General features: G+C 44.2%; 3 protein-coding genes, 1 long non-coding RNA gene and 1 pseudogene across 5 annotated transcripts; 3 read left to right on the top strand and 2 right to left on the bottom strand.

Annotated features, from left to right (window-relative positions):
- Positions 1 to 7418: 7418 nt before the first annotated feature.
- LOC119823028 (cytochrome P450 2D27-like) lies at positions 7419 to 11740 on the top strand. Its single transcript, XM_038342768.2, has 9 exons — positions 7419 to 7730; positions 8417 to 8588; positions 8854 to 9006; positions 9086 to 9246; positions 9957 to 10133; positions 10318 to 10459; positions 10650 to 10837; positions 11245 to 11386; positions 11487 to 11740. Exons 1-9 carry the CDS (start codon positions 7542 to 7544, stop codon positions 11663 to 11665), a joined length of 1503 nt encoding a protein of 500 aa, XP_038198696.1. The 5' UTR covers positions 7419 to 7541; the 3' UTR covers positions 11666 to 11740.
- An 8659-nt stretch (positions 11741 to 20399) lies between these two features.
- Positions 20400 to 21325, bottom strand: LOC119823029 (PRELI domain-containing protein 1, mitochondrial-like). Its single transcript, XM_038342770.2, is given in 2 exon segments — positions 20400 to 20698; positions 20701 to 21325. Coding segments are annotated over 2 exon segments (648 nt in total). The 5' UTR covers positions 21110 to 21325; the 3' UTR covers positions 20400 to 20459.
- Positions 21326 to 25352: 4027 nt separating this feature from the next.
- Positions 25353 to 29580, top strand: LOC119823025 (cytochrome P450 2D27-like). 2 transcript variants are annotated; one of them, XM_038342763.2, is made up of 9 exons: positions 25363 to 25643; positions 26349 to 26520; positions 26785 to 26937; positions 27017 to 27177; positions 27791 to 27967; positions 28152 to 28293; positions 28491 to 28678; positions 29080 to 29221; positions 29322 to 29580. In XM_038342763.2, the coding sequence occupies exons 1-9, from the start codon at positions 25455 to 25457 to the stop codon at positions 29498 to 29500; spliced, it is 1503 nt and encodes a 500-aa protein (XP_038198691.1). In that variant the 5' UTR covers positions 25363 to 25454; the 3' UTR covers positions 29501 to 29580. The 2 variants fall into 2 exon arrangements, with proteins under 2 accessions (XP_038198692.1, XP_038198691.1); XM_038342764.2 differs by lacking the exon at positions 29080 to 29221 and having other exon boundaries at positions 25353 to 25643.
- An 8790-nt stretch (positions 29581 to 38370) lies between these two features.
- LOC119823030 lies at positions 38371 to 42585 on the top strand (annotated as a pseudogene).
- Positions 42586 to 43725: 1140 nt separating this feature from the next.
- Positions 43726 to 48819, bottom strand: LOC119823032. Its single transcript, XR_005286891.1, has 3 exons — positions 48283 to 48819; positions 47939 to 48001; positions 43726 to 45677 (listed from the first exon to the last, which is right to left on the bottom strand). It is a non-coding gene; the product is annotated as an uncharacterized LOC119823032 (long non-coding RNA).
- Between the last annotated feature and the right edge of the window lie 12129 nt (positions 48820 to 60948).

Raw genomic sequence — 60948 nt, 5'->3', positions numbered from 1 at the left:
TATCTGAAAATATGTGGTTATCAGGAAGCTCCAATTGACTCCCCCTTTTTGGGGTCTAGAAGCCCCCCTTTTAAAAAAAACTTTCTTAGGCTTTATGTGGATGTATGTTGCTGAATGTTGGGTGCCATTATGTTAACAGAGACTGTTTTCATTTCCCAGCCACACTTACTCGGATAAGCATATAGAAACTATTAATTCCAGCATTGTTTGGCCAATGGCTTAGGCATATTCCTAGCTCGTTCTTACATCTTAAATTAACCCATTTCTATTAGTCTATGTATTGCCACGTAGCCCAGGCATTACTTCATTTTCCACATGTCTTGTTTCCTCGGCAGCTGGCTGGTATCTGCTTGACTTTGCCCTCCCTCCCTCCCTCCTCCACCCTCCAGATTTCCCACCTGGCTTTACTCCTCTAAGCCATTGGTTAAAATAGCTTTGTTCATCAACCAATAAAAGCAACATATATACAGAAGGACATCCCACATCACAGACATTTATTTTGGAATGTAAAGGATTAACTCCCCAAACTGAGTTAACTCTCTTGTGACTAATAATATATTTTAGCTTTCAACTCCTCCCTATTTTTTGGTGCTGGAGCCAAGTCCTTATATGCAGCAGATCCTACCAGTGAACAGAACCCCCAGGCTCCCTGTGTTAGTATTTGGGAGCTCTGACCAAAATACTTGAAAGAACAGCTCAAGTGGGGAAGATTTATACATTATCACTCTGTAGTGCATTTGCTTGGACAGAATATCCAAACATCCAGAACATACGCATGAGGAGGATGTTCACAGCATGCTGGACAAGAAGAAAGAGCTAGGACAAAGTCATACACCCAGCTCCTATTTTCTCTAACTCTCACCACAACCTGTTTTTTTTCACTATTGTTTAGTAAAACCATTATATTTTGAGCATACCAAGGGAGTAATCCCATTTCTAGATCAAAACACTTATGATCTATTATTTGTTGAAAGACCCTCAGACATGTCCTTTAAGACTGACCTCCAAGGGCATTTCTCAATCTAGGCCCAATGTTGTCAAGTCCATTGATAACATGTAACCACCTCCAATGTCCATCTACAGATATTTTTCATCATCAGAACTGAAGTTCTAGGCCAGAGAGGTAGTTCAGTCAAGAAAGGCACTTGTTGCACAAAACTGGAGACTGAGTTTGATCCCCAGAAACCATGTAAAGACAGCAGGAAAGAACTCCTTATAATTGCTCTCTGAAGTCCTCATGTGCTCACACATTAAACACACATACAAACACACAACTTAAAAGGAAAAATTAAAAACTTTGTCTGTAGATGATAGCTCCCCATTCCTCACCTCATTAAGCTGCTAATAATAACAGTCTTTATATGAATTTACATAGTGTAATCCCACATTTTTTTTGTTTGTGTGGCTTATTTCACCTCCAGTTTCATGCTGGATGTAGCTAATGTTTGGTAATATTTGTGGTCTTGATATTCCATATAAATTTTAGGAATTTTGGAATCTGGTAGGAATTGTATTGAATGCCTAAATGCCTATTCCCTAGAATTTCCATCTAACCTGTGAACAATAACGCAAGCCTTGCTTCCCACTTTAATGTTCTCTAAATTTTTGCTTCTTGGCAGGTATGGTGGCACATACCTTTAATCCCAGTCCTTGGAAGGCAGAGGCAGACAGATCCCTGTGAGTTCTAGGCCAGCCGGGGTTTATAGAGCAAGTTCCAGGACAGGGAGAGCTACACAGAGAAGCCCTGTCTCAATCCTGCCACCTCCCCCCAAAACAAACCAAAAGAAGAACAAACAAAAACTAAATTTTACTTTGGCAGTGCATTCTATTTACATATTATAAATTATATTATATTATATATAATATATATTATATTTAATTATAAATTATATTATAAAAATCACTTCTGATTATTTTTATAGGTCACTATGCAAATAATTTATTCATTGTGTTTTTTATGTATGTGTGTACATGTTTGTGTGTGACTTCTTCAGAGGGGGACAAATGCACGTGCATGCATGTCCTTATTGCTGTGTGGAAGCCAGAAGTCAAAGTGGAATGTATTCTCCAATTGTTCTCCACCTTATTTATTGAGACGGTTTCACTGAACTTGGAAACAACTAATTGAGCTAGACTGGCTGGCCAGCAACTGAGCACCCAGCTTTTCTGCCTCCCTAGCACTGGGATTGCACTAATGGTTGGTGGGTCCAGATGCTCGGGAATGAATGCATGTCCTCATGCTTACACAACAAGCAGCATACGATGAGAGCCACTGATTTACCCCAAAATATTTGTTCTTTTTGGTGCTATTTTATATATAATACCACTTGTTACTCAGTTCTCAGATGGTTCATTGTTAGATTAAAAAATAACAAGTGGCCGGGCGGTGGTGGCGCACGCCTTTAATCCCAGCACTCGGGAGGCAGAGGCAGGCGGATCTCTGTGAGTTCGAGACCAGCCTGGTCTACAAGAGCTAGTTCCAGGACAGGCTCCAAAGCTACAGAGAAACCCTGTCTCGAAAAACCAAAAAAAAAAAAAAAAAAAAAAAAAAATAACAAGTGGTTTTCTTGTGTTACCTGATATCTTTGAATTTGTTCAATGTTCTTTTTTTTGTTTTGTTTTTGTTTTTCGAGACAGGGTTTCTCTGTGGCTTTGGATCCTGTCCTGGAACTAGCTCTTGTAGACCAGGCTGGTCTCGAACTCACAGAGATCCGCCTGCCTCTGCCTCCCGAGTGCTGGGATTAAAGGTGTGCACCACCATTGCCCGACCCTTGTTCAATGTTCTTATATGGTATCATGAAACCACCCCATCACCTACATGTAAAATTATATAATCTATGATCAAGGATTGTGGCCCTTCTTCCTACCTGGAATGCATTGTCTCAAGTGAGCTGTTGTCCTGTGTCTCCCAGACATGCTCACACTTGTACAACACTCAGAACCTAGAGCCTCCCGTGTGCCCAGCATATTCCGTTGGAGTTCAGGTTTTCCTGAGAATGATGACCCTGCTCGCCCGCATGGGAAAGAAGGCAACTGGGTAACTCAGTTCAGTGTCTGCTGGGATTTGCCCTACACCCTATACCCTTTGTGATGAGAAGACATGAGGCCATCTCAGCTCCACAACAGTTTCAGCCCACTGACAACTACCTCTACAAACTGGGAAGTTGAAATTGAGATTCGTTCAGTGTGATGACATAATTCAACAGTTTCCTTTGTTTTCATTTTGGAAATAAGCAAAAACATCCAGGAATTGTATATGAGGCAGATTCTCAGTATTTTACATATATCATCTCAAGCATAAGTTCTGTGGCTTGTTTCCATAGGTAACATCCTGTCATACCATGAGGGGTGAAGTAACCATTCAAGTATGGGAGTTTCACTAAAAACCAAGCAAACCTAGGCTGTCCTTTGCCCAAATGAGCTTTCCCAAGTCAGCACTCTGAGTCACAATGACCCCAGTGAGTGATCCCTCTTCCTAACCTGACTTCCCATCATGCCTAGGGAAAGAAAGCACAGAGCTAGGAATGGCTCTAGGAATCACCGTTGGTCTTCACTCCTGTGAACCCAGGCAGTTGAAGCCAGCAAAGGGAAGGGCACACAGGACAGTCCAGGACAGACATGCCCAGGTTCTATTTGTCCTCTTCCAGTGGAGTCCAAAGGACAGTGATTAACTATCTGTTGACATGTGCACAGAGAATTGTAAATCTGGGAACACCGCTGGCCAATGACAGCCCGGGGCTCAGTTCCACCTTCCTGTTGCAGACATGGCACATGTGTGCAGCTGACATGAATTCCAAGACCCCAGTCCCCCTGGAAGTCACACTGATCTACAGGACATGAGTTCTCACGTGGCTGAGGGGCGAAGGACTGAGGATGAAGAGAAGCAAACAGTGCTAGCAGGCAGATGTTACCAGAGCATCCAGGTCATCTCCCATGGGCTGGTGACAGACCAGAAAACTTTACAGCATACAGTGTGTGACCCCCCCTCACCTGTTTGGTGCACTTACCTCTCAGGGCCTCAGCCTGAAAGAGTAGGAAGCTCAGACCCAATAAGCACCATGGCTTCTCTTTCACGTCATCATAACGTGACACACAGAAGAGAGGTGGAGACCTGAGGAGAGGCATAACATGTGACAACTAGCATCCAGGCCTAGCCACGAGGTCTCTGAAGTTACCCTGGGAGGGTCCTGAAGCAAACGAGGAGGAAGCCACCAGCCTGAGCCTATGAGTGACCAGAGCACAGTTGTCTCTGTTACTCCTGTCCTGACTATGACCCAGGTTGGTGTCCTGACTCCCATTCAGGGCACAATTCAGGCCAAGTTGGAGCTGGACAAAGACCTTTGTCTGTGGTCCAACCTAGAGCTCCATCCTGTGTACCTGGGTTTTGCATGGCCAGGAGTCATGGAGAGGAAGAGGAAGCCGACTTGTTGGTCTTCAGGACATCAACAAGCATGGTGTCCTCCACAGGCCCTTGTGACACAGATGTGGGCAGAGAAGGGGGTGGCAGGAATAGCTGAGAGGAGATGACCCAGGGTCTAGTCCTTGCTGATGCCTGCATGGTGTGAATTTAGCTCATCTCCTCTTACTCAGCTTCTGACTCCCTTCTGCCACACTGGAGGAGGCAGCAGAGACCACTGCCTGGATTCCACTGGGAATTCTAAGACTTTGAACTTCACAGCTCTGGATCACTAGCAAGGACAGGAACTGTACCTTTGTTGACCCCAGTAGTAATGACTTGGCACATACAGTGTGCCCAGCACACAAGTGCCATTTGTCGGAAGGCTTGGAAGTCATCTTTGCATTTTCCCCATGGCCGCCCATACTAACCACAGACCCCTGGCATGAAGAGAAACAAAAGATGAATAAAGGAAAGAGACCACTATGTGACAAGTAGCTTACCTAACTTGAGGATCACTAGTGACTATCTCACAGTTGTTGATAATTTCTCAGCATTCTTAGATCTGAAGGAAGAAGGGTCCAGGTTCTGAGTAAGGACTTCCTGGTTTATTTCACAACCTCACACCTGTCCACAAGACTCAAGGGGGCTATCATTGCCCCTAACTCACTACAAAACCAATCACAGGCAATCACTTTTTTATTCTTTTAATATTTTGATTTTATTGAGCTATATATTTTCCTCTGCTCACCTCCCTTCTTCTCCCCTCCCCCCTGCCCTCTCCCATGGTTCCTTTGCTCTCAATTTACTCAGGAGATCTTGTCTTTTTCTACTTCCCATGTAGATTAGATCTATGTATGTCTCTCTTAGGATCCTCATTGTTGTCTAGGTTCTCTGGGACTGTGAATTGCATACTGGTTTTTCTTTGCTTTTTGTCTAAAAGCCACTTATGATTGAGTACATATGATATTTGTCTTTCTGGGTCTGGGTTACCTCACTCAATATGATGATTTCTAGATCTATACTTTTGCCTTTAAATTTCAAGATGTCATTTTTTTTTAATGTGTAGTTCTTCATTGTGTAAATGTACCATATTTTCCTTATCCATTTTTTGGTTGAGGGCCATATAGGTTGTTTCCAGGTTCTGACTATGACCAACAGTGCTACTATGAACATAGTTGAGCATATGTCCTTGTGATATTATTGAGTATCCTTTGGGTATATACCCAAAAGTGGTATTGCTGGGTCTTGAGGTAGGTTGTTTCCTAATTTTCTGAGAAATTGCCATACTGATATCCAAAGTGGCTGTACCAGTTTGTACTCCCATCAGCAATGGAGGAGTGTTCTCTTTACCCTACATCCTCTCCAGTATAAGTTGTCATCAGTGTTTTTGATTTTGACCATTCTTACAGGTGAAAGATGGAATCTCAGAGTTGTTTTGATTTGCATTTCCCTGATGGCTAAGGATACTAAGCATTTCCTTAAGTGTCTTTCAGCCATTTTAGATTCCTCTGTTGAGAGTTCTCTGTTTTGTCTGTATCCTTTTTTTTATTTTTTTATTTTTCTGGATTACTTGTTCTTTTGATGACCAATCTCTGAAGTTCTTTGTATATTTTGGAGATCAGACCTCTGTCTGATGTGGCTTTAGTGAAGATCTTTTCCCATTCTGTAGGCTGCCATTTTGTCTTGTTGACTGTGTCCTTTGCTTTACAGAAGCTTTTCAGTTTCAGGAGGTCCCATTTATTGTTTCTCTCAGTGTCTGTGGTACTGGGGTTATATTTAGGAAGTGATCTCCTGTGCCAGTGTGTTCAAGTGTACATCCCACGTTCTCTTCAGTGAGGTTCAATGTGGTTTATTTTATGTTGAGGTCTTTCATCCATTTGGATTTAAGTTTTGTGCGATAGATATGGATCTATTTTCATTCTCCTACATGTTGCTATCCAATTATGCCAGCGCCATTTATTCAAAATGCTTTCTTTTTTACCATTTGATATTTTTGGCTTCTTTGTCAAAAATAAGATGTTTGTAGGTGTGTTGGTTGATATCCGGGTCTTCAGTTCATTTCCATTTGACCTTCTTTCTCTTTTCACACCAGTACCAGGCTGTTTTCAGTATGGTAGCTCTGTAGTAGATTGTGAAGCCAGGGTTTGTGAGCAGAGGAGGTGTGTCCTAAAGTGCTGTATCCTTGTGTATCCTTGTGTCCTGTCAACAAAGCATTCCTTGAGCCTCCATGGCAGGTTTTCCATGTCTGTGGCAGTGTTGACAAATCCCTCAAAACTGCCTGTGTAGCAGGAAGGAGACATCCAATCCATCCTCAGTATGATAACAGTGGACACAGGGCTCAACTTCAAAAGAAGCAAATAGTGAATAAATTTAGACAGAGGCCCCCCAGTGACCAGCACCTGGACATCCTGCTGGTCTCTTCAGGAATCTCTTAAGATTTGTAGACACTTTCTTAGCTTTTTCAGATCAGAGAAAAGATGTTCCCAGGTTATGACGTTGGCCTTGCTCATGCATTGAGTGACCTCACACCTGTACTCATGGCTCCCCGGGCTGGAGCTGCCTTCTCCACACTGCCTCTCACTCACCCTCATTGTCTAGCCACACAAGCCACTTCAGTGACCCTTGCTACACAGTGACAGTGCCTGCAGAGTCAGTCACAACTCCTGTCCTATGAGTCAAGTGTTCAGTGGAGCTTCAGACATGTCCTCGTTCATTCTGAGACAATGGCCTCAGGCACCCAGAGCTCTTCCAGTGTGGCACATCACTGACTGACTTCGCTATGCCTTGTGATGCTGTGCCTTGAGGCAGGGTCCACTGGTCCTCTGCCCACTGTGCTCACAGTGCCAAACCCTACATAACCACTGTGGTCAGCTCTCTGGGGAGAAGCTGAAGCTACTTCCATTAAAAAGTACCCATCGAGAAAAGAAAGGGCATGAACCTCTGAGCAGACTTGCCCTGGACATGCCTGATGTCTTGCTACACAACCTGACTGAACAGTAAACAGAGCTACTTGGCTCTAGGCAGAGAACAAAGTGCAGCCTTCTCCCGTTCATAAGGGACCAGGTGCCCAGTCTGTCCTCAGAGTGTCTTTCCTGATCCCAGGTGTCTGGTGCTAGCATTTCCCCAACCAGCCTGGGAAGCCATGGCACTGCTGACTGGAGATGGCCTGTGGTCTGTGCTCCTATTCACGGCCATCTTCCTGCTCCTGGTGGACCTGATGCACCGACGCAAGTTCTGGACTTCCTGCTACCCTCCGGGTCCTGTGCCCCTACCTGGGCTGGGAAACCTCCTGCAGGTGGACTTCGAGAACTTGCCATATAGTGTGTACAAGGTGAGAGCTGGCAGTAGAGGTCATGGGGCCCCCAGCAGTACATGGGGGTGCTGAAGCCACAGAATATACAGGAAGATGGCCACCAAGAGGAAGAAGGCTTAGTGGCTGCCTTGTGGCACTTTGTAAGAGCAGAGACATATGGAAAAGGCTGTGAAGGCAGGTGTGGAGTGGGGTTGGATAGGACAGAGGTCAGGAAGGTCTCAGTTCCCTTGTGATCCCATCAGTGACTGAGGTCTCAGGGCAGAGGGAAGGAGTCAGGTTTCATTGTAGCGTGTCAGTGAGGGTTGGCACTGTCTGTTATAATCTCTTGCTGCTGTATGGTCTCAGGCCTTTCTAAGCATCTCAGGAACCTGAATTCCCTCATGTATGGTGGGGTATGAGGGAGCATGGAACTTTTTCTCGCAAGGTGACATCTTAGTGATCGTATCTATTATGACAACTTTGCTGGATTAAGAAGATAGGATCATGCAGGCAGAAGGTTTCATACCTCAGGCTAGAGATGTTGTCAGTGGTAGAGCATTTGCCCAGCATAGGGCAGGACCAAGGTTCAGAATGCATACCACAAAATGTGCTTATGTGCAACTGCACATGTCATACACAAATACACACACACACACACGTAATGCTTGGATTATCCAGTCTGCTAGGGATCTCCACTTACTAAGCATTCTGAACCTCTACTTCAGCTTCGTCAACGCTATGGTGACGTGTTCAGCCTGCAGATGGCCTGGAAGCCCATGGTTGTGATCAGTGGACTGAAGGCGGTGCGGGAAGCGCTGGTGGCCTGTGGAGAGGACACTGCTGACCGCCCTGCAGTGCCTGTCTATGGTGTCATGGGCTATGGGCCCAAAGCAAAAGGCAAAGAGCTATAGTGGGGACAGGGCAGAGAGAACAGGGCTTGAGGAGCAGTGACCAGAAGATGGGCAGGGCCTAATGGAGGGGCTGTGCTCAGATAATGGAGGGAAAATCACTGCAATGGAGGGTGGAGCCTCCAAAGCTGCACGTGCTGATTTGATAGCAAAGTACTGGGGCACTGATGGCTCAGACTGACCACAGGGAAATGTTGGGAGCAGAGCAGACAGCACAGCCATGTATCCTTGGTTACACACAGATGTCCCTGCAGGTGTGGCATTAGCACCTTATGGGCCTGAATGGCGAGAACAACGGCGATTCTCTGTGTCCACCATGCGAGACTTTGGCCTGGGCAAGAAATCCCTGGAGCAATGGGTGACAGAGGAAGCTGGACACCTCTGTGATGCCATCACCAAGGAGGCTGGTGGGTGACGGGTGAGAGGTAGAGATATGGGCTCGCACTTAAAAACGACGTCCTAACTTGCTGTCATCTCTGCTCCTAGGACAACCATTTAATCCCCAAACCCTCCTGAACAAAGGTGCATGCAATGTGATTTCATCCCTCATTTATGCCCATCGCTTTGAGTATGAAGATCCTTTCTTCAATGAGCTGATCAAAATGTTACAGGAAAGTCTTGGAGAGGACACTGGCTTCACTGCTGAGGTATAAAGCTCAGGGCAGTCAGTGTGCATGGCCACTTCTGTGCTGTAAAATCAAAATGAATGTTCATTCATGGGGAATAGGGTGAGGACCTTGTGTGATAGTCAAATGCAGGAGGAAAGCCCTTACCCTTGGCAAATCTCAGATAAAAGGAGGGGAAGAGTGGACCAAGGCTCTAAAAAGGGGTGTGAGGCTCTGCCCCTGTCTACATGGAAACCACATAAGCCCGTTAGATGTACAGAGCAGAATAGACATTTTGTTCACCCTGGGCTAAAGACAACATACAGGAAAGACTTGAAGACATAGCAGGTGTTGTTTGGGGACAAACAGATCCTGAGTCCTTTTTGGAAGAGGCTGGGAGCTAAAAAGATAGGGGCTGGGAACTGAGTCTGGTCAAGGTGAACACTGGGCAGAAGTAGCATCCAGGGTCAAGAAAGATGGCCTGTGGGTGAAGGCACTTACCATGGAAGCCTGGAGTTCTGAGCTGGATCCCTGGGACTCACGTGGAGATAGATCCTACTCTACAAGTTGTTCTCTGACCTCAAACAGGAGTCTTTGTGGACATGTACATGTGAGAGTGCACATGCAGGTATACACACACACGCACACACACACACACACACACACGCACATGCACACACACACACACACATGCACACATTCAATTGATTCTTAATTAGGAATAAAAAACACCTAGACCTGTACCTTTACAGCTGGTGAACACATTCCCGGTGCTCCTGCGCATCCCTGGGCTGCCTGGTAAAGCCTTTCCCAAAATGAAGGCATTGACAAACTTACTGGATAAGTTGTTGACTGAGCACAAGGGAACCTGGGATCCTGCCCAGCCACCCCGAGACCTGACAGATGCATTTCTGGCTGAGATGGAGAAGGTGAGGATAGCAATAAAGATAGGGACAGGACCTTTGGGCTGAAGTGTTCTGTGAGTTGTGATGCCAGGCACGTGGGGTTTGTATGTCATCCATGACCCCAACACCTGGGGTGCTTGAACACACTGGTGGATCATGTTGGGGTTTACTGCCTTTGTTCCTGAGTCTACCTTCTCTGTCTGCCCAGGCCAAGGGGAAACCTGAAAGCAGCTTCACCGATGGGAACCTGCGTGCAGTAGTAACTGACCTGTTCACTGCAGGGATGCTTACTACTTCAACGACACTGTCCTGGGCCCTGCTGCTCATGATCCTACACCCAGATGTGCAGAGTGAGCCTGGCTGAGCCTGTGAGGGAGGGTAAGGGAAGAAAGATAGAAGTATTTGAGAAGGTGGGGGCTTCAACATCACCTTGACCCAGAAACCTGTAATTCTGATGGGAGTCTTAAGTCACCTACCTACCCAGTGTTCAAGGTAGAGCCACTAAGGGACTGTGTCACTGAAGGAAGGCTGTTCCTCCAGGCCGTGTCCAACAGGAGATTGATGAAGTCATAGGTCAGGTGCGGCGTCCAGAGATGGCAGACCAGGCCCGCATGCCCTACACCAATGCTGTCATTCATGAGGTGCAGCGATTTGGTGACCTCGTCCCAGTGAATATACCACACATGACATCCCGTGACATTGAAGTACAGGGCTTCCTCATCCCCAAGGTAAGCATGTATACTGTCGTCCCAGGGTCACTACTCAGCAAACAAAGTGGTATAAAGACCAAGTGCCCCACATCCTGGATTTGCAGATGGTGAAGGGACCAGCCTGGGTGTGAGTACACTGCAGCCATTGCCCAGGACTCCCAGGGAAGAGGGATGTCTAGTGGAATAAGCACACTAATAATAAACCACAGGATTGCAGGGAGCACTGAACCCAGTTTCAGCTTTTGATTCGGGTACTTAGAGTAACTTCACCATATGGCCTTGAATGGTACCAGAAAATGATACCAAGGGGATCTGAGGTTGAGGTGAATGAAAGAACCCCATGTGTGCAGGAAGAGGTTGTGCATGTAACCAGGGTATTGGCAGTCCCATCCCAATCCATGTTCACTCCATGTGTCTGCTGCCAGGGGACGACCCTCATCACCAACCTGTCCTCAGTGCTGAAGGATGAGACTGTCTGGGAGAAGCCCCTCCGCTTCCATCCTGAGCACTTCCTGGATGCCCAGGGCCGCTTTGTGAAGCATGAGGCCTTCATGCCCTTCTCAGCAGGTCCTGTGGGACGCCTGTCTCCATGTCTCTTTCCAGGGTGCCTTGGAGGGCAGAGCATCCATCAGGCCCCAGACTGACTGAGCCCCTTTCCCACCCACAGGCCGCCGAGCTTGCCTGGGGGAGCCCCTGGCCCGCATGGAGCTCTTCCTTTTCTTCACCTGCCTCCTGCAGCGCTTTAGCTTCTCGGTGCCCAGTGGACAGCCCCGACCCAGCGACTATGGCATCTTCGCATTGCCAGTTATCCCAACCCCCTATGAGCTTTGTGCAGTTGTGCGCTAGAAAGGACAGAAGCTCCATCCTTCTCCTCAGCAGTGCTGATTGATGTCCAATAAACCTGATCTGTGGTTCCACTCAGATTGCAGGTCCAACTCCATCCTTGTCTTCATTGTGTCCTAAGACAACAGGGTATAATCTTTCCCCTCTGTCCCAGACCTCCCTTTTGAACAACTTTCATGTTGTGAGCAGAGTTTACTAAACCAACAGCAATGGCATGGGCCTGCAGTATAGCACGAGGGAGGCTGAGGCAAGAAGATTGCAAGTTCAGGCCAGCCCTGGCTGTATGGCCCTACTACTCATTGTGATCCTTTCTCAAACAGAGTAAATAGGTGAGTAGGTCAGGAGGTGATTAAGAGACAGAGGAGGGAACGAAGGAGAGAATGAGAAGGGGAAGCATCTGGACAAAGTAGGAAGAGAGGTTGTTCTGGTGGTGTTCAGTGATTGACCGTAGATCACAGGTAAAGGCCATCAATGACTGCTGGGTTGGTGGCAAACCGCAGACAGAAGTCAGAACTCTGTGGTTCCTGTGAGGAAGTGTGAATGCCTTGTTGTGGGATTCAGCACAATTCTTGTTTTGGGAAGAGATGTTGGTTTAGATCCCCAGGATCCTGAAGTGTTACCCATGGTTAAGGGGTCTTTCACTGCTAGAAAAGCTTCTGACCTCCCAGCTCTGCATGCTGCAGTGAAGGGATGCAGGAGAACATTTGCTGTAGGAAAAGGTGTCAGAATCCAGGAGGATGGGCAGGATCCTGCTGTGCTGTCTGGGGCCATCTCTCCAGACCGGGGAGAGTGCTCCCAGCAAGCCTGTGGGCATGATATAATGGGTATTTCTCACTAGGAAAGCTCAAGAATCTTGGAAATTTGGGGTTTGGTGGGTCCAGGGAGAACATGGAGACATGCAGCAGCCCTCAGGGCTCATCTTAGTCTCCATATAAAGTGAGGCCAGACAGTAGCATCCCAAGCCCCCATCCTCTGTGGCATGCTTGAGACACAGCTGTGCAGACACTGGTTTGCTTTTCTCTTGTGAAATAGAAAATGTCCTCCCACTGACTCTGTCATGGAATGTTAGGGATGCTCCACCACCCTAACCTAATGGTCAGATAATGGCTTTTGTAATGTTCAGGACCAAACGCTCACCATGCTGGTGTAACTTTACTTCACAATCCCACCTCCTAGCTGCCTACAGGAATAGCCACATTGTTTGCCAGAATTGCTTCTCCCCTCCCTACCCCCTTATTTTGATCGTGCATTCGTGGGTGTTTGCTTGCATGTGTGCGGCGCCTGAGGAGGACCGGAGTCCATGGGATCTGCAGGGATTGAGTCACAGTTAGTTGTCAACCTCCTGCAGGTCCTGGGAGCCAAGCCTGGGTCATCAGTAAGAGTAGTCAGTGTGTTTCACTGTAGGGACATCTGCACAACCCTCCTCCTTCCCCTTTTAGTGGATCTGGAAGGTCTTACTCCAGTCTGAGGCGATGTCCTATAGTCCTTTAAGCTCTGAATGTGTGGCATGTCAGACGAGTGACTTTTCTATGTCCCTGGGAGCAGGGGTTCCCTGGACATTTGTGCCCCATGCTCACAGTCCTCAGCCTAACATAACCAGCATGCCCAGCTGCTGTGGAGTCTGCCCCCACCTCCTGATGCCCTCCAGAGAGTAAGCACCCGGGGAGGGAAGAAGAGGTGGGAAACTGAGGCAAACCTTCCTAGAGTGCTCTGACTCCTCCTGTCACTCAGATGGAAGAGAGAACACAGCAGCTCAACTCAAGGCACTAGGGAAAGGACAGTCTTGCCATCTTCCCTAGGGACCAGATGCCAGGTTGCAATAAGAGGTCTCCTTCCTGACCGTACGTGGTTGCAGTGGTTAAGATGTTTGCAGAATGACCTAGGAGCAGTGATGTCGCTCTGAGGTAGCTGACTGGAGATGAGCTGTGGCCTGTGGTCATATTCATGGCCATATTTTTTGGAGATGTAGGGAGGGGGGTATGGGTGGAGGGGAGGGGAGGAGATGGAAATTTTTAAATAAAAAAAATAAACCATGAGAAAAAAGAAATAAAATAGACAGATTTACAGGCAAAAAAAGAATATAGATTCCAGAGAATATATACCATATGCTTCCAATTACTTTAAAATTATATGATAAATATAAACTATACTAACAGAAAAAAGAGTGGATTGATTCAGTGGTGGAAGTTCTGGAATGTCAGCTACCCACCAGACCCTGTGTAGAGAACATGTAGTATAGCTTACACACTCACATGCACACACACACACACACAGACACACACATGCACACATGTACACACACACACACACACACACACACAGAGAGAGAGAGAGAGAGAGAGAGAGAGAGAGAGAGAGAGAGAGAGAGAGAGAGAGAGAGAGAGAGAGAGAGAGAGAGTCATACACACACATAGCAATTAAGGGCAAAAGAGATCACAGCACTTCTGGCTGCACATAATGATGTTGAAGCCACAGGATAGACAGAGATCTGGGTCCCCAATATGTAGACATTGCAACTTCCTAGTGACAGGCTCTGTGGGGTCAGAGGTTACCTTGGACTTATTTCATTAGTGCAAGGTGTAATGGAAAGACCAGGAAGTGTGACATCACATGGCTTCTGGCAGGTGGAGTCTTAAGGAGTCAGATATAATTGGAATTTTCTTAGGGCAGCCACCCTGCTTCTAAATAAAGACATGAAGACCCATCATTATTTATGAATGATTGGCCTTAGCTTAGGCTTGTCCCACTAGCTCTTTTAACTTAATCTAACGTGTTTCTGTTTATTTGTAATTATCTTGTCTTTGCTTCCATCTGAGTCCTGGGAAGGACATAATTGTACCTGAGGAACAGGAAGTACAAGGCACAGGACTTCCTAAACTATAGAAATGGCAGTAACAGCTGGCTGCCTGCACAGCCACTCAATGTTCCTCTGCACCATTGGGCATCCGTCTTTGGTCACAGGTCTAGATTATTTGACAGGCTTTTCTATGAAGCAGGTATTTAAAAGGACTGTCTCACCTTGTCTTGGAAAAGTTCAACAGTCCTTTTTCTTTATGTTTTGGTTGTTTGGTTTATACAGTATACTATCAGCAGTTGTGGCAAAGGCAGATTCTTGACCAAATGGATAGCTTTGCCACAATGAAAGCAAACTCTATATGGAAGTTCTTCAATGCCCTTTTGATGAAGTAGATTGGTGCTGCTAAGAGCAGACATGTCTCTCTCTCATGAAAATCTTATGCCAATGTATCCTAATCTAGACATCTTAAATGTCATATTTTGTGGGTCTCTGAAGCATTTGAATATCACCCATCTAAAATATATCTGTCTAACCCTGAAAACACATCTAATAAGACTACAAGTTTAGTTGTCATAGATGGGTAACTACTAACCTGCATTTTAATTTTCATAAGCAATAACTTCCAAGCTCCAGAACTTTATATGCATTTTTTAAATAAGCTGCATTGGTACAATGACTTAAATAAGAATAGAAACACATTTATATATGGTATAACAAAATAACCTTAAATTTGTATCACATACAAAAAACTCTACCAGTGTAAAATATTTGAGATGAATAATTGTCTTTTTATCTTATATTCCTATTTACCCACTAAATGATGCAAAGCACCAGAACCACTAAATTACTGAAAACAACCACCCCATCTCTTGGGGATGTGGGCATTGTATTCTCTAGACTGCTTCTTATTGTCCGAGGGTGGCAGCATCCCCAGAGAACCCTGAAAAAATGAGATAATGGTCAAATCCAAGGAAAAGTGGCCATCGCCTTTGTTGTGCAGTCTGTGTAATGGGAAAGTGCAAGCTTCTCTGAAGTCCTGGCTAGAATAGTCTGTGAGGCTGGACCAGCTCAGCTAGCAAGCTTGAAGTTCTTCTTAATGCAGACCTCTGAAGAAACTGTGACAGATGCACTCTGAAAGGCTGTATCACATGGGCCACCCATTTTCATTGGTGTCTGATCCTCTATCCTGAAAACACACAAACTTTCAAAGGTAACATATATATCTGCATTACCACAAGTGTGAACTGTGTGTTGTACACAAGCTGGCCAAAGAGAATTTTATTTTATGTTTCATCAGATAAAAGATATCTGTCAACTTCATAAGTTTGTTGGGACTGTATAACCAAATTTCTTTCCATGCCACATGTGTGATGGAATGTAATGAGTCACAGGATTCTCTAACCAATGTAGTAAAAAGGAGCGGGCTGCTTCCCGCTGCCCGGCTAGCTTATATCCGAGGCCGTGGCTTACGGGGAAAGATTCAGCATGTCCTACATGGCAGCTTCATGGTGGGCGGCTCTCTCAGCCTACCTTCTTCCCAGCATCCTGTTCTGTCTACTCCACCCACCTAAGGGCTTCCCTATCAAAAGGCCAAGGCAATCTCTTTATTTAACCAATGAAAGCAACAAACCAACCAGGTTTATCATGTCTCATCCAGCCCTTAGATAGTCCCATGTCAAGGGATCACCATAGAAATCACCCACCTTATAGTTTTTCTCAGATTATTTCTCTATGTCAGTAGCCAAGATTTTGAGGGGTCTCCCCAATCAAATCTAGGCTCTATTAATTTAGAAGGAATCCACAGCTTTTTATTTCCTGTGGAAACAAAAATATTACCTTTTACCCAACACAATATATTTTTGGAATTCCATTTTAAAGTTAAGTAATTCCTAAAATATTTAGGCAGACTAAATCAAGCAATTCCTTTACAATCCCATGTCTTTCAGCAACTATTGTTCACTCATGAGCATTCAAAAAAATTCAAAGTCAACAAAGCCCCATACAGGATCCAGACTCCCTGCTTATTTACCATGTTACCTGGTTTATTCTTTTTACATTACTTTCCTCTTTAAAATTTTACTTATTTACTTTTAAACTATTATTCTTTCCTATGGTCGTCTATACCCACTTTATTGTCTTAAGCACATAAGCACATTGTAAACTGTGTAATGGTTTTTCAGGCTGGTCCTGTTTTCCTGTGTACCTGTAGCCTTCTCTGACCATGTGAGCAAATCTTAAACTGTTAATTGGCAGCTCCGCCCTCTCCCTTGTGGCTCTGTTGGTTGGCCTCACCCCTCCTTGGGTCCCTGAGAGACCAGCCTTCTGCCTGCAGCTCTGGCTGGGAGCTGTGTTGCGCTAAGAGCTCCTTTCCACTGCCCAGCTCTCGGGCACCGCTGCCTGCCCTGGGGCCGTGTTTCACGCTTGTTCTTTCTGCTCAGTGTGCCAGCTGTTCAAGTGCTCTGTGCACAGCAGCTCCTCTAAAGGAGCCCTATCCTGCCTCACCCCCTTTCCAGCTTCCCGAGGGCCTGTGGGGAAATTTGGCGCCCACGTTGGATGCCATTTGTGGTTGGAATTATCTTGTGGCCTCCAACTAGCTCCTAAATAAAGACATGGAGACTTATTATTAATAATGAATGCTGGCCTTAGCCTAGGCTTGTCTCACTAGCTCTTTTGTCTTCCTTTAATCTGTTTCTATCCATCTACATCTTTCTTTGGAGCTCTTTGCCTTCCTTTCTTTCTGTGTGTCTTACTTTCCTGCTTCCTTCATGTCTGTCTGTCTGGTCCCTGGCATCTATCTTCTGTGTCTGTCTGTCTGGTCCCTGGCATCTGTCTTCTGTGTCTGTCTGTCTGGTCCCTGGCATCTATCTTCTGTGTCTGTCTGTCTGGTCCCTGGCATCTATCTTCTGTGTCTGTCTGTCTGGTCCCTGGCATCTGTCTTCTGTGTCTCCTTTCTTTTTTTTTTTAAATATTTATTTATTTTATTATGTAAACAATATTCTGTCTGTATGCCTGCAGGCCAGAAGAGGGCACCATATTCCTTTACAGATGGTTGTGAGCCACCATGTGGTTGCTGGGAATTGAACTCAGGACCTTTGGAAGAGCAGGCAATGCTCTTAACCTCTGAGCCATCTCTCCAGCCCCTGTGTCTCCTTTCTTTTCCTCCAGTCTAAAAGCCTCCTGCCATTTACTCTCCCTGCAGAGAAATTCTACTATACCTCCTCCCTCGCTATCTGCCATTCAGTTCTTTGTTAGACCAATCATGTGCCTTAGGCAGGCAAGGTAAAACAGCAACACATCTTTACGAAATTAAATGAATGCAACATATTTTTCCATAGTTAAATGCAACACATCTTTGCATAGCGAAATATTCTGCAACAGTCAGAGGAGAGAGTCAAAACATCTTGCCTTGTTTATATCTCCCCTTCTAGGACTTGCTTTCAGTTCCAAACCCTAAAAACAAAGTCACATGCAACATGGCTATCTCATATATGCCTATCATTTTGAGTAGTCTTTTAATTTGGCAAGATGTTGAATGCTTCAGGATATTTGACCATACTGTGAACACCAAGACTGGAAAAACCTGTTTCTAGTTGTGGAGTGGCTAAGCCCTAACACAGATCATTATTCCAAGTGCTTCCTACTTGAATATTGTAAACAGGATTAAATAAAGTCAACCATAGATCAATAGGCAGAGCAAGTGACCAACTGACCTAAAGGGAACATATGGGGAGTCAGGAGGATGGATAGAGAGAGGCACAGGAAGTGAAAACGGGGGACGTGGAGTTTGGAGAAAGAATTGATTGAGACAGTGCAGGAGATGAGAATTTTGGGTGGGATCATGGATGGAGTGGAAGGTAGACTGGGTGCTTTTATTGCTTCTCTGAGCTGGCAGACTTTAACCTCAGCATCTGGCTCACGAGTATTTATTGATAAAGTCTAATGATTGAGATTTTGTTGAAAACAACATCTGAAAATTTTAGAACATTGTTGAGGTAGAAGGCTCAGGGCACCCTGCAGAGCCACATCTATGCTGGCCTTCATCCACCAGAGGGAGCTGTGTGTCTAGGCCATGGGAGTTGCCTTCTGGGAGTCAACTGCAGGAGGAAATGCCTCAAACTTGACAAAGCTCTTACAACAACACAAGGGGAGAAGTGGATCAATGAAGGTCAGGGTTTCCAGAAAGGGAGAGAACCCGTGCCACTGTTTACACGGAAGCCATACAAGCCTGTAAGATTTTCAGGGTAGAATGTTCCTTCTATTCACCTTGGCTGCAAGAACCTAAAGGCTGGACCTGAGGAGGAGGCAGGTTATGGATGGGAACAAACAGGTCCTGTGTCCTAGTAAGAGGCCTGGACCTGAGACTGGCCCAGGTGGACACTGAGCAGAATCAGCACACAGACCAGCCGTATAGTCAGCAGTAAAGGAATTTGCCATGCAAGCCTGCAAACCTGATTCAATCTCTGGATCACATTTAGGTTGGAAAGAACTGAGTCATAGTGTTTACTGTCTTCTACATTCTAACAAGGGCTAGTACACCTACACACATACACATACCATGCAACACTTATGCCATACACACACTTACACATATGCACGCACACTATGCACACACTCATACATATACACAGCACTATGAGCACACACACTACACTCACATGCATTCATATGGACACATTCATATAACATAAACACATACCATGCTATATGCATGCTGTAACAGGGAAAGAAGAGCAAAACAGCCAGTCAGTGGCTCTTACCTCTACCTCAGTCTGAAATGGTGATCCTGCCTCCAGGAATCCTCAGAATGAGACTGACTGAGAACTGTCTCCTCATACCTTATATTCTTCTGTAGGGCTGGAGTTAAAGCGTGCAGCACTACCACCCAGTTTCTATGACAAATTAGCATGTCTACTGTGAGGAAAACTGTGTCACCACTGCCTGGTCTGTAAGGCTGGTCAGGGTGGCTGTTTACTCTCTGATCTTCATGCAGACTGTACTTATTAAAATAAAAGTGAAATATCACTACATTACCCCTTCTTGTCTAAAATAAAAAGATGGCTCTAAGTGATATGAGAAAAATTATATGCAATAAATACAATGACTACGTATATTATATACAGGCAATAAATGCATCAATAATATCTATTCAATTTGCATTCAATATTTTCAGTGACAATCCTCCATATCTATCCTATTCTTAGTAAGTCCAAGGGCTTATACCTAATTTACTTTCTGTCATAACTTGCTTTCTTCAAGGAAACAAGGAAAACTGTAACTATCTAGTCTTCAACTTCCTCAGAGACCCAAGAAGGCTGCAATATCAGCTGAGTAAGCAGGAAGGGTCAAAAAGCAACTTCCAAAAATATGTGAGTAGTGACGGAATCCAGGAATTATATATGAGGCTGATTCTAGTATTTTACTTTTGTCATACTTACATATGTCATACCACATGAACATAAGCATACGTTCTGTGGTTTGTGTTTCCGTAGGTAACATCCTATCATACCATGAGGGGTGAAATAACCATTCAGGTATGGGAGTTTCATCAAATCCAAACACACCCAGGCTGTCCTTTGCCCAGATGAACTTTCCCAACTCAGCACTCTGAGTCACAGTGACCCCAGTGAGTGATCCCTGTTTCTTTCTTTTTTGGGGGCGGGGGGCAATCAATTCACGTATTTATTGAGTGCCTGTTATGTGCTAAATATTGTTCAGGGTACTTGGGACACATCAGAGAATAAAACAAGGAGCCCTGCCCTGGTGGAGCGCACAGTTTATCCTATGTCGCCGCTCCACCTATGTACTGCTTGTGACCCTGGGCAAGTCACTGCGCCTTTCTGCCCAATGGGGTAAAAGGAGGCTGGGCTCAGTAGACGCTGAGCCGGGTGTCCTGCAGATGCGGACCAGGACACCACCCGAACCCACCACCCAGACAGCAGAGAGGGCTGGAGGCGCATCTTTAATAATCAAGTACAGTGAGAAGGGAGAGGAAGGGAGCAGCTACACGAGCTGCTGCTGCTGCTTGGTGGTGGCCTTGTTGGCCAGGTCCTTGACCTTCTCTGTAGCTGCCAGTGCCGTCTCCTTTGCTTTTTCTTTGGCCTCTTTGGCTGTCTCAACGAGTGTTCTGGAAGGAGCCTCCCCTTGTAGCTTGGCCAAGATGTACTCAAAGCCCTTCATCGTCTTGGTCACATTGCTTTTGAACCGGGCAAGGCCAAATTCCTGGACAGCTCGAGAGACACAAATAAGGGGGAGGAGACCCAGGCTTCCCGACGGATTTCGGTCCAGCCACTGTTGTCAGAGTTCACACAGTAAACACATCGTTCCTCCACCACCATCAGCCGGGCGTGGTTGATGTTCCAGGTGAAGGTGGTCATGGTCTGGTTCTGTGGGTCCACAATCGAGTCCTCCAGGATGTACACCGAGTGAGCAACGTTGGCAGGAAAGAGTCGCTCTGCCCAACGTGGCATCCTGTTGGTCTTGGTCAGGAGTCTCCGAGACAGAAGCTTCTGGTCAGGGGTCACCTCCCGGTGTACTATGTCTTCCGTTAAGACATGTTTGCTATAGGGATTCGGGTACCGTTGCCAGAAGGCAGCAAACACTTGGTCCCAGGAACTTCGGAGCACTCTCTGGCCCAGGAAATACTTCACCATCGTCCCGACCCGGACGGGCTCAGTACCCGTGCAGCATCAGGGTGAAGAGCCCGGGGGTGGGGGGCACGTGGCTCGGCGCACGCCCGCCAGGCTCGCAGCTCAGTCACCGCTGCTCCGCGCCCAAGTCTCCTTATAGTCCCTCATGGTGATCCCTGTTTCTAAGCTGACTTCCCACCATGCCTAGGGAAAGAAAGCACAGAGCTAGGAATGGCTCTAGGAATCACCGTTGGTCTTCTGTGAACCCAGGCAGTTGAAGCCAGCAAAGGGAAGGGCACACAGGACAGTCCAGGACAGACATGCCCAGGTTCTATTTGTCCTCTTCCAGTGGAGTCCAAAGGACAGTGATTAACTATCTGTTGACATGTGCACAGAGAATTGTAAATCTGGGAACACCGCCAGCCAATGACAGCCAGGGACTCAGTTCCACCTTCCTGTTGCAGACATGGCACATCTGTGCAGCTGACACGAATACCTAGACCCCAGTTCCCATGGAAGTCACACTGATGTACAGGACACACGTGCTCACGTGGCTGAGGGGCCAGGGACTGAGGATGAAGGGAAGCAAACAGTGCTAGCAGGCAGATGTTACCAGAGCATCCGGGTCATCTCCCATGGGCTGGTGACAGACCAGAGACAGTGTGTAACATCGCTCACGTGCTTGGTGCACTTACCTCTCAGGGCCTCACTCAGCCTGAGGTAGGAAGATCAGACCCAGTCATCACCATGGCTTCTCTTTCACGTCATCATACGTGACACACACAAGAGAGGTGGAGACCTGAGGAGAGGCAGAACATGTGACAACTAGCATCTGGGCCTAGCCACGAGGTCTCTGAAGTTACCCTAGGAGGGTCCTGGAGCAAACCAGGAGGAAGCCACCAGCCTGAGCCTATGTGAGACCAGAACATAGTTGTCCCTGCCCCCACCCCCCACTCCTGACCACGACCCAGACTGGTGTCCTGACCCCATTCACAGGTCCTTTCAGGCCAAGTTGGAGCTGGACAAAGACCCTTGTTTGTGCTCCAACCTAGAGCTCCATCCTGTGTACCTGGGTTTTGCATGGTCAGGAGTCATGGAGAGGAAGAGGAAGCCGACTTGGGTCTTCAGGACGTCAACAAGCATGGAGTCCTCCACAGGCCCTGGTGACACAGATGTGAGCAGAGAAGGGGGCGGCAGGGGCAGAAGAGAAGAGGTGACTCGGTGTCTATTCCTTGCTGAGGGCTGCATGGCGTGAATTTGGCTCATCCTTCTAACTCAGCTCCTGCCTCCCTTCTGCCACACTGGAGGGGGCATCGGAGAGCACTGCCTGGATTCCACTGGGACTTCTGAGTCTTTGATCTTCACAGCTCTGGATTGCCAGCAAGGACAGGGACTGCACCATAGCTGACCCTAGTGAGTCATGATTTGGCACCTACAGTGTGCCCAGTATGCTAGTGCCATTTGTCGGAAGGCTTGGAGTCAGATTTCCATTTTCCACATGGGGCCCAGTCTAACCACAGACCTCTAGCATGGGGAGAAACAAAGGGTGAATAAAGGAAAGAGACCCCCATGTGACACATAGCTCACCTAACCTCAGGGTCACCAGTGACTATCTCACAGTTGTTGATAATTTCTCAGCATTCTTGGATCCGAAGGAAGAAGGACCTAGGTTCTGAGTCACACCTTCCTGGTCAATTCTACAACCTCATTCCTGTCCACAAGACTCAAGAGGCTCTCGCCACCATCCTCTCCCTGACTCTAACTCACTACCAAACCGATCACAGGCATATACTCATTTTTATTCTTTTGATGTTTTTATCGATTTTATTGGGCTGTATATTTTTCTCTGCTCCCTTCCCTTGCTCTCCCGTCCCCTCTGTTCTCTCTCATGGTTCCAATGTTCCCAATTTACTCAGTAGATCTTGTCTTTTTCTACTTCCTGTGTAGGTCACTTCTATGTGTGTCTCTTTTAGGATCCTCATTGTTGTGTAGGTTTTTTGGGACAGTGAATTGTAGGCTGTTTTTTCTTTGCTTTTTGTCTAAAAGCTACTTATGTGTGAGTACATATGATAATTGTCTTTTTGGATCTGGATCACCTCGCTCAATATTATGTTTTCTAGATCTGTGCTTTTGCTCACAAATTTCAAGATTCATCTTTTTTTTTTTTTTGAGACAGGGTTTCTCTGTAGCTTTTGGAGCCTGCCCTGGATCTAGCTCTTATAGACCAGGCTGGTCTCGAATTCACAGAGATCCACCTGCCTCTGCCTCCCAAGTGCTAGGATTAAAAACGTGCACCACCACTGCCCGCTGATGTCATCATTTTTTTCTGCTGTGTAGTACTGTGTAAATGTACCACATATTTCTTATCCATTCTTTGGTTGAGGGGCATTTAGGTTGTTTCCAGGTTCTGGCTATGACAACCAATGCTGCTATGAACATAGTTGAGCACATGCCGTTTGTGGTACGATTGAGCATCCTTTGGATATATACCCAAAAGTGGTATTGCTGGGTCTTGAGGGAGGTTGTTTCCTAATTTTCCAAGAAATCGCCATACTGATATCCAAAGGGACTGTACCAGTTTGCTCTCCCACCAACAATGTAGGAGTGTTCCCCCTTTGCCCCACAATATCACCAGCATAAGTTGTCATCAGTGTTTTTGATCTTGGCCATTCTCACAGGTGAAAGATGGAATCTCAGAGTTGTTTTGATTGTCATTTCTCTGATGGCTAAGATGTTATTTCTTTAAGTGTCTTTCAGCCATTTTAGATTCCTCTGTTGAGAGTTCTCTGTTTAGGTTTGTAGTCCATTTTTTAATTGAATTATTTGTTATTTTGATGACCAATTTGTGGAGTTCTTTGTATATTTTGGAGATCAGACCTCTGTTTGATGTTGGGTTGGTGAAGATCTTTTCCCATTCTGTAGGCTGGTATTTGTCCTGTTGACTGTGTCCTTTGCTTTATAGAAGCTTCTCACTTTCAGCAGGTCCCATTTATTAATTGTTTCTCTCAGTGTCTGTGCTACGAGATTGTATTAGGGGAGTGGTCTTCTGTGCCAGTGTGTTCAAGTGTACTTCCCACTTTCTCTTCTATGAGTTCAGTACTTTTGCTTTTATGTTAAGGTCTTTAATCCATTTGGACTTGAATTTTGTGCATGGCAATAGATATGGATCTCTTTTCATCCTTGTACATATTGATATCCAGTTATGCAGTACCATTTGTTCAAAAATGTTTTCTTATTTCCATTTGATATATATTTTTTGTTCTTTGTCTAAAATCAGGTGTTTGTAGGTGTGTGGGTTGATATCCGGGTCTTCTTTCTGTTTTCACACCAATACCAGGCTGTTTTCAGTATGGTAGCTCTGTAGTAGAGTTTGGAGTCAGGGTTTGTGATGCAGAAGTGGTGTGTCCTAAAGTGCTGTATCCTTGTCTCCTGTTAACAAAGCATTCCTTGAGCCTCCATGGCAGGTTTTCCATGTCTGTGGCAGTGTTGACAAATCCCTCAAAACTGCCTGTGTAGCAGGAAGGAGACATCCAATCCATCCTCAGTATGATAATGGTGGACACAGGGACACCTGCCAAGAAGCAAAGGGTGAATAAATTTATATAATGGTCTTCCTGTGACCAGCACCTGGACATCCTGCTACTCTCTTCAACAATCTCTTAAGAGTTGTAGACAGTTTCTTAGCTTTTTCAGATCAGAGAAAAGATGTTCCCAGGTTATGACGTTGGCCTTCCTCATGCATTGAGTGACCTCACACCTGTACTCATGGCTGCCCGGGCTGGAGCTGCCTTCTCCACACTGCCTCTCACTCACCCTCATTGTCTAGCCACACAAGCCACTTCAGTGACCCTTGCTACACAGTGACAGTGCCTGCAGAGTCAGTCACAACTCCTGTCCTATGAGTCGAGTGTTCAGTGGAGCTTCAGACATGTCCTCGTTCATTCTGAGATAATGGCCTCAGGCACCCAGAGCTCTTCCAGTGTGGCACATCACTGACTGACTTTGCTATGCCTTGTGATGCTGTGCCTTGAGGCAGGGTCCACTGGTCCTCTGCCCACTGTGCTCACAGTGCCAAACCCTACATAACCACTGTGGTCAGCTCTCTGGGGAGAAGCTGAAGCTACTCCCATTAAAAGTACCCATCATGAGAAAAGAGGGCATTAACCTCTGAGCTGACTTGCCCTGGACATTCCTGACGTCTTGCTACACAACCTGACTGAACAGTAAACAGAGCTACTTGGCTCTAGGCAGAGAACAAAGTGCAGCCTTCTCCCGTTCATAAGGGACCAGGTGCCCAGTCTGTCCTCAGAGTGTCTTTCCTGATCCCAGGTGTCTGGTGCTAGCATTTCCCCAACCAGCCTGGGAAGCCATGGCACTGCTGACTGGAGATGGCCTGTGGTCTGTGCTCCTATTCACGGCCATCTTCCTGCTCCTGGTGGACCTGATTCACCGACGCAAGTTCTGGACTTCCCGCTACCCTCCGGGTCCTGTGCCCCTACCTGGGCTGGGAAACCTCCTGCAGGTGGACTTCGAGAACTTGCCATATAGTGTGTACAAGGTGAGAGCTGGCAGTAGGGGGCAGTAGAAGTCATGGGGCCCCCAGCAGTACATGGTGGTGCTGAAGCCACAGAATATACAGGAAGATGGCCACCAAGAGGAAGAAGGCTTAGTGGCTGCCTTGTGGCACTTTGTAAGAGCAGAGACATATGGAAAAGGCCATGAAGGCAGGCGTGGAGTGGGGTTGGACAGGACAGAGGTCAGGAAGGTCTCAGTTCCCTTGTGATCCCATCAGTGAATGAGGTCTCAGGGCAGAGGGAAGGAGTCAGGTTTCATTGTAGCGTGTCAGTGAGGGTTGGCACTGTCTGTTATAATCGCTTGCTGCTGTATGGTCTCAGGCCTTTCTAAGCATCTCAGGAACCTGAATTCCCTCATGTATGGTGGGGTATGAGGGAGCACGGAACTTTTTCTCGCAAGGTGACATCTTAATGATCGTATCTACTATGACAACTTTGCTTTATTAAGAAGACAGGATCATGCAGGCAGAAGGTTTCATACCTCAGGCTAGAGATGTTGTCAGTGGTAGAGCATTTGCCCAGCATAGGGCAGGACCAAGGTTCTGAATGCATACCACAAAATGTGCTTATGTGCAACCGTACACGTAACACACACACACAAACACACACACACACGTTCTGTTCTGTGCTTACATTGTCCAGTTAACTAGGGATCTCCATTTTCTAAGCATTCTGAACCTCTACTTCAGCTTCGTCAACGTTATGGTGACGTGTTCAGCCTGCAGATGGCCTGGAAGCCCACGGTCGTGATCAATGGACTGAAGGCGGTGCGGGAAGCGCTGGTGGCCTGTGGAGAGGACACTGCTGACCGCCCTCCGTTGCATGTCTATGGTGTCTTGGGCTTTGGGCCCAAAGCAAAAGGCAAAGAGCTATAGTGGGGACAAGGCAGAGAGAACAGGGCTTGAGGAGCAGTGACCAGAAGATGGGCAGGGCCTAATGGAGGGGCTGTGCTCAGATAATAGAAGGAAAGTCACTGCACGGAGGGTTGAGCCTCCAAAGCTGCATGTGCTGATTTGATAGCAAAGTACTGGGGCACTGATGGCTCAGATTGACCACAGGGAAATGTTGGGAGCAGAGCAGACAGCACAGCCATGTATCCTTGGTTACACACAGATGTCCCTGCAGGTGTGTCTTTAGCACCTTATGGGCCTGAATGGCGAGAACAACGGCGATTCTCTGTGTCCACCATGAGAGACTTTGGCCTGGGCAAGAAATCCCTGGAGCAGTGGGTGATGGAGGAGGCTGGACACCTCTGTGACGCTTTCACCAAGGAGGCAGGTGGGTGATGGGTGAGAGGTAGAGATGTGGGGACGCACTTACAAACAACGTCCTGACTTGCTGTCATCTCTGCTCCTAGGACAACCATTTAATCCCACCATTCTCCTGAACAAAGGTGTATGCAATGTGATTTCATCCCTCATTTATGCCCACCGCTTTGAGTATGAAGATCCTTTCTTCAATGTCCTGATCAAAACATTACAAGAAAGTTCTGGAGAGGACACTGGCTTCATTGCTGAGGTATGAGACTCAGGGCAGTCAGTGTGCATGAAATCCTGTGCTGTAAAATCAGAATGAATGTTCATTCATGGGGAATGGGGTGAGGACCTTGTGTGATAGTCAAATGCAGGAGGAAAGCCCTTGCCCTTGGCAAATCTCAGATGACAGGCAGGGAAGAGTGGACCAAGGTCAGGGACTTTAGAAAGGGTGAGTTTCTTCCCCATCTACAAGGAAACCACATAAGACTGTTAATTGTACAGAGTAGAATAGATATTTTGTTCACCCTGGGCTCAAGACAACATATAGGAAGGACCATAAGATGCAGCAGGTGATGTTTGGGGACAAAAGACCCTGAGTCCTTTGTGGAAGAGGCTGGAAGCTAAAAAAGATAGGGGCTGGGAACTGAGTCTGGTCAAGGTGAACACTGGGCAGAAGTAGCATCCAGGGTTGAGAAAGATGGCCTGTGGGTGAAGGCACTTACCATGGAAGCCTGGAGTTCTGAGCTGGATCCCTGGGACTCACGTGGAGATAGATCCTACTCTACAAGTTGTTCTCTGACCTCAAACAGGAGAGTGCACATGCAGGCACACAATTCTTAATAAAAATAAAAACACCAAGACCTGTACCTTTACAGCTGGTGAACACATTCCCAGTGCTCCTGCGCATCCCTGGGCTGCCTGGTAAAGCCTTCCCCAAAATGAAGGCATTGACGAACTCACTGGATAAGTTGCTGATTGAGCACAAGGGAACCTGGGACCCTGCCCAGCCACCGCGAGACCTGACAGATGCCTTCCTGGCTGAGATGGAGAAGGTGAGGATAGCAATAAAGATGGGGACAGGACCTTTGGGCTGAAGTGTTCTGTGAGATGTGATGCCAGGCAAGTGGGGTTTGTATGTCATCCATGACCCCAACACCTGGGGTGCTTGAACACAATGGTGGATCATGTTGGGGTTTACTGCCTTTGTTCCTGAGCCTACCTTCTCTGTCTGCCCAGGCCAAGGGTAAACCTGAGAGCAGCTTCACTGATGGGAACCTGCGTGCAGTAGTAACTGACCTGTTCACTGCAGGGATGGTGACCACCTCATCCACGCTGTCCTGGGCCCTGCTGCTCATGATCCTACACCCAGATGTGCAGAGTGAGCCTGGCTGAACCTGTTAGGGAGGGTGAGGAAAGAAAGATAGAAGTATTTGAGAAGCTGGGGGCTTCAACATCACCTTGACCCAGACTCCCACAATTCTGATGGGAGTCTTAAGTCACCTACTCACCCAGTGGTAGAAGGTCAAGGAAGAGCCACTAAGGGACTCCTTCACTGAGAGGAGGCTGTTCCTCCAGGCCGTGTCCAACAGGAGATTGATGAAGTCATAGGTCAGGTGCGGCGTCCAGAGATGGCAGACCAGGCCCGCATGCCCTACACCAATGCTGTTGTTCATGAGATTCAGCGATTTGGTGACATCGTCCCAGTGAATTTACCACACATGACATCTCGTGACATTGAAATACAGGGCTTCCTCATCCCCAAGGTAGGCATGGTCACTGTCGTCCCAGGGTCACCACTCAGCAAACAAAGACTATAAAGACCAAGACCCCCACATCCTGGATTTGCTGATGGTGAAGAGACCAGCCTGGGTGTGAGTACACTGCAGCCATTGCCCAGGACTCCCCGGGGAAGAGGGATGTCTAGTGGAATAAGCCACAGGATTGCAGGGAGCGCTACACACAGGGGCAGCTTCTGATTTGGGTACTTAGGGTGGCTTTTTTATATGGCCTTGAATGGTACCAGAAAATGATACCAAGGGGATCTGAGGTTGAGGTTAATGAAAGAACTCCATGTGTGCAGGAAGAGGTTGTGCATGTGACCATGGTCACATGGGTATTGGCAGTCCCACCCCAATCCATGTTCATAGAATGTGCCTCCTGCCAGGGGACGAACCTCCTCACCAACCTGTCCTCAGTGCTGAAGGATGAGACTGTCTGGGAGAAGCCCCTCCGCTTCCATCCTGAGCACTTCCTGGATGCCCAGGGCCGCTTTGTGAAGCATGAGGCGTTCATGCCATTCTCAGCAGGTCCTGTGGGATGCCTGTCTCCATGTCTCTTTCCAGGGTGCCTTGGAGGGCAGAGCATCCATCAGGCCCCAGACTGACTGAGTCCCTTTCCCACCCACAGGCCGCCGAGCTTGCCTGGGGGAGCCCCTGGCCCGCATGGAGCTCTTCCTCTTCTTCACCTGCCTCCTGCAGCGCTTTAGCTTCTTGGTGCCCAGTGGACAGCCCCGACCCAGCGACCATGGCATCTTCGCATTGCCAGTTACTCCAACCCCCTATGAGCTCTGTGCAGTTGTGCGCTAGCAAGGACAGCAGCTCCGTCCTTCTCCCCAGCTTGTGCTGATTGATGTCCAATAGAGCTGGTTTGTGGCTGCCACTCAGAATTCTGGTCTAACCCCATCCTTGTCTCCACTGTGTCCCAAGACAACAGTCAAACATTAGTCTTTCCCCCTGCCCCCTCCTCTTCAGATCTCTCCTTTGAACAACTTTAATACTGCGAGAAGAGTTTAGTGAGGCCACTGCTGTGCCACTGCTGAGGGAGGCTGAGGCAAGAAGATTGCAAGTTCAAGACCAGCCTGGGCTGTATGGCCTGAACTACTTATTGAGAGCCTTTCTGCAAAATAAATAAATTAATAAATAATTAAAAACAAACAAACAAAGAAACAAATAAATTGGTGGTGGAGTAGATCGGGAGGTGATGAAGAGACAGAGGAGGGAACAAAGGAGAGAATGAGAGGGGGAAGCATCAGGATAAAGTAGGAAGAGAGGTCGTTTTGCTGATATCCAGTGATTGACCGTAGATCACAGGTAAAGGCCGTCGATGGCTGCGGGGTTGGTGACAAACCACAGACAGAAGTCAGAACTCTGTGGTTCCTGTGAGGAAGTGTGAATGCCTTGTTGTGGGATTCAGCACAATTCTTGTTTTGGGAAGAGATGTTGGTGTAGATTCCCAGGATCCTGAAGTGTTACCCATGGTTAAGGGGTCTTTCACTGCTAGAAAAGCTGCTGTCCTCCCAGCTCTGCTTGCTGCAGTGAAGGGATGCAGGAGAACATTTGCTGTAGGAAAAGGTGTCAGAATCCAGGAGGATAGGCAGGATCCTGCTGTGCTGTCTGGGACCATCTCTCCAGACCAGGAAGAGTTCTCCCAGCAATCCTGTTGGCATGATATAACGGGTCTTTCTCACTAGGAAAGCTCAAGAATCTTGTGAGTCCGGGGAGAACATGGAGGCATGCAGCAGCCCTCAGGGCTCATCTTAGTCTCCATATAAAGTGAGGCCAGACAGTAGCATCCCAAGCCCCCATCCTGTAGGGCGTGCTTGAGACACAGCTGTGTAGACACTGTTTTGCTTTTCTTTTGTGAAGTAGAAAATGTTCTCCCACTGACTCTTTGTTATGGAATGTTAGGGATGCTCCACCACCCTAACCTAATGGTCAGATAATGGCTTTTGTAATGTTCAGGACCAAACGCTCACCATACTGGGGTAACTTTACTTCACAATCCCACCTCCTAGCTGCCTACAGGAATAGCCACATTGTTTGCCAGAATTGCTTCTCCCCTCCCCACCCCCTTATTTTGATCGTGCATTCGTGGGTGTTTGCTTGCATGTGTGCGGCACCTGAGGAGGACCGGAGTCCATGGGATCTGCAGGGATTGAGGCACAGTTAGTTGTCAACCTCCTGCGGGTCCTGGGAGCCAAGCCTGGGTCATCAGTAAGAGTAGTCAGTGTGCTTCACTGTAGGGACATCTGCACAACCCTACTCCTTCCCCTTTTAGTGGATCTGGAAGGTCTTACTCCAGTCTGAGGCGATGTCCTATAGTCCTTTAAGCTCTGCATGTGTGGCATGTCAGACGAGTGACTTTTCTATGTCCCTGGGAGCAGGGGTTCCCTGGACATTTGTGCCCCATGCTCACAGTCCTCAGCCTAACATAACCAGCATGCACAGCTGCTGTGGAGTCTGCCCCCACCTCCTGATGCCCTCCAGAGAGTAAGCACCTGAGGACAGAAGAGGTGGGAAACTGAGGCAAACCTTCCTAGAGTGCTCTGACTCCTCCTGTCACTCAGATGGAAGAGAGAACACAGCAACTCAACTCAAGGCACTAGGGAAAGGACAGTCTTGCCATCTTCCCTAGGGACCAGATGCCAGGTTGCAATAAGAGGTCTCCTTCCTGACCGTATGTGGTTGCAGTGGTTAAGATGTTTGCAGAATGACCTAGGAGCAGTGATGTTGCTTTGAGGTAGCTGACTGGAGATGAGCTGTGGCCTGTGGTCATATTCATGGCCATATTTTTTTTTAAAAAAAAAGTGGATTGATTCAGTGGTGGAAGTTCGGGAATTCCAGCTACCCTCCAGACTCTGTGCTACAAGTGGGCTGTACTTAAAGAACATATGGTATAACTTCACACACACACACACACACACACACATACACACACACACACACAGACACGACAATTAAGGGCAACAGATTGCCCATAATTCTGGCTGCAAATAATGGTTTTGAAGCCACAGGAGAGACAGGGATCTGGGTCTCCAAGATGTAGACATTGCAGCTTTCTGGTGACAGGCTTTGTGGGGTCTGAGGTTACTTTGGACTTTTTAGTTAGTTCAAGGTGTGATGGAAAGACCCAGAAGTGTGGCAGCACATGGCTGCTTGTAGGTGGAGTCTCAAGGAGTCAGATATAATAGGAATTTTCTTTGGGCAGCCACCCTGCTCCCAAATAAATGCATGGAGACCTATTAATATTTATGAATGATTGACCTTGGCTTAGGCTTGTCCCACTAGCTCTTTTAACTTAATTTAACCTGTATCTGTTTATATATGACTATCTTGTCTTTGCTTCTATTGGAGTCCTGGGAAGGACATAATAGTACCTAATGAGCAGGAAGTGCAAGGCAAGGGACTTCCAAAACTATAGAAATGGCAGTAACAGCTGGCTGCCTGGACAGTCACTCAATGTTCCTCTGTACCATTGGGGCATCTGTCTTTGGTCACAGGTCTAGAATATTTGACAGGCTTTTCTATGAAGCAGGTATTTAAAAGGACTATCTCACCTTGTCTTGGAAAAGTTCAACAGTCCTTTTTTTCTTTATATTCTGGTTGTTCGGTTTAAACAGTATACTACCAGCAGTTGAGGCAAGGGCAGTTTCTTGACCAAATGGATGGCTTTGCCACAATGGAATCAAACTCTATATGAAGGATCTTCAATGCCCATCACCCTTTGATGAAGTAGATTGGTGCTGCTAAGAGCAGACATGTCTCTCTCTCATGAAAATCTTATGCCAAACGTATCCTAATCTAAACATCTTAAATGTCATATTCTGTAGGTCTCTGAAGCATTTGAATACCAACTATCTGAAATCTATCTGTTTAACCTTGTAAACACATTTAACAAGACTACAAATTTGATATTCATACAAGAGTAACTACTAACCTGCATTTTAATTATCATAAGCAATACCTTTCAGCACCAAAACTTTATATGCATTTTTAATAAGCTGCATAGGTACAATGACTTAAATAAGAGTAGAAACACACATATACACATTTGGCATAACAAAATAACCTTAGGTTTGTATTACATGCAAAAAAAAACCTCTACAAATGTAAAATACTTGAGATGACTAGTTGTCTTTTAATCCTATATTCCTATTTACCCTTTAAATGATTCCAAACATCCAGAACCCACTAAATGACTAAAAAAACCCACCCATCCCACCTCTTGGGGATGTGGGCATTGTGTTCTCTAGACTGCTTCTTATTGTCCGAGGGTGGCAGCATCCCCAGAGAACCCTGAAAAAATGAGATAATGGTCAAATTCAAAGAAAAGTGGGTATAGCCTTTGTTGTGCAGCCTGTGTAATGGGAAAGTGCAAGCTTCTCTGAAGTCCTGGCTAGAATGGTCTGTGAGCTGGACCATCTCAGCGAGCAAGCTTGAAGTTGTTCTTAATGCAGACCTCTGAAGAAACTGCAACACCTGAGCCACCCATTTTCATTGGTAACTGGTCCTTTATCCTTAAAACACAAACTTTCAAGGTAACTTATATATCAGCATTACAAAAAGTATGGACTGTGTGTTGTGCACAAGCCAGCCAAAGATTATTTTATTTTTTATTTTATGTTTGATCAGTTAAAAGATATCTGTCAACTGTGTGTGTTGGGACTGTATAACCAAACATCTTTCCATGCCACATGTAAGGATGGCATGTCATAATGAGTCACGAGGATTCTCTAACCAACAAGATTTATCATGTCTCATCCAGTCCCCCAGATAGTCCCATGTCAAGGGATCAGCACAGGAATCATCTGCCTTATAGTTTTCTAGGCTTATTTCTTTATATCAGTAGCCAAGATTTTCAGGCGTCTCTCCAATAAAATTTAGTCTCTATTAATTTAGAAGGAATCCACAGCTTTTTATTTCCTGTGGAAACAAAAATATAACCTTTTCCCCAACACAATATTTTCTGAGCTCCATTTTAAAGTTAAGAAATTCCTAATATGGGGCTGGAGAGATAGCTCAGTGGTTAAGAGCATTGCCTGCTCTTCCAAAGGTCCTGAGTTCAATTCCCAGCAACCACATGGTGGCTCACAACCATCTGTAATGGGGTCTGGTGCCCTCTTCTGGCCTGCAGGCATACACACAGAGAGAATATTGTATACATAATTAATAAATATTAAAAAAAGAATTCCTAATATCTAGGCAGACTAAATCGATTCCTTTACAATCCCATGTCTCTCAGCAACTATTGTTCATTCATGAGCATTCAAAAAAATTCAAAGTCAACAAATCCCCATACAGGATCCAGATTCCCTGCGTATTTACCATCTTTACCTGGTTTACACTTTTACATTACTTTCCTCTTTAAAATTTTACTTATTTACTTTTAAACTATTATTCTTTCCTATGGTCGTCTATACCCACTTTATTGTCTTAAGCACGTAAGCACATTGTAAACTGTGTAATGGTTTTTCAGGCTGGTCCTGTTTTCCTGTGCACCTGTAGCCTTCTCTGACCATGTGAGCAAATCTTAAACTGTTAATTGGCAGCTCCGCCCTCTCCCTTGTGGCTCTGTTGGTTGGCCCCACCCCTCCTTGGGTCCCTGAGAGCCCAGCCTTCTGCCTGCAGCTCTGGCTGGGAGCTGTGCTGAGCTGAGAGCTCCTTTCCACTGCCGCTGCCTGCCCTGGGGCCGTGTTTCATGCTTGTTCTTTCTGCTCAGTGTGCCAGCTGTTCAAGTGCTCTGTGCACAGCAGCTCCTCTAAAGGAGCCCTATCCTGCCTCACCCCCTTTCCAGCTTCCCGAGGGTCTGTGGGGAAATTTGGTGCCCACGTTGGATGCCATTTGTGGTTGGAATTATCTTGTGGCCTCCAACTAGCTCCTAAATAAAGACATGGAGACTTATTATTAATAATGAATGCTGGCCTTAGCCTAGGCTTGTCTCACTATCTCTTTTGTCTTCCTTTAATCTGTTTCTATCCATCTACATCTTTCTTTGGAGCTCTTTGCCTTCCTTTCTTTCTGTGTGTCTTACTTTCCTGCTTCCTTCATGTCTGTCTGTCTGGTCCCTGGCATCTGTCTTCTGTGTCTCCTTTCTTTTCCTCCAGTCTAAAAGCCTCCTGCCATTTACTCTCCCTGCCAGGAAATCCTACTATACCTCCTCCCTTGCTATCTGCCATTCAGTTCTTTGTTAGACCAATCATGTGCCTTAGGCAGGCAAGGTAAAACAGCAACACATCTTTACAAAGTTAAATGAATGCAATACTATGCATGAAGCCACATATACACATACTTGCATAAATTCATAGATACTTACACATACCTGTCCACACACTTTAATGATAATAAAATTAATTTAAAAGCTTCTAAAGGAAAGATGCCCTCAGCTACTCTCTGTGGCTTTCCTGTGTGTTGAATGCAGTTTCATTGCTCCAGCATATCCTATGGCATTTTGGCAAAACTTCCCAGAGCACAATCCATTTATGGGTTTGCATTATAGTCTGCTGACTGAGCCCAGATGATCTGACTTCTTGTCCAACCACCCTGAGCCCTGACCGATGCCTTCCTGACTGAGGTGGAAAGGTGAGAGCCGTGGTGTAATGCTGGGTAAGAAGAGGCAGGACAGAGTCTGTTGTCACACGCTAACGTAGTATCCGGATTTCCTGGAGACAATGGAAGGTCATTGTAGGCTTCCATCTGGAGCATGATTAATAGAAGCACGGAGGCAGATGATGGGGTTCAATCTGAAGGTCAGAAGAGCAATACAGCCAGTCAGTGGCTCTTACCTCTACCTCAGTCTGAAATGGTGATCCTGCCTCCAGAAATCCTCAGAATGAGACTGACTGAGAACTGTCTCCTCGTACCTTATATTTTTCTGTAGGGCTGGGGTTAAAGCGTGCACCACTACCACCCAGTTTCTATGTCAAATTAGCATGACAGACATGCCCAGGTTCCATTTGTCCTCTTCCAGTGGAGTCCAAAGGACAGTGATTAACTATCTGTTGACATATGAATAGAGAATTGTGAATCTGGGAACACCGCCAGCCAATGACAGCCGGGGACTCAGTTCCACCTTCCTGTTGCAGACATGGCACGTCTGTGCAGCTGACATGAATTCCAAGACCCCAGTGCCCATGGAAGTCACACTGATGTACAGGACACACGTGCTCATGTGGCTGAGGGGCCAGGGACCGAGGATGAAGGAAAGCAAACAGTGCTAGCAGGCAGATGTTACCAGAGCATCCAGGTCATCTCCCATGAGCTGGTGACAGACCAGGAACCTGTACATCATACAGTGTGTGATCCCTGTCACGTGCTCGGTGCACTTACCTCTCAGGGCCTCACTCAGCCTGAAGTAGGAAGATCAGACCCAGTCAGCACCATGGCTTCTCTTTCACGTCATCATACGTGACACACAGAAGAGAGGTGGAGACCTGAGGAGAGGCATAACATGTGACAACTAGCATCCAGGCCTAGCCACAAGGTCTCTGAAGTTACCCTGGGAGGGTCCCAGAGCAAACCAGGAGGAAGCCACCAGCCTGAGCCTATGAGTGACCAAAGCACAGTTGTCTCTGTCCCTGCCCTACTGACTGTGACCCAGGCTGGTGTCCTGACCCCATTCAGAGGTCTGTTCAGGCCAAGTTGGAGCTGGAGAAAGACCCTTGTCTGTGCTCCAACCTAGAGCGCTATTCTCTTGATTAATAAATAAATAGCTAAAATTTAAAAGTGTATAATGGTATACAATATTACCATCCAGAAACTGAATAACATTTTGTTTCTACTATAAATGGCTATGACAAACAAAGCTGCTATGAACATAGTTGAGTACATGTCCTTGTGGTACTATTCAGTATCCTTTGGATATATAGCCAGAAATGGTATTGCTGGGTCTTAAGGAAGGTTGTTTCCTAATTTTCTGAGAAGTCACCATACTGATATCTAAAAGGGCTGTACCAGTTGGTACTCTAACCAGCAATGGAAGAGTGTTATGTAACTTTTACCCCACATCCTCTCCAGCATAAGTTGTCATCAGTGTTTTTGATCTTTGCCATTCTTGCAGGTATAAGATGGAATCTCAGAGTTGTTTAGATTTGCATTTCTCTGATGGCTAAGGATGTTGAACATTTCCTTAAGTGTCATTCAGCCATTTTAGAGTTCTCTGTTGGGAGTTCTCTGTTTAGGTCTGTACTCCATTTTTTTTATTGGATTATTTATTCTTTGGATGACCAATTTCTTTAGTCCTTTGTATATTCTGGAGATCAGACTTCTGTCTGATGTGGGTTTAGTGAAGATCTTTTTCCATTCTGTAGGCTGTTGTTTTGTCTTGTTGACTGTGTCCTTTGCTTTACAGAAGCTTCTCAGTTTCAGGAGGTCCCATTTTATTAAGTGTTTCTCTCAGTGTCTGTGCTAAAGGGGTTATATTTAGGAAGTGGTCCTATGTGCCATTGTGTTCAAGTGTACTTTGCACTTTCTCTTCTATGAGGTTCAATATCTTTGGTTTTATGTTCAGGTCTTAGATCCATTTGGACTTGAATTTTGTGCATGGCAATAGATATGGATCTCTTTTCATCCTTGTACATATTGGACATCCCATTATGCCAGCACCATTTCTTGAATATGCTTTCTTTTTTCCATTTGATGTTTTTTTGTCTAAAATCATGTGTTTGTAGGTGTGTGGGTTGATATCAGGGTCTTCTTTCTGTTTTCACACCAATACCAGGCTGTTTTCGGTATGGTAGCTCTGTAGTAGAGTTTGAAGTCAGGGTTTGTGATGCAGAGGTGGTGTGTCCTAAAGTGCTGTATCCTTGTGTCCTGTCAACAAAGCATTCCTTGAGCCTCCATGGCGGTCTTTCCATGTCTGTGGCAGTGTTGACAAGTCTCTCAAAACTGCCTGTGTAGCAGGAAGGAGACATCCAGTCCATCTTCAGTATGATAACGGTGGACACAATGCTCTACTTGTCAACAAGAAAAGAATGAATAAATTTAGACAGAGGCCCCCCTGTGACCAGCACCTGGACATCCTGCTACTCTCTTCAGCAATCTCTTAAGAGTTGTAGACAGTTTCTTAGCTTTTTCAGATCAGAGAAAAGATGTTCCCAGGTTATGACGTTGGCCTTCCTCATGCATTGAGTGACCTCACACCTGTACTCATGGCTCCCCGGGCTGGAGCTGCCTTCTCCACACTGCCTCTCACTCACCCTCATTGTCTAGCCACACAAGCCACTTCAGTGACCCTTGCTACACAGTGACAGTGCCTGCAGAGTCAGTCACAACTCCTGTCCTATGAGTCGAGTGTTCAGTGGAGCTTCAGACATGTCCTCGTTCATTCTGAGACAATGGCCTCAGGCACCCAGAGCTCTTCCAGTGTGGCACATCACTGACTGACTTTGCTATGCCTTGTGATGCTGTGCCTTGAGGCAGGGTCCACTGGTCCTCTGCCCACTGTGCTCACAGTGCCAAACCCTACATAACCACTGTGGTCAGCTCCCTGAGGAGAAGCTGAAGCTTGTCCCATTAAGAAGTACCCATCATGAGAAGAGAGGGCAGACTTGCCCTGGACATTCCTGACCTCTTGCTACACAACCTGACTGAACAGTAAACACAGCTGTTTGTCTCAGGGCAGAGAACAAAGTGCAGCCTTCTCCCCTTCATAAGGGACCAGGTGCCCAGTCTGTCCTCAGAGTGTCTTTCCTGATCCCAGGTGTCTGGTGCTAGCATTTCCCCAACCAGCCTGGGAAGCAGGGGCAGCCATGGCACTGCTGACTGGAGATGGCCTGTGGTCTGTGCTCCTATTCACGGCCATCTTCCTGCTCCTGGTGGACCTGATTCACCGACGCAAGTTCTGGACTTCCCGCTACCCTCCGGGTCCTGTGCCCCTACCTGGGCTGGGAAACCTCCTGCAGGTGGACTTCGAGAACATGCCATATAGTGTGTACAATGTGAGAGCTGGCAGTAGGGGGCAGTAGAGGTCATGGGGCCCACAGCAGTACATGGTGGTGCTGAAGCCACAGGATAGAAGGGAAGATGGCCATCGAGTGGAAGAAGGCTTAGGGTTGCCTTGTGATACTGGCATCTGGGTCTGAGGATACTGTGGACTTTGTAAGAGCAGAGACATATATGGAAAAGGCCACGGAGGCAGGCATGGAGTGGGGTTGGACAGGACAGAGGTCAGGGACATCCCAGTTCCCTTGTGATCCCATCAGTGACTGAGGTCTCAGGGCAGAGGGGAGGATCAGGATTCACTGTAGCATGTCAGTGAGGGTGGGCTGCATCTGCTATAATCTCTTGCTGCTGTATGGTCTCAGGCCTTGCTGCCCATCTCAGGAACCTGATTCCCTAATGTCTGGTGGGGTATGAGGGAGCATGGATCATGTTCTCACAAGATGACAGCTTAATGATCGTATCTACTGTGAGAACTTTGCTGGATTGAGCAGATAGGATCAAGCAGGCATAAGGTTTCATACCTCAGGCTAGAGTTGTGGTCAGTGGTAGAGCATTTGCCCAGCACAGGGGAGGACCAAGGTTCAGAATGCATACCACAAAATGTGCTTATGTACAACCGCACACGTGACACAGAAACACACACACACACACACGTTCTGTGCTGTGTTTCCATTGTCCAGTTTACTAGTGATCTCCATTTTCTAAGCATTCCTAACCTCTACTTCAGCTTCGACAGCGCTATGGTGACGTGTTCAGCCTGCAGATGGCCTGGAAGCCCATGGTTGTGATCAGTGGACTGAAGGCAGTGCGGGAAGCGCTGGTGGCCTGTGGAGAGGACACTGCTGACCACCCTTCGTTACCCATCTATGATGTCATGGGCTTTGGGCCCAAAGCAAAAGGCAAAGAGCTATAGTGGGGACAGGGCAGAGAGAACAGGGCTTGAGGAGCAGTGACCAGAAGATGGGCAGGGCCTAATGGAGGGGCTGTGCTCAGATAATGGAGGGAAAATCACTGCAATGGAGGGTGGAGCCTCCAAAGCTGCATGTGCTGATTGTGATAGCAAAGTACTGAGCGCTGATGGCTCAGACTGACCACAGGGAAATGTTGGGAGCAGAGCAGACAGCACAGCCATGTATCCTTGGTTACACACAGATGTCCCTGCAGGTGTGGCATTAGCACCTTATGGGCACGAATGGCGAGAACAACGGCGATTCTCTGTGTCCACCATGCGAGACTTTGGCCTGGGCAAGAAATCCCTGGAGCAGTGGGTGACAGAGGAGGCAGGACACCTCTGTGATGCCATCACCAAGGAGGCAGGTGGGTGATGGGTGAGAGGTAGAGATGTGGGCACACACTTAGAAACAACGTCCTGACTTGCTGTCATCTCTGCTCCTAGGACAACCATTTAATCCCACCATTCTCCTGAACAAAGGTGCATGCAATGTGATCTCATCCCTCATTTATGCCCATCGCTTTGAGTATGAAGACCCTTTCTTCAATGCCCTGATCAAAACATTACAAGAAAGTTCTGGAGAGGACACTGGCTTCATTGCTGAGGTATGAGACTCAGGGCAGTCAGTGTGCATGAAATCCTGTGCTGTAAAATCAGAATGAATGTTCATTCATGGGGAATGGGGTGAGGACCTCGTGTGATAGTCAAATGCAGGAGGAAAGCCCTTGCCCTTGGCAAATCTCAGATAACAGGCAGGGAAGAGTGGACCAAGGTCAGGGACTCTAGATAGGGTGTGAGGCTCTGCCCCATCTACATGGAAACCACATAAGCCTGTTAGATGTACAGAGTAGAATAGACATGTTTTTCACCCTGGGCTCAAGACAACGTACAGGAAGGACCATAAGATGCAGCAGGTGATGTTTGGGGACAAAAGACCCTGAGTCCTTTTTGGAAGAGGCTGGGAGCAAAAAAGATAGGGGCTGGGAACTGAGTCTGGTCAAGGTGAACACTGGGCAGAAGTAGCATCCAGGGTCAAGAAAGATGGCCTGTGGGTGAAGGCACTTACCATGGAAACCTGGAGTTCTGAGCTGGATCCCTGGGACTCACATGGAGATAGATCCTACTCTACAAGTTGTTCTCTGACCTCAAACAGGAGTCTTTGTACCCATGTACGTGTGAGAGTGCACATGCAGGCACACACACACACACACACACACACACACACACACACACACACACACACGATTCTTAATAAAAATAAAAACACCTAGACCTGTACCTTTACAGCTGGTGAACACATTCCCGGTGCTCCTGCGCATCCCTGGGCTGCCTGGTAAATTCTTCCCCAAATTGACGGCATTTACAAACTTACTGGATAAGTTGTTGATTGAGCACAAGGGAACCTGGGACCCTGCCCAGCCACCATGAGACCTGACAGATGCCTTCCTGGCTGAGATGTAGAAGGTGAGGATAGCAATAAAGATGGGGACAGGACCTTTGGGCTGAAGTGTTCTGTGAGTTGTGATGCCAGGCAAGTGGGGTTTGTATGTCATCCATGACCCCAACACCTGGGGTGCTTGAACACAATGGTGGGTCATGTTGGGGTTTACTCCCTGTGTCCCTGAGCCTACCTTCTCTGTCTGACCCAGGCCAAGGGTAAACCTGAGAGCAGCTTCACTGATGGGAACCTGCGTGCAGTAGTAACTGACCTGTTCACTGCAGGGATGGTGACCACCTCATCCACGCTGTCCTGGGCCCTGCTGCTCATGATCCTACACCCAGATGTGCAGAGTGAGCCTGGCTGAGCAGAGAAGAAAGATCGAAGTATTTGATAAGCATATGGGGGCTCCAGCACCACCTTGATCCAGACTCCCACAATTCTGATGGCAGTCTTAAGTCACCTACTCACCCAGTGGTAGAAGGTCAAGGAAGAGCCACTAAGGGACTGCTTCACTGAGGGGAGGCTGTTCTTCCAGGCCATGTCCAACAGGAGATTGATGAAGTCATAGGTCAGGTGCGGCGTCCAGAGATGGCAGACCAGGCCCGCATGCCCTACACCAATGCTGTTGTTCATGAGATTCAGCGATTTGGTGACATCGTCCCAGTGAATTTACCACACATGACATCTCGTGACATTGAAATACAGGGCTTCCTCATCCCCAAGGTAGGCATGGTCACTGTCGTCCCAGGGTCACCACTCAGCAAACAAAGACTATAAAGACCAAGACCCCCACATCCTGGATTTGCAGATGGTAAAGGGACCAGCCTGGGTGTGAGTACACTGCAGCCATTGCCCAGGACTCCCCAGGGAAGAGGGATGTCTAGTGGAATAAGCCACAGGATTGCAGGGAGCGTTACACACGGGGGCAGCTTCTGATTTGGGCACTTAGAGTAGCTTTAACATATGGCCTTGAATGGTACCAGAAAATGGTACCAAGAAGATCTGAGGTTAAGGTTAATGAAAGAACCCCATATGTGCAGGAAGAGGTTGTGCATGTGACCATGGTCACATGGGTATTGGCAGTCCTACCACAGTCCATGTTCATACCATGTGCCTCCTGCCAGGGGACGAACCTCCTCACCAACCTGTCCTCAGTGCTGAAGGATGAGACTGTCTGGGAGAAGCCCCTCCGCTTCCATCCTGAGCTCTTCCTGGATGCCCAGGGCCGCTTTGTGAAGCATGAGGCCTTCATGCCATTCTCAGCAGGTCCTGTGGGACGCCTGACTCCATGTCTCTTCCCAGGGTGCCTTGGAGGGCAGAGCATCCATCAGGCCCCAGACTGACTGAGCCCCTTTCCCACCCACAGGCCACTGAGCTTGCCTGGGGGAGCCCCTGGCCCGCATGGAGCTCTTCCTCTTCTTCACCTGCCTCCTACAGCGCTTTAGCTTCTCGGTGCCCAGTGGACAGCCCCGACCCAGCGACTATGGCATCTTCGCATTGCCAGTTATCCCAATCCCCTATGAGCTCTGTGCAGTTGTGCGCTAGCAAAGACAGCAGCTCCATCCTTCTCCCCAGCTTGTGCTGATTGATGTCCAATAAACCTGATCTGTGGTTCCACTCAGATTCCTGGTCCAACCCCATCCTTGTCTCCACTGTGTCCCAAGACAACAGTCAACCATCAGTTTTCCCCCTCTGATCAACTTTCATGTTGCAAGCAGAGTGGCATCTATTGTCTGTGTCTCATTTCCTTTTTCCCCAGTCTAAAATCCTCCTGCCAGTTACTCTCCCTACATCCACGGACTGGCTCAGGGGAGCCACTCAGACCGTGGGAGAATCAGGGTCTTGGTAACAGGAAGGCACAAGTTCGGCGAATGACAGACAGACACAACACACAAGTGAGTGCTTGGAATCTGCTGCAATTTTACTAAATTCATGTTTTCATTATATAGTATTCGAACAAAGAACAAACCAGAAGGTCATGTGTCATCAGTAGGCACAGTATGAAAGCTTCTCTTAGTCACATTATCAGGGACAGGTGTTAGACATAAAACATCCTTAGAAAAGGAAATCTTGTCCTTGGGAACGTAAACCTCAGTCAAGTGATTACATCTTAAGAATAGAAAGTTTCTGTCTCTTTATCGCTATCATGGCCTTTCCTCTTTCTAACCCTTTCTTCATATCATCTAGTGACCAACTATGCCTGATCAGTTCTCTGCAGCTGTGGAGATATACTTTTTAGTACCTTCTTATGCAGCAGACACCATGGGGGTTGGGATCTAGCAAGCCTATTCATAAAGTTCAAAGTATATTATAACAGTCTTTGTTCATCAACATTAACCCATCTATTCCCGTGGTCATCATACTCCCTGTGTATGACAAAGGTTCTGCTGTAGTCTTATACATTCCCATACTGTGCTTCCCTATCTCAAAGCTGTTCCTGAAGAGAATGATCCTTGTCTTGCATATGTAAAGACTATCATTATTATGAAAGAAATTGTGCAAAGCTCATATCCCGCATAGCCAGCTAATCGAGAAACCTGTCTATGCCCCAAGGGCAGCCAATACCGGGCTGTCTGCCATTGACCTCCAGGAAGCCTAGTCCCATGGGACACGTCACTTCTGTCTGGCATAATGACATATGTCATGTCACACAGACGACACTGGAGTTGGTGTGGCACCCTACCAGGAAATTCTACCTATACCTCCTCCCTCACTATCTGCCATTCAGTTCTTTGTTAGACCAATCATGTGTCTTAGGCAGGCAAGGTAAAACAGCCACACAGCTTTACAAAATTAAATGAACACAACACATCTTTCCATAGTTCAACAAATGCAACATGTCTTTGCATAGCTAAATATTCTGCAAGAGTTAGAGGAGAGAGGCACATCATCTTGTCTTATTTACATCTCCACTCCTAGGACTTCCTTTTGGATCATTCCCTGAAAACATTATTTCTAGCAACTCCCTCTCTACAATGTCTTTCAGATGGCCTATTCTGCCATAATTAAAACATTTGTTATTTTGATGTCTTTTTATTCCCTTGGAAATCACTTCTACTCAATCCCCAGTGTTATAGCCAAAGGACTCAACACTGGCTGTGTGTAGAATCCTTTTGTCAATTGGTGCCGATCTTACCTCTAAGGGCCCAAGTATTTTTTTTTTTTGCATTCTAAATTAGCATTTTTAAAAAATCAGAGAGAGATTCAATGAGAACTCATACAGCTGCTGGATCTGCTACTCCTATTTATAAAGCTTTATTTAATCTTTGCAAAAAGTCACTAAATTGTTCTCTTGGGCCTTGTATAACCTTAGTATATGATTCAATCATTTTTCCTGGTTCTTGAATCTTGTCCCAAGTATTCAAGATTGCTCTACCACATAGGGACAAGATGAGTTCATTGTATATAGTTTGACTATCCAGATCAGCATAAAGGCCCTCAGGCTCACCAAGAATTTGATCTTGGGACGCCTCAAAACCTTTGGCTGCACCTTGATATTCAAGAGTCTTAGCTTCCTCTCTCCAATAACTCTCCACTGAAGCTGTGGACCATGGGTCTAATACAGCTGAGACTAAGTGAAGCCAATCACGTGGAGTAACCTTATTTCTTGAAGCCCATATCTTTACCAACTGCTTAACACATGGTGAATGCTTGTCATAAGATACTACTGCTTGCTTAATATCTTTTAGATCTTTTATATATATAGTCTCCCATTTATATTCTGCATTTCTTTTTGGGTATTTGCCGGCTTTTCAGAAATAGTAACAGGATAAGTAGTTAAAACTCTTGGTAAGTCATCTCTGACTCTGAGATGTACTGGTGATGGTCTTTATTACTGTCTTTTGTTTGTACATAATCTCCTTGATTATTAGTCCTGACAAGTTTTTCAGTGATTTTGAATCTATGTATCACTGTCTTTTGTAGAGTCTGAATTTCTTTATCTATGAATATTTTTAATGATTTTATCAAATCAACAAATTTCTGGTTCTCATCATGTACATGTGATTTCAATTCTTTAAGTTTTTCCATTAATGATATCTTCTCATCCTTAGATATTATCTAGATAGCATATAGATTGTCTTCCAGGAGGAATGTTCTATCTGCTAGCTTTTCATAACTTTTTAACAATTTTGATTATCAATTTCAACAGTATGAATCCTTTCAGATAATCTCCATACCATTCTGTTAGGTTCCATAACCTGTTGACATGGAATGAATATTGCCTGTCAAATTATGGTTATCATTTACAACTTATGAATCTTTTCAGTCAGCTTCTCTTTACTAACCTGTAAAGTCAGTATCATTTCTAAAAGTTTCTTATTCTTGACTCTGTTATCAAATCATTTCTCTAAGAATGTATGTGAAGTATCAAACTAATAGTGGCTAAGACTAAGTATGTGTACACTCCAGGGAGGTCATATACATCTTCTAGAATTCCTTCCATAGTAGAAACAAAAAGGTTTTTAAATTCCTGGGTGGTGATATTATCTGCCATCATCTGATCACCTCCCTTGAAATCCTGGTTCAGATGAGAATCTTAAGGTGTAATAACGATGTGGGCCAGCAGGTGTCGCAGTTATTCTGCTAAAGCAGTCCAGAGAAGCCGGAGTTCGGGTCTTAGTTGTTCCAGTGTTGCTAACCTGTGGGTTTTCCTAGGAGAAATCAAAATCAAACTGAGTAATTTTTTTTTGTTGTTAAAGAGATGCTGGAAAGGCAGCTGTGCAGCAGAGTGAGCCATGGGAGCCATGGGAAACCACAGTAGCTGCGTGGAAGTCACATCCGGGGTTGGCGGGAAGTCACGGGTACCAAGGCAACCACAGGAAGCTGTGGGGACCATGGGAAGCTGTGTGGGTGCTGTGTGGTGTGACAGCAAGCCATGGGTGCCACGGCAGATGGGTGAGCCAGGGTGAATGGGAGTGGGCAGCACTAGTTTTTCTCCTGAACTGTGGCCTGTACTGGTGACTAAAAAACCTTAGTCAAATGGCTTTTTTTTTTTTTTTTGAGAATTTGTACCCCAAACATTGGGTGCCAAATGTAGCATGATTAATAAAAACCCAGAGACAGATATTGGTGTTCAAGATCAGAAGAGTAAAACAGCCAGCCACCGGCTCTTACCTCTACCTCAGTCTGAAATGGCGATCCTGCCTCCAGGAATCCTCAGAATGAGACTGACTGAGAACTGTTTCCAACCATTTTATATTCCTCTCTAGTGCTGGGATTAAAGGCGTACACCACTACTGCCCAATTTCGATGGCAAACTAGTGTGTCTAGTGGGATTAAAGGTGTGTGTCACCACTGCCTGGTGTGTAAGGCTGATCAGGGTGACTGTTTTACTCTCTGATCTTCACATAAGATTTATTTATTAAAAGTAAAAATGAAATGTCACTACATATTTCCATGACCCTTTCTGTCTACCCAGTCTACCTGCCCCTGTTCAAGGGGATTCATGAAGCAGCTTCAGTGATGAGAACCTGCACATTGTGGTGGCTGATCTGTTCAATGCAGGGAAGGTCACCACCTCTACCCCACTGTTCTGGACCCTGCTGGTCATGGACCTGCATCTGGACGTGCCATTCCAAACTGTCTTGTATGATGTGTACACGTGTTGTTTTTATTGGTCTATGAATAAAACTGTTTGGCTAAAGCCTAGAGTAACTGACAAACCTTTTTCAGAGGCAGGAACTTTTACAGATCTTTTTCAGAAGCAGGAAAAATTTTCAAACCATCTTACCCTGCCTTGGCAAGGTTTGGAAGTCATTTTGCTTGTATCCTGCTTGTCCAGTGTGGACACTGTGCATTTTTTCAGTGGTCAAGGCAGGGGCAGTTCTTTGCTCAAAGGACAGTTCTGCCAAGAAGATATCCAGCTCAAAAGGGTGTGCCTTCAGTGCCCAACATTCTCTTGGGAATAGATCTGTGCTGCCAGGAGCAATCATATCTGACATGAACAGAACCCTAAGTTATTTAAATGTAATTTTCTGCAGTTCTTTGAAGTGGTTGAAGATGACCTGTCTGTGCAGAATACAATCTGTGTGCGTCTAAAGGACCTGACTAGTCTAACTATAGGTATGACAAGCATGGATGACTATTGATCTATAATTTCTAATACCTATGTAACTTAAACACTAAGGCTTCATATTAAAATATTAAACAATCTTTAAACATCTGTGTAGCAAATGAGGACAATGACCTCTAAATGCAAACAATTTATAAGTATCTTGATCGGAGGTAGAGATGTATAGTGCCATATGACAAATATATCCTAAAATTGCATCAATATACAAAATATCTTAAGCAGAGGTGGAAACGTGTATGCATACAATATAAAAATGACTTTCAGAAGTGGACAAATATTGTAAACAGAATTAGGAGCATATTCAATAATACAAATATAATTTGAATTTATATCAGTATACAAGAATGTATACCAATAAAAATTGTCTATAAATAATAGCTCACAACTATTCTCACTATTATTCACCATTATTATTAGTGTGAGTAAGCTCACGCCAATCTACCTTTTATCTCATCCAATCCCCCCTTTTTTCAAAAGAGATCCCTGAGCCTACTTAATTTCCACCCTAACTCATAATCAATCCCTAGTAGATTTCGCCAACCCTGAGGACAAACTCTCTTGGGAGAGGAGATATCATCTTCCAGAATTACTTCTAGTTGTCATGGGGGTGATGTTATTTCTATGGGATCCTATAAAAACTAAAATGATGGTTAACTTTCAGGATTACTGTCTGGTATAATTGCAAATGGTCTCTGAGTAGTCAGTAGGGTTTTTCTGAAGTTCTTATTTGAAGTTCTGGCCAATATTTGTATTGCACCATCTCACCATCTTAGCTAGCCAAGTTGGAATTATCTTGAGCAGTTTGTAACCCACAACCAATCCTCAAGTGGTGCTACCAACCTTATGATGTCATATCAGCCAGGTGGAATCCTTGCTGTACGGCCCCCATCTTCTTTCTGAAAACTTCAAAGATTATTGCAGGAAAATTTATTGATCATTGTGGAAAACTTAAACATTGTTCATGTAGACACATTTTCAAAGGAAGGTATTATGGAGACAAAAATAGGTATGGGGAGAAGGAAATCATAAATCAAAGCTGGCTTTGGAGTTGGAAAATGGCTGTAGTTCTCTAAATCCAAGCATGTTGTTAAAAGAAAAATTCAGAGTTTCTGTCTCATATAAAGAGCCATCTGGTATGGGACAGAAAGAAGAAAGAATTTAGAAAAAAAATATGGATATGGTACCATAAGTCAGATTTCTTTTTGCTTGGTGATTCTTTCTGGATAGCTATCTTTTCTTCTTTAGGCATCTAGACGTCCAAAGTCTCTCAACCTTTTGAAGATGAGTATTTTCCTGCAAAGACAAGAACAGAACCTTGCCCCAGCCTTTTCTGAAGTTTCCTTACCACCTGTGTGACTATCACCTCTGTGGATGAACTGTCATTTCTCTTTATCAAGAGGTTTCTCCTTTTTAAACTGAATCATTATTAATTTTGACGATATTCATAGCTTTTCTTCTTCTGTGGAAACAAGAGTGAAACCCCTTCCTCAACGCAGCACATCTCCTTGTTTGCATTCCAAGGCCAACACATCCTCGCAATACACCAGCTGATTTAATTCAGAAGTTTTATCTATTACCCAATGTTTCTCCTCAGCCCTCATTCCTTTAGCACTGCTGTTCTCACAAGCATTAAGAAAATTCAAGGTTAATAAAGCACTATGCCATCTATTTCTGGGGGTATTTTCTATCCCTTTCTGCATGTTTAACATATCCTTTATAGTTTGATTTGATCTTTCCATAACTGTGTGACTTGTAGGATTGTTTGGTATGGCTGTAATTTGCTTTATATTATAATATGCAAACCATTTCATTTTCTTAGAGACATATGCTGGAGTGTTATCTGTCTTTATTTGTGCAGGTATACCAATGATGGTTATAACTTCTAGTAAATGTGTGGTTACTGAACCAGCCTTTTCTGAATTCAAAGCAGTTGCCCATTGCAAACCTGAATAGGTGTCAATGGTGTGGCATACATATTTTAATTTTTCAAATTCTACAAAGTTGAACACAGCCATCTTCCAGATTTCACGCCTTCAAGTATCTTTTGGGTTACTTCCTGCAGGGAGTGGTGTTTGATTATATAAAGAACAAGTAGGACATCTCCTTATAATTTCATTAGCTTGTGGCCATATAATTAGGAAACCTCTTTTTAAAAAAATCTTTGCTATTTACATGATTTTTAAAATGAAATTCTGAGACCTTCAGCACATTTCTAGTCAATAAGTGATCAATTTTTGCATTACCTTGTGCTAGAGGACCTGGAAGACCATATGGAATCAGATGTTCATTATGTATATGGGACAAAGCCTATTCCTGATTATATCTTGAACCTGAATGAATAATGAAGTCAATTCTGTATAATCTGGCATAAGTTCAGTGGTTTCAATATGTAAAACAACACAACTCTTTCTGCATATTGTGAATCAGTAACTATACTGAAAGGTTCTTTAAAATCCCTTAGTACTGTAAGAATAGCATATAATTCTGACATTTGTATAGAATCATAAGGGCTTTGTTTCACTTTACTCAAATCTTCTGATTTGTAATGTGTTTTTCCTGATTTGTTTACATCAGCATAGAATGTATGGGCTCCAGTTATTGGTGTGTCACCCACAATGCAGGGAAGAATCCAAGTAGCTCTCTTTATAAGGACAATTCTACCACTTTTGGGATAGTTGCTATTACTGTATCCTAAAAAATTAGCACAAGCTCTTTGCCAGGGTTCATTATGCTCCCATAATTTTTAAATTTCATCATAGTAAAAGGCGCTATAGTCTCTGCTGGGTTTATTTCCACTAATTAAATGGAAATCAAGATGCTTTGGAGAAGTGGTTATGCTTTTGTTTCCATAGGAAACAAGAGGCTGTGGACTTGTTCCAGGTTGATATAGATCTGATGCGATCAAGGGATACCTCTTGAAACTTTACAGATAAAATCTATCAACAGAGGTTATAAGTGATCTTTCCAGGACTTGGTCTTTATCTCAATTTTTTCTCAGATACACCTGGGGACTCCCTTGCCCACATTTAGCAGAAATCATTCTAGAGAAAACAATGTCCACATTCCCAAGAGAGAAAGGGGTGTTGGAGGCCTTTGGTTATTTTGTAGGTCATGGATGATGTTTGTTATAATTTATGGGAATATAGAAATATAGGATAAAAATAATTGGCCGGGCGGTGGTGGCGCACGCCTTTAATCCTTCGGAAGGCAGAGGCAGGCGGATCTCTGTGAGTTCGAGACCAGCCTGGTCTACAAGAGCTAGTTCCCGGACAGGCTCCAAAGCCACAGAGAAACCCTGTCTCGAAAAACCAAAAAAAAAAAAAATTATTAATCTCAGGTATTTTGCCTTGGCATGGACTTTGGCATATGGATACAAACTCAAAGTCTATTTTGTTACATCGTATATATGTTTTTATTCTTCTTTAAAGGACTTTTGTATATTGATACAAGTTTAAGTTAATTTTTGTTACAACACACTGTATATATTTTTCCCATTGTTGTTTAAAGGATTTTGTATATTGATTTAATGTTATTTTTGTTACAACATATTATATATGTATTTCTGATCTTATTTAAGGTATGGTACCTATGCCTTCCTATGTAGTTCATTTAAAAATGTAAGGTAAAGTTCTAGTTTTTGAAAACTATTCTTATAAACTATTTAGGATAATCAAGAATTAATTGGTAATTAGTCATTTATAACAATAAAATTTACAGATATGTTAGGTATGCTTTCCATATCATATAGAGATATATTTTAGAGAGATAGAGGGTCTTCAGACTTTTCAAATACCTACAGAATATGGCATTTAAAATGTATTGCTAATTTAGGGCCTTTCAGACAATGAGACACATCTGCTCCTGGCAGCACCTATTTACTTTAGAAAGGATGCTGGGCATTGAAGAAACTCCATAGGAGTTTGCTTTCATTGTGGCAAAATTAATCATTTGGGGAAAAAAATCCCTGCTTTTGCCTTCATTGCTTGGCTATGTGCTGTGCAAACTGGACATGCAGGACCACAGGAAAGTGACCACTAGACTTTGCTAAAACAAGGAAGGATAGTCCTTCAGGGTTCCTGATCCCAGAAGAAATGGCCAGACATTTTGCAGGACACAGAGGAAAGTGATTGACAAACAATGCCAATATAGGCAGGAGAGTCTTTCAAACTTCCTGCTTCATTGAAAAGTCTGACAGATACTATGTGCCTGTAGACCAAAGATGGATACCCCAATGTTTGAAAGGATCTTTGGGTGGCCATCCAGACAATTAGATGTCTATGTCATTTCTAGAGTTTTTGGAAGTCATTTACAATGCATGTTTGTTTTTTAAATAGTATATCCTTCTGGTGCCTTTGTTGGTGTTGAAGATTAACTAGTTATACTTGCAGTTTTCCTAAGATATGATAGAAAGTAAGTTAGGTATAAAATTTTGGATTTACTAAGATAAGATAGGTTATGTATCATTTTCTTTAAAATTTATCAGATACAAATAAATTGGAATTCAGTACACTGTGAATGTAATCTTTACTTGATAATTGTTCTTATTCTACAGGTTTACTATGCTAAAGCTAAAAACTTTCATTTTTGTTTAGAAAGAAAAAATGGGGAAATGTTGGGTAATATTATTTTAAGGTTTGTTGCTTTTGTTTATGCTGCATTTGTTTACTTCTGTGAAGTTGTGATTCTTTGCCTCTCTAAAACACCTGATAGTCCTAATAAAGAGCTAAATGGTCAAAAGTGAGGCAGGAGCAAGGATAGGTGCATCTGACAGGCAGGGAGTATAAATAGAAGGTCAAAAAAGGATAGGAAGATCAATGATAGAACAAGGGGAGGAGGACATCAGAAGCCAGGCACCCAGCCATCCAGTAAGGCATGAAATAAAAATGAAAGTAAGATATACAGAAGTAAGGAAAGAAAAATATCTCAGAAGCAAGAAGTATTTGGTATAATTTAAGAAAAGCTGGCAAGAACCAAGCAAAGCTAAGGTCAGGCATTCCTAACTAAAAATAAGCTTCCCTGTGTGATTTATTTGGGAACTAGATGGTGGGCATCCCCAAAAGAAAAAGATCAAAAGATCACAAAACAGTTTCTAGAGAAAACAATGTCATTTTGACTGATAAGTTATAAGACTTAAGAGATATTCAGATAAAGACAGAGGAGTTTAAGGGAGAACCAACCTCAGGATTACATTATAAAATTTAAGAGGAAACAGCTCAAGATTTTCAAACGAGCAACGTTATTTTTTTCAGTCATCTTATGGGAACTGCCAAATAACAGGTATTCCCAAGGCTATATAAGCACTGAATGGATTCCTGAGGAAATGATAGATTTGAGGAGATTTAAGGAAGCATACCATCTCATATAATATGCATTCATCTTTTGTGAGACAGATGTTAAATTCATGGTCAACTAGTAACATAACTATCCCACAAGATGGGAAAGACTTGGTTACAGTAGTATTGGAGCTAGGTCCTCAGTTACAGTGGAAGACCTGGTAGAAAGATGAGGCTAGACCATTGAACAATGAAGTAGGACTAGAGGTATGGAAATTTCACAAGACCAACTTCTTGGAGAAGATGATTATGCTGATGTACAAAGACAGTCTGTATATTATGACCACACCTTGACTCTATGCATTGCAGCAGCTTTGAATGCTTGGGACAGAATTTAAGAAGTCAGAAATGGAACTGAGTCATTTACTAAACTTATACAAGGCTCAAAAGAAACCTTCACTGATTTTATTTTACAAAGATAGAATTCAGCTGTAAATGGAATGATTCCAAATTCAGAAGATAGACAAATAATAATTGAATCTTTGACTTTTGAAAATGTTAATTCACATTTCTAAAGGATAATAAGGCCTTTAAAGGCAAGATAAGCACCCATAGGGGAATAGGTCTTAAATACAGTCAATATTGAATGTCATAACCATGATGATAATTGGATAGGACAGGTGATTTTCAAAGGCTTGAAGAAAATTAAAAATGTCAGGTGTTTTAATTATGGCAAACAAGGTCACCTAAAAAGGGATTGTAGACAGGACATTCATAGAAAAAATACTTTTACCAATCTAAACACAAAGCCCTTGCCTTCTGGAGTATGCATAAATTATAGCAAAGGCTGACATTGGACCAATGAATGTAGATCAATAAGTAACAGACAAGATAACCTTTGTTATTGGAAAATGCCTTGGGGGCCTGTTGCATAGCCCCATGTCAAACTTGATTCAGTCATTTACCATAGAGGAAACTCCTTCCCAGAGCTGTTAAAGGACCTAATGCCTATTGTATAAAACCATACTGCTCTGGAAGATGGAACAGCTTTAAAAGATAAAACAAAAATTTCAAGAGAATCCATAAAACAAATATTATAAAGATTAGATTTGAACAAGAGAGAACTCTTGATTAGAAGAGGCAATAGTCAATCAAACAGTGTGACAATTCAATCTAAACTAACTTATAAAACTAACAAGTGCTTTTCACTTAATGAGATATGGCTTACCAAAAGGGAACCTTCCCAAAGTTAAGGTTGGGAAGGGTTTTGTTTTTGTCTTTCCAGGAGAATGAAGACAACTAGCTAAGAAATTTGAGGACCACTGGACAAATGAGACATCTAAAGAAAAGGGATGAATATCCAGAGAAAATGTTCCAAGAAAAAGTAAATTGGCCTATTGGTATATCACATTTCCAACAGAATAAACTTTTCACAAATATTCTCAAATGTTTGTTTCTGCTGTTCTCTACAAGCATATAATGCAAATGGTCTGTTTGTAGTCCCACTTTAATTAAAAATTAAATTGACTCTGAAGTTGGAGCATGGCTCTTTCCTTCTCTAATCCCAAGCATGCTTCTTAAATGAAAATCAAAAACCTCTGTACTATGTCAGAAGAGCCACCTGATAGGGGACAGAAAAAAAAACAAAATTAAGGGCTAGTCTATTGCCTATAATCACATAATTCTTTGGTTTTATTTTGACTCTTTAAAACTTTTCTCATGGCAAATATTATCTCAAATTTTTATATTTCTATACATATACATACATATAAAACTTTTTTCATGATATCAATGGTCTTATGGAGTACTAACTAATTCTAGAAAAAGGCTTCATCTGGCTTCCCATACATGATTTACAGTTTGAGTCTCTCAGGTAACTAGAAATTAAGATATGTATGCTAGAGAGATATAACAAATTATGTTCCTTTAACCTCTTTGTGATCTGCTTCATATGACATTTAAAATGTTTAAGTTTTCTGCAGTAAATCATGACCATGCCGAGCACCAAATTTTGCAGTCTCTAAAAGGATGATGAGGCCCTACAATTCCACCAGAACTATGACAACACCACTATACTGACAAACATGATCTAAAGATCAGCTTTGGACCACGATCAGGACAATTTCAAGGTGGTTAACTGAGATGGTCCAGCCTCACAGACTACTCCAACCAGGATTTGAGATAAGCCTTGCACTTTCCCTTTACACAGAGACTGGACAACAAATGATACAGCTAGCTCTCCCAAGACTTGATAATTTTCCCAGGTTTTTTTCCCAGGGTCCTCTAAAGATAGTATCACCCCAAGACATCTGGAAATAAGTAAGAAGGAAATGTATTGTAAGCAACTCCAGCGCTCTAGAATTGACAGAGACATCTCACTGGACAGTCACCCAAAGTTCTTCTGTCATGTTGGTGCATCTGTCTTCTACCTATAATCTTAGCATATCTGACAGACTTTTCTGTGAAGCAGGGTATCTGAAGACCTGCCCTGCCTTTTACTGGCAAAATTCATCAGTTGTTTTCGTCTGTGTCCTGCAGAATGCCTGGTGGTTCTTTCTGTGAAGCAGGAACTCTGAAGGACCATCTAGTCTGTTGGAACATTCAGGAGTCAATTTTTTGTGGGTCCCAAATGTCCAGTTCATATAGAATACCATCAAACAGTCCAGACAAGATCAGTTTCTTGTTCAAATGGTTAGTCTCATTACATTGAATGCAAATTCCATAACAAGTTTCTTTGATGCTCATCAGCCTCTCTGAAGTAATTAGTGCTGCCAGAAGCAGACATGTCTTACTGATGAGAAAAGTCTAAGTTCTTAAAACATTTTAAATGCCATATTCTGTAGGTCTTTGAAAGGTTTGAATACCAATCCATCTGAAATATATTTCTGTACATCTAGAAACAACAATCTATATAAAATGACTATAAGTTTGACTATTATAGAGGACTGTCTATTAATCCATAATTTTTAATGATACATTAAATTTTTAAATGAGATAATACCTTAAAAAATAATACCTTGGGCTGGAGAGTTGGCTCAGAGGTTAAGAGCACTGGATGCTCTTCCAAAGGTCCTGAGTTCAATTCCCAGCAACCACATGGTGGCTCACAACCATCTGTACTGAGATCTGGCGCCCTCCTCTGGTGTGCGGGCATACATCGAGGCAGAATGTTGTATACATAATAAATAAATAAATCTTTAAAAAATACCTTAAAAAGAGTAGAAATATACATATAATGAAATTGAGAAGGTTAAATTATGAATATATATATATGTATAAATATATACATATATGTATGTAACAACAGTATTGAAAAAGGAAGCCATGAGTATTAATGACAGCAAGACTGGGTAAGTGGAGGGTTTGTAGGCAAAGAAGGAAAGGGGTAGATGATGTGATTATGCCATAATATTAAAAATAATAGAACTAATAAAAATTAAATTCACTTAATAAAACCAACAAAATATGAAGAATTTTTTTAAAATTACCTGGTCAGTTGTTTGGCTCATGATTATCTATTTCTTATAAACTGGTTGGTGAAAGAAATGGTGGAATACATATTCAATTTTAAGGATGTTTAATGCATTTTAATAGAAATAATATGCCATAGAAAGTGAATGGAATCTACACTGACTAAAAATAAAAACAATATAGTAGGGGAAATTGACCTTAAATTTGTATCAATAAACCAAAGTCCATGCCAATGTAAAGTATTCATTTCTATATCATATCCCCTTTTTCTTTTGTAAAGACTTTGACTGTAACCATTAATCATTTACAATCAAACCCCTTTAAAATAAAAACAAACATTTATAAACAATATTTGGAAATTTGGGAATAGTTTTTTAGACTACTTCCTACTTCCTGGGGGTGCTGTTAATCAGGTCTTTCATGGGGTATCCTGTGTGGTTGATCCATCTCAGCCAGCAGTCCTAAAGCTGTCACGGATGTTGTACCACCTGGGCCATTGCTTCAAGGGGTCTTGTTTAATCAAACCATATTAGCCAATAAGGAAGCCACACCTTTCTATCCTCTGTGGAAACAAAAGCAGAACCTCTCTTCCAAAGTAACATGTCCTTAGACTTAAATTTTAAAGTCAAGATACCTTTTAAATTGGTTGGTTTAGTTTAGCAGCCCATACAATGAAATGTTTCTCTGTACCTAACTCATTCATAGTTAAAAAATTCAAAGAAAACACAATAATATACATAATCCAGATTCTTTGTTATTTTCCGTCTTTACATGGCTTTTTTTTTTTTACTTTACTTCTTTTATTTTTATCTTTTAAATTTTGGTTTTTAAGACAGGGTTTCTCTGTGTATCTTTAACTGTCCTGGATGTCATTCTGTAGACCAGGCTGGCCTTGAACTCAGAGATCCGCCTAGTGCTGGAATTAAAGGCGTGTGCTACTATGTGCCACTACTTTATTCCTTATTTTAAGGACTTTCTGTATTTTTCTCTCCCGAGCCTACATATACTTTTAAACACATTGTAAACCATTTAGAGGGTTTCCCTTCTGAATCTGTCTTTACTGTATATATCTATCTTTTCCTGACTACATGAGTCTTAAATCTGCTAAGCAGCATGACTAGGATTAAAGCTGCACATTTGGGGGCTGGCTCCACCCCATTCCTTAGCTTTCTGAAAGTCTAGCTTCATGGCAGAGATACTGACAAGAGCCATGTTTGCCACCACCAAGAAGCCTTCCTCCAGCTGCTCATAAACACCACTTAAGTGTTTGTGGCAAAGCCTCTTGAAAGAGCTGAAAGGTTTTTGCCACTAAGGCTGAGCTAAGAAGCCTCTCTTAAAGGAGCTGTGCCACTGGAGAAAAGACAGTTGCCAAGAAACTGCACTTGACTCTGTTCTTGTCTGTCTAGAACCTTTTTTTTGAAGCTTTGTCGGGCTTTATGTAGAAATTATTGCCAAACATTTGGATGCCATTGGTAGTCAGAGTTTGAATTTTTGTTTCTTGGCCACCTAGACCCAAATAATCACAAAGAAACTATATTAATTACTGCACAGTTTTGCCAATGGCTCAGACATATTTCTAGCTAGTTCTTATATCTTAAATTAACCATTTTTATGTCTATGTATTGTCATGAGACTGTGGCTTACCAGTAATGTTCTGGTGTCTTTTACCTTCAGCAGCTACATGGCATCGTCCAACTCTGCCTACTTTCTTTCTCTGGATTTCCCACCTGACTTTACTCTGCTAAGCCATTGGCCAAAACAGCTTTATTCATTAACCAATAAAAGAAGCACATGTGCAGAAGGACATCCCACATCAGTATATAGTTTTTACCTTATTAGTTAAAACCTTTTATTTAGACAAAAGGAGGAAATGTGTAATGTTTTTGTGTGTATATGTGTGTGTTCTGACAAAGCTTGCCTGGAGTTCAGAGTGTGGAGCAAGCTACTAGTTAACCATACAAGCTGGACAGTGGTGGCATACACTTTCAATCCCAGCACTCCTTGATCACACCTTCAATTCCAGAACTCTGGAGGCAGAGGCCAGACATGATATGATGGGGTGGAGACAGGATCTCAACTCCTTTTTTGGACAGAGAAAGGAGATAGGTAGGAAGCAATTGGCAGCTGCTCCTGGTTCTCTGGTTCTCTTCCATGTTTTTATCCCAATATCTCATACCCAGGTGTTTATTGATTAAGATTAACTAGATTAACTCTTCACCCTCCCAGCCCATCCTCTCTACCATGCCAAGGTCAAGGGGAATCCTGAAGAAGCTTCAGTGATGAGAACTTGCATATTGTGGTAGCTGGCATATTCATCGTAGGGAATGTGACCACTTCTATCACACTGTTGTGGACCTTGTGGCTCACGGAACTGCATCTGGATGTGCAACATGCATCTGACTGGGGATGAGAGGGAATAAAGGTAAAGTCACATTCTCTGAAATGACACAAGATACTTGTGACTCCCAGAAGCAGCTTGACCCGAGATTCAGCAAGAGTGATGGCCATCCTTCTCAAATGGACAAAGCCATTATCACAAATGTAGAGGAGGATCATGGGGAAGTATTTGGGATTTGTTACACTAAGGAGCTGTGTCCTACTGGATCACATCCAACAGAAGTGGCTGTTGAAATCATAAGGCAGGTGTGGTGTCCCCAGAGATGGCAGACAAGGCCATCATACCCATCACCATGCTGTCATCTATGAGATGAACTGATCTGGAGACTTGCCCCACTGACTTTTATATATGACATTCTATGACATTGAAGTACAGGACTTCCTCATCCATAAAGTACTCATGGACACCCTAGTCCTAAGATTGTCACGGGCAAAGAAGGGTGGTAAAGATCATATTGTAGTCTGAATGTAGTTGGCCCCCATAATCTCATAGGGAGTTGTATTATTAGAAGACGTGCCTTTGTTGGGGTGCATATGGCCTTTTTTGGAGGAAATGTGTCACTGTGGAGGTGGTGTTTGAGGTCTCATATATGATCAGTGTCTCAGTATACTTCTTGTTTCCCGTGGATAAGGATGTATGACTCTCATCTTTTCTAGCACCACGTCTGCCCGTGTGCTGCCATGTCTCACCATGATGACAGTGGACTAAACCTCTGAAACTGTATACCACTCCATTAAAATGTTGGCCTTTAAAGAGTTGTTATGGTCCTAACAGACAGACCAAGACCACCACATCCTAGATCTGAACACAGTAATGGAACCAACCTGGGTGTGAGTACACTGTACGCATTGCCCAAGATTCCTCAAGGAAGCACATCCATATTTGGCCTACAGGATGGCAAACATTTAACATAAATATCTGGCAGACATTTCAGTCAAGCAGGAAATTTGAAGGACTGTCCCACCTTGTATTAACAAAGTCCATCAGTCATTTTCCCCTACGTCCTGCAGAATATCTGGCAGACTCTTCTGTAAAGCAGGAATCTCAAAGGACTGTCCTTCCTTGTCTTGGCAAAGTTCAACAGCTGTTTCCTGTGTCTGGCTTGTCCAGTCTGTACAACATACTGTCAGGAGTCAAGGCAAAAGCAGTTTTCTGCCCAAATGGTAGACTTGCTAAGTTTAAAGCAAATTCTATATGGTATTTCTTTGATGCCCATCATCCTTTTATAAAATAAATTGGTGCTGACAGGAGCAGATTATCTCACTGTCATAGAAAACCTTAGGTTATTAAACAGCTTAAATGTCATATTTTGTAGGTCCTTGAAGTGATTGAAAATCATCTGTCTAAAATATTCATGTTTCATATTGAGAACATATCTAATGTGACTGCAAATTTGCTTATTATAGACTAATTACTAACCTCATATCTTAGATATACATTGCATTTTTAAATGAGCTGTATAAACATAATATCCCAAACAAGAGTAGAAACCTACATACAGTGCAACAAAAATAACTTTAAATTTTATCCATGCCAAAATCCATACCAGTGCAAAATATCTCAGAATTAATAGCTGTCTTTCTATCCTATATTTATATATTTCCCACAAGTGATAACAAACATACATAACCTATCAAATAACAAACAACAGCCCACCCCCACTTTGTGGGAATGTGGGCATCATGTTATCCAGACTGCTTCCTGTTGTCTGTGGGTGAAGGCATCCTTAGGGATCCCTGAGAAAATTGAGATAATGGCCAAGTCCTGTGAAAGCTAGCTTACTAGCTAGCTAGCTTTACATTAATGTAACCATTGTTGATAGATATCACCTGTCAATATTCAGGAGCTTCTTCCCCAATCAAACCTGATCCATTTCAAACCTAAAGGAATTGATAGCCTCTCATTTCCTGTGGAAATAAAAGCAAAACATCTTCTCCAAAGCAATGCATCTTTTTGCGTTTCATTTTAAAGTTAAGGCATTCTTGGGCTGGAGCAATGGCTCACAGGTTAACAGCACTGGCTGTTCTTCCAGAGGTCTTGAGTTCAATTCCCAGCAACCACATGGTAGCTCACAACCATCTGTAATGAGATCTGGTGCCCTCTTCTAGTGTGCAGGGAGAACCCTTTAAAATAAAAAAATAAAGTTAAGGAATTCTTAACTGTCTAGACTTGTTTATTTCAGCGGCCCCTCTTTCAAAACTGTGTGTCTTCACAGCTGTCATTGACTCGTCAGCGGTAAAAAGATTTAAGGTCATGCAGCAACACGGGTTCCAGATTCCCTGTGCATTCCTCACATCTGCGTGGCTTTCATTTTTTAATATTACTTTACTTCTCTCTTTAAAGAATTTACTTTATTATTTTAAACTATTTATTTCTTTCTGTGACGATCTATATATACTCTTTTTGTTTTCTTACGACTATGCACATGGTTAAACCCACTGTAACCTGTTTAGAAGCTTTTAGAAGTGTTTTTGCCTGCATGAGCAAAACACTGCTAAGCAGCATGGGCAGGACCTCCATGGGCTTTGGCAGCTGACTTCACGTCATTTTTGGGTCTTGAGAGTCAAACCTTAAAGCTCAAGGCATGGTGGCAACATGTCTGACCATGAACTGCATGCAACCCCTCAACCCTGGAATGCAAGGGCCCTACACTGTGACTGGCATTTTTACTTAGTTTTTTGTTCAAACTTAAGTTGCCAGCTGCTAAT

This window comes from Arvicola amphibius, chromosome 9, assembly GCF_903992535.2.
Source record: "Arvicola amphibius chromosome 9, mArvAmp1.2, whole genome shotgun sequence".
Taxonomy (NCBI): domain Eukaryota; kingdom Metazoa; phylum Chordata; class Mammalia; order Rodentia; family Cricetidae; genus Arvicola; species Arvicola amphibius.
The sequence above is the reverse complement of the archived record's forward strand: the minus strand, read 5'-3'. Positions and strand labels throughout refer to the sequence as shown.

What these genes read in the sequence shown, in the direction of transcription:
- LOC119823028 (XM_038342768.2), top strand. Translation starts at nt 7,542, where the DNA reads ATGGCACTGCTGACTGGAGATGGCCTGTGGTCTGTGCTCCTATTCACG. An exon ending in ACACTGGCTTCACTGCTGAG is followed by an intron (nt 9,247 to 9,956) that starts GTATAAAGCTCA and finishes GTACCTTTACAG; the next exon opens with CTGGTGAACACATTCCCGGT. An exon ending in TTCTGGCTGAGATGGAGAAG is followed by an intron (nt 10,134 to 10,317) that starts GTGAGGATAGCA and finishes CTGTCTGCCCAG; the next exon opens with GCCAAGGGGAAACCTGAAAG.
- LOC119823025 (XM_038342763.2), top strand. Translation starts at nt 25,455, where the DNA reads ATGGCACTGCTGACTGGAGATGGCCTGTGGTCTGTGCTCCTATTCACG. An exon ending in ACACTGGCTTCATTGCTGAG is followed by an intron (nt 27,178 to 27,790) that starts GTATGAGACTCA and finishes GTACCTTTACAG; the next exon opens with CTGGTGAACACATTCCCAGT. An exon ending in CCTACACCCAGATGTGCAGA is followed by an intron (nt 28,294 to 28,490) that starts GTGAGCCTGGCT and finishes CTGTTCCTCCAG; the next exon opens with GCCGTGTCCAACAGGAGATT.